The 53,333-nt window shown below is 35.0% G+C and overlaps 2 protein-coding genes across 5 annotated transcripts; one reads left to right on the top strand and one right to left on the bottom strand.

Annotated features, from left to right (window-relative positions):
• Positions 1-4,324: 4,324 nt before the first annotated feature.
• On the bottom strand, positions 4,325-37,086 carry LOC121380934 (cullin-2-like). Its single transcript, XM_041509975.1, has 21 exons — positions 36,969-37,086; positions 27,268-27,392; positions 26,645-26,747; positions 25,746-25,843; positions 25,193-25,298; positions 24,298-24,380; positions 23,839-23,935; positions 23,209-23,319; positions 22,459-22,621; positions 19,308-19,432; positions 18,752-18,859; positions 17,873-17,935; positions 16,976-17,104; positions 16,098-16,184; positions 15,330-15,476; positions 15,007-15,084; positions 14,475-14,541; positions 8,495-8,688; positions 7,269-7,370; positions 6,191-6,307; positions 4,325-4,465 (listed from the first exon to the last, which is right to left on the bottom strand). Exons 2-21 carry the CDS (start codon positions 27,384-27,386, stop codon positions 4,334-4,336), a joined length of 2,229 nt encoding a protein of 742 aa, XP_041365909.1. The 5' UTR covers positions 27,387-27,392; positions 36,969-37,086; the 3' UTR covers positions 4,325-4,333.
• Positions 37,087-44,079: 6,993 nt separating this feature from the next.
• Positions 44,080-50,996, top strand: LOC121381411 (zinc finger protein 2 homolog). Of its 4 annotated transcripts, none has more exons than XM_041510716.1 (3): positions 44,080-44,257; positions 46,087-46,139; positions 48,264-50,996. In XM_041510716.1, exon 3 carries the CDS (start codon positions 48,375-48,377, stop codon positions 50,640-50,642), a length of 2,268 nt encoding a protein of 755 aa, XP_041366650.1. In that variant the 5' UTR covers positions 44,080-44,257; positions 46,087-46,139; positions 48,264-48,374; the 3' UTR covers positions 50,643-50,996. The 4 variants fall into 4 exon arrangements, with proteins under 4 accessions (XP_041366650.1, XP_041366651.1, XP_041366649.1 ...); XM_041510717.1 differs by having other exon boundaries at positions 44,080-44,279; XM_041510715.1 differs by having other exon boundaries at positions 44,080-44,479.
• Positions 50,997-53,333: the final 2,337 nt, after the last annotated feature.

Genomic DNA, 53,333 nt, shown 5'->3' with positions numbered 1-53,333 from the left:
AAAAAAAACAGAGAAAAAAAGAAAGAGCTGAAATCAGAAAAAACAAAGCTAAAAACCAGCATCCCTAGTATTTTTTGTTTGGTATAGATAAGGGAGTTCCAACCAGCATGAGTTTTTGGTCATTCTCATCAGTTTCTACCTTACGCTCAAACATTTCAATGGCCTTATGATTACGCATTCTATTTTGCAAAAATAATATTTAATTCTTATTTGTATCTGTCTAATAAAAATTTACATAAATTAGTCTTTTCAATACTTATCACAACCTACTTCAAAATTCAGAACAAATATGGCTAAAACACAATACTTTCTAGTATTATATATTATTAAGCTCAAATGTAACAAAACAAAATAATAATAATAATTAGTTTCTAAAGCCCCGTCCAGCTACCGTTTATCTCTTAGGTATAAATCTCTGCCTAATCTGTAATCTGTCTACTCCGGACTCCGGATAAAAAATCAAGAACAAAAGAACCATTCATGTATTAATTACCTTTGTCTACACAGGATTGGGATTTGACTGAACGATGGGCTGCTTAATTAGTTGAACAATGATAGTCAATTGCCAAGTAAACAGGACGCCGTCACAAGATCAAATACAAAATGTAATCGCACTCGTGTTAAGTTTACTTTTATTGCGGTAAGCCGTTAGATCAATCGGATTAATATTAGTGTGTGTGTGTGCGTGCGTGCGTGTATATTTTGTGTTGTCTTATTTTATTTATAATGGCGGTGACCCCAAAAAACGACAACGTATCGAACTTTCGTTAGAAACTAAAGTCAAATTACTACAAGAATTTGATGCAAATCCATAGTCAAAACAGAAAGATTTAGCACAAAATTTTAATTCGTATGTACGAATAAATAATGTTTTAGGAAATAAAATGAAATTTAACCTAGTACAAACATTAGAACGACCAGAAACACGTTTAAAGTTCTGCCACTAATATTTTATGCAGAAAAATATATTTGATATGTAATTACAATCGTTAAAAAGTCTGTTAGTCGACAACATCTTAAAAATTGCAGCAAACTCAGGAATGTCCCTTTAAGTATATTTATGTTTGTGAAATGATCAATTGCAAGTCTGGCTTGTATGACTGTATTTTCCAACCATCCATGGGTTCAAATGTCATTGTTGATCGCGAGTTTGTCGATCATTCAAGAACCATAACTCTGGATGAACTCTGTCTAAACCAGTCCTCTATGTAAACCGGACTATTTCGAAAGTACGAAGTGAGTCCAGTTTAGACAGAGTCCACTGTATATACATGTATATATATAATAATCAGTAAAAAAAACCCCAAAACATTTTGTCTATTGCCAGATCTGTAGTTGGTGCCAATATAGACATATCTTATCTGTTTTGTCATGTTCGATTCTGTGTATTGTTTTTTTTTTACAGGTACCACCAGAGGCATAGTATGGTGTGGACCTGGGTATGTGTGTGTGTGTGTGGCGGCTGGTTTCAAAAATGAACCTAGAAGACACTTTAATGTACGTTTTCCCTGGACATCTATATGAATAGCCTAATATTATTCTGTAAAAATTATTTTACCCTCAGTGGGGGGTGGGGGTCATCCACCGACCCACCAATAAATACAACCCTCCCCAGCTTATGTCCCCTATATTCACCAGACTCCGATCTAGCTCTGGGCCCATGCTTACAAAACTTAAAGTCTAGACTTTAACATAATGCTATTTGAATGGTGTTGCCATGATGTTAAAGTCTGGACTTTATTAAAAGTTTATAAGCATGGGGCCAGGTATGTTTTGTGCCTCAGGAGGCTGTTCATGAGCTTTCACTACAATTGTAAGATTAAGAGATGATACGTTCTGATCATCAAATATTCTGGCTGCAGTGTAATTTCATTGCAGTACTGGGTATATTGGGTCCCAGTTATTTGTTCAGCTTCTACATTAGGGCAAGGGTTAATGTTAGTATTTGATAACTTTTAATAAAGATTATAAACTGTTATCCTATAACTTGCCCATATCATCCATTGTCAAACTACATTCTACGCTAATCGCTATGACATCATATTACCGATGGAGGTAACTTTATCTGATTTACTAAATATCAAATTATTTTAGAAGAGTTACATGATAAATAGAATTCGCTACTCATGTTTTTAATATGTAAAATATTGACCTCACCTAGTTAATCGATATTTGTATCATCGGAGCCTTGACAAAAACACTGATTAACGTAAACTCAGTTGATATTTTCCATATTACAGAACACTAAAGACGAATTCTCTATATATTTTTGCTTATAATGTGTGGTGGAACATTATGTCCAGAAGGACTCGCCATACAATGACATAGTCACATTTCAACAGCGATATTACAAAACATCTCATTAAATCAAACAAAACTAAAACTCAATTTTTTTTTTCAAACTAAGAAATAATAGCACATTGCCAACTGATTTGCCACTTCTCGTAAGAGATCATATCAGTTTTCCATTTAATCAACTGGCAGAATATTATATGCTCAATAATTGCTTTAGGGTTGTTATACCTCATCTGATTGTAAAGTCGTTTATTATATTAGGAACTGAAAATAACTAAATAAAACTAAATTTGTTATTGACAGGGATTTACATTACACCTTACAATGATACCACATGGTGCTCTAACCCCCACCCTCCAAACCCCAAGGTTCAAGATCAGTGGAATAGCACATGACATAAAATGTTTACTTTGTAAATCTTCATACATATTCATGTCAAATGATTGTATTGGATATTATATCTACTAGTGATGTTCCAATGATAGATTATAATAGAAAACTATTGGTTAGGCTCTACTGAAGAGATAACTGATCATAAATATCCATAATTAACTGTCACAGGAAATGGTAACTGTACTCATTTGTACAGTTTGAATGATAGAATTCATGAAAATATGCTACGGTTTGATTTATTTTCATGGGTACGTACAGAAAACAGATATTAAATAGGTACTAAGTGAATGATTTGTCAAGTCTTTCTCGGTGAACACGAGAATAGGTGCATAATCCTAATAGTTTAAATCTTTCTTGTGATTATATAACTCTTTAACTTATTGAAAAATTGAAAATAGATCACTTGGTGCAAACTGATTAGAACTAACGACCCAACACTAGTACTTTAAATTCATTCTGTATCATTTCCTTCCAATTTCAGCAAAAGTCAAAACTCAAAAAACTTAAGACATTCATTCACTGTCAAAAGTAGGGGTGAAATGTAGTTCCATAGTATAGAAACCCAAGATTTTTGTCTGGCTGAAACAGATTCTCCTTCACAGATATGTTCAGTTTTAAAATGTGCTATCCCAAGAGCATTAACGGAATCTGACATTAGGAAGGTGAAGGGGCAGGTACAACAGAGGAGTGGTCTCCCATCTTGCTACAATGGTATAAGGGGAGTCCCCAGGAATTTTTAAAATTTGACTTACTTTTGAGTGAATCAATGACTAAGTTCATTTTCGTATATGTTTGATTAAATATCGGCCCCTCCAGCTTTGACACACCTGTGCCTGTGGTAAGCTACATATGAAAATCATCTTGCTGCTGGTGGAAAATGCAACCTATACGGCAGCAGTGGACTGCTTTTCTCCATCTTGTAGATAATGACCGATATTTACCATTTAGTAAACACAAAGTCTCCATCTCAACCACTGAATGTTCGCAACATTTCGTTAATATACTATTCAGGACATAGCATTTAGGAAACCAATAACAGTAAAATGGTTAACAAACACTATGTTATAATATCAGTCAACACATTTTCATTTCTTTTCTATCCAATGCATTTAAATAATGGGAGTTTTTTTATTTTATTATTTTTGTAAACTGATGATTTAAATAGTTGTTGTTGATGATGATAATGATGATGATGATGATGACTAAGACATCCATTTCTCATCCTATTCAGGTCTCACCTTGTTTGAAACCAAATTAACCAAACTGCTATATTTCACACAGATTGGCTGAAATTTGCATAAATTGTACTTTCAATAATTTTCAAAAAAAAAATATCCTCTGACGTTGGCTAAAGAAAACGTATTTCCAGTATAACCTCTGCATGTTGGAAATCACAATAAAATCAAATACAAACATTGTTAATCGTGTATCACATATTTCATGGCATTGTTCGAGAAAATGTTTCCGTATTGGAGTGTGTGTGAGAGAGAGAGTGAATGAGAAAACCTTGTCGCACTCGGTGTGGCTCCAGACAGTACGGCACACTGGAAGTCTTGTCGAGACTGTGTACGAGGGCGTTACGAGACACGGGTCCACACACTCCCAACTGGTGGAGTCTCACTCTAACGGAATCAAGTGCTGTGCATCACGCCACATAGCTGTATTCGTCTGTCGTGTTGGCCATTCTCTCTAAATACTGTTTGTCTATCAGTGTCTCTATGCACTTCTTTATCATTGGCACACTCGGGTTGAACCGTGCACGGGACTGGCTGATCACCTGTTGAGAAAAATAAGAAAGCATGAAGAAAATGTTTTTGTTTTCATTCATACTTAACCTGACCTCACAATTTGGGGCATTTCTATCATCCCCCACCCCACCATGCTATGGACTGGTCCATTAATCAGAAATGACCTTAAACATAAAAGAGTGACTGGGACTGTCAGAAAAGTACTATGTCCATACATTTTCATCCACAACTGTCGATGCAGGTGAAACATTTCATTTTATTTCAACATATAACTAATGAAGGTTCAAGCATGAAGTCCTGAACACACACCTCAGCTATCTGGGCTGTTTGTCGAGGACAATGAGTTAGTGATTAAAGAGAAGAAGTCGGTGCATTAACCTACACATATCTACTGAATCAGTAAAACTTCCCTCTAGATGGGAGTCGATACCAGGATGTGAACCCAGTACCTACTAGACATTAATCTGATGGCATAACCCAGAGTTCGACAAATCCGCTAGCCCGACGCCCGTGGCTTGTGGTTTTTAAGTTCGGGCTAGTGAGAAACGCAAAACCACTAGCCCCTGCGGGCTAGTGGTTTCCCCCCTCCTCTCGTCATCGCTCGATCGTGGGTTTTTTTTTCTTTCTTTCTTTCTTTTTCTCTCGGCTGAAATTTCGTTTAATAAATTTGATTGTGACGTTTGTCATCGAATAATATCAACAACGCAATCAATATATACTAATAATCCACTTGAGCTAGGTCTGCAAACTGCAGTAACATGCTATCTCTACATCGTCACAGTTACAGCATGCATTGTTTACCTTTCCCTTTCAAGTTTCTGGCACAGGAAATAAAGTCTAATGACATGCGTGTTTTGATTGGTTAGACACGTCACGTGGTACTTAATCTCGCACATATGTTTTAGGCTAAGAACTTGGAAATCACCAATCGCGACGACAGGTTAATCTCAATCAAGTAAACCCCAGCCATGCTTTGAATTTCAGTGTTTGTTTTATTTACCTATTGTTTTCTAATTTAACACTTCGCTGACATGTGGTTATCGGCAATCAGGAAAACAATTTACTTTAATGGTAACCGCACATGCACTGACTCGGCTTGGCCTATTACATGTAGCGGTTTGGATAATACGTCACAGCTGCCGATACAAGATAATACCTTTTTTGTTCATCAATTAACAACGGATTAGATGTCGCCGTTATATTCGTTTGATATCGGTCTGACACGGGATAATGCCCTGTATTTGGCATCACCGTTCCTGGCGACATAAATAGTAGGCCCTAAATATATAACCCAACTACCAAATACACTGAACCATCTATTACCGTGTGTCACACTGTCGTATCCTCATTTAAATTTAATTATTTTGATAGTGTGTTTAGATACCAACCAAGAGTTTGCTCAATTATTTTTCCCTGGGGGGAGGGCAAAAACGAAAACGGGACAATGACGATGGATCACACTTGACAAAAGACAAAACGTACGACACGACAAAACTGAAAGTTACACGATTTAAGTGTTTGTTTTATTTTACTGTTATACTCGTAAATGTGTAATGTTACAAAAATTATATAAAAATCCAGTTATAATTGATCAGGAATTTGGGCTAGTGCTTTATCTTGGTGGGCTAGTGGTTTTCACAAACCCACTAGCCCTGTGGCTAGTGACTTTTCAAAATATTTGTCATACTCTGCATAACCACTACACCACCAAGGCCAGCAAAACACATAATATATTATATAATTAAAACACCTACCTCCTGAATTAAGAGATTATGCTTGAGTACTTTCCGTGCTTTCATGATTCGGACCACAGCTGCCTGCAGGTACATCTTGCGGTCTTCATCCACCGCTGAGTGAGCCATTTCAACCTCCTGTCACAAGAACATGCTACAGTAAATCATAGATCACACATGAAGGCATGCCAGTCAAAGTGTGAGTAGTTTCTTCAATAGCCACATTAAACATTACAATAGCCGGACTTCAAGGCAGTTCCATCTCAAGTCAGACCACTGGCCCTGCCTGAGATCGGACTTGGGATAGACATGCCAGAAAGGAAAAGAAATGTTTTATTTAACAATGCGCTCAACACATTTTATTTATGATTATATGGCGTCGGACATATGGTTAAGGACCACACAGATATTGAGGGAGGAAACCCACTGTCACCACTTCATGGGCTACTCTTTTTGATTAGCAGCATGGGATCTTTTATATGGACCATTCCATAGACAGGATAGCACATACCACAGCCTTTGATGTACTAGTCATGGTGCACTGGCTAGAGCGAGAAATAGCCCAATGGGCCCAGCGACAGGGATCGATCCCAAACTGAATGCGCATTAAGTGAGCGCTTTACCACTGGGCTACACCTCACCCCTGACATGCCAGGAAGTCTATTGATATATGGTTCTGGTTCAAGGCAGTCTCAATTTGGAATAATGACAGAACATATTCCTACATCTTTGTTGTGAAATGTACAGATAATAACTTGATTTACATGCCACACAAAACTACAACCAAATAATTGTATTTATTACTATTATATATTTATATTTAAAAAAGGGTGACCAAACGGTTAATGCTTGAAATCATAGTAGTTTAAATTTGAATAGTATCATCACACTGACAAATGACTGACTACCTGCTATTGTTGTGTTTTCTTTAACAGATCACCTGAACTCACTTTCTTTTCATCTATCTATTTCTTCTCCCGTCCCTCTCCCATCTGTAATTACATTCAATCAAACACCCTGTCACTAACCTGGCTCCATATCAACACTATTTAATTTTTACAAATGTTACTGAACTCCACTTTACAATAGAATTATTCACCTGTTGTGTTTCCTTCTGAACAGCTGTTGTTATCTTGAACTTTGTTCTTTTATTGTTATATGCCATATTTAATGACAGGGAAACTTGAGGAGTAATTTCTGCCTGAAACAAAAACAAACAAATAGTTTAGCTCATACTGTATCTTTAGTTAAAAAACATAGTTTAAAGTGAATACTCTACAAAAACAATTCTGCTATATCAAATTAAAAGCCCAGGAACCTTCAATATAAATACCAACAGGTAGTGTCAGCCAAGCATAATAGGGTCCATGGTTTAAATCAGATTCAAAAACATACCGTAAATCCTTCGACAGAAGCCTAGGCTTAGAACTATTTTTTTTTGCAATACTTGTTTACACAATACCCATATTTTCGAAGCAATCTTAGCCCCACGAAATCGTAAAATCATCGTAAGCTAGTGACATCATAGCCTACAATGTTTTTACGATTTCTTCGAAACTATGGGCCTGGCTACTATTCAAGGCAAGCTTCTATTTGTTTAAAGTTAAAGTTTTCTAACAAAGCCTTGCTGTCAGGTCATCTTCTAAAGTAGGCTTGTAAACCTTTTGGTACTTGTGGAACCTCTTACCTTACTGATAAATTAAAAATCCTTCTCCTTTCCTGTTGGTCTCGCCATGCAATGAGACTGATCAAGTATAACATGTTCATTAACATCACAAAGCTAGAATAGCATAAAGTGAGACCCATTTCACAAAACATCGTAATTTACGTCTGTGACTAGCAGTTATACCAGTGTTCGAGATTAAATTTTTTGGCCAGTATCCCAGTTGGATACTAACATTTCAAAATCTGGTATCCCACCTGAGAATTTAGTATTATATGTCATCCCGGTGGGATACTGGGTTCTTGAAGTCTGGTAACCAAAATTAAATTCTGGTATCCCGGGGATATCGGGATACCGTTAATCTCGAACACTGTATACCAGTCATATTTTTTACACGTTTGGCATCTATTTCACACAGAAAATTACATCATTCGGAAGATGGAGTATTTTAAGGACAACAGAAAATGAAATATGTATACCTCAAACTATATTATTTGTACTACTATATTAATAAGAATTGTGGTTTAGTCGTAGTTACATTTACATGCAAAACTAGCATTACGGTGTTTTGTGAAATTGGGCATAGACGTTTATGTAAGGCAGGCACCTATTCATGGCAGGCCTCTATGTGTTTTGGTAAAATATTCAGCCCATTGCCTTACTTGGACCTCCAGGATTTTTGCATCTACTAACGCCTGCAGCTGTTTAACGAGTTCTTTCTCGGGGAGCTGTGTGTGCTGCTCAATTTCCTTGAAGGACAGGCTGGTGGTGTTGCTGTACAGCAGCAGAATGGCCATGTGGAACGTGCCCATCGTCACGAAGTACACTCGCTTTGTGTAGTTGAATTTCATATCAACTGCAAAACAATTCATTGACAACAATTTCACTAGTTACGCAAATATATTTTGTATATAAACAGTAAAAATGAAATATCCATTTTCTTTTTGATAAAAAAAAGGAAGGAATATTTGTTTAATGACACCTCATCATATATTAAACTACGGCTATCTGAAGTCTAAGGTACCACACCACCATTTTTCACGTCGTTATTTCTGGCAGCAGCTTATTATAATCCGGTTTAGGAAACAGTTCTTCATTAAAATACACAACACTGAGATACCTTTTCAAAGTAGATTGACCACTGTTACAGTAGTATTTAGTATGTTGATTTTCTGCATGGAGATACAAATTGAAGAAGGAAATGTTTTATTTAACGACACACTCAACACATTTTATTTACAGTTATATGGTGTCGGACATATGGAAACCTGCTATGGCCACTTAATGGGCTACTCTTTTTTCGATTAGCAGCAAAGGGATCTTTTATATGCACCATCCCACGATAGGATGGCACATACATGTACCACAGCCTTTGATATACCAGTCGTGGTGCACTGGCTGGAGTGAGAAATTTACAAATTGAATACACTTCCTAAAAATAGCAGTCATGTAGTCGTTTCAACATTGCACTATTTTTCCACAGAATATATTCTGACAAAGAAATTGTTTTGATATGCATGAAAAAGTAAATGTTAGTGTGCAACCCTAACATATGACTATTTGTTTACTTGGCATATAGTGAGAGAAAAATTTATAGCCTTTAGGTTATGTTGTTAAAGAGATGCATGTACAATCATCTCATCTGCTGTTTAACTTGTGATTCTGTTACATTTTAATTCCATAATGCCCTAAAATACTGAAGCGGCCCCTGGCCTGCTTTGGCTCTTGCTTTAAATTCGATGTAGTTTAAAAGTGCTTATTTATCACGGTTAAATACTGCTGTATTCTAATTATGAAGTATTAAGGATGCTTGGTTGGAATTTAGGGTCACAGTGGAACGTATAAAAGTATTAAAATGTTAGTACTGTTCTCGATCTAATAAAATAATAGAAGTTATAAGTGTTTACAACATTTTATACTTAAATATCTTATTTGTTTATCTACCAACAATCTCTTCGTATTACTACTAGGTTATCTTGGGCATTCTTTACACTCGTAGAGGCAAGTAAAATGTAAGCCGATCTAAAGTGTTGTTAATTATACATTCTTATTTTTATATATATGCTATTTGACATTGGTGATATAAAGAATAATATTTATAACTAATCAGAAACTATTCTATAATTAAAGTTAAAGATGGGTTTTAATTGTGAATTTGAACCATATCCGGGTTTGGTTATATGATGTTGCCTCCCGATGTGTAATTGGAGGAACTTGGAAAATAATGACGTAATAGTGATGTAACAGGGAATAAATATTTGGCCGTTTGTATATAAATAACACATTTTATCTATTACAATTAATATTTATTTTAGGATTCTACTTATTTTATTATAGGATATTCTCGATCTGCGTTGAGAATATCATATTGATGCATTAGACAAAGCCTTTTATGGTTGTTTCTCGCCATACTGGCTAGGGACGAGTCATTGGTTGATTCTATCCAATGGCTATGTGTATTTGGTGTCACGTGATCATGAGTCAGGTCCGTGCAGCACTGAGTATAGACAGTCACAGTAAACGTTACATACTTACGACTTGCCTTTTCCTTTTCTTGAGCCTTTCGTTATCTTGAGACTTCCTTTTGGCACTTACAGGTTTGACTAATATGCATGTATTAATTATTATAATGTTTATCTCATTATTTTAGATATATGTAAATGTAATACATAATGTGGAAAAGTGTTTAAACGTCCATAATTAATGCTACGTAAATACGTTTTAATATTGAATTCACTAAAACACACTAAACGAATAAATATATATATGGACAAGTTAACTTTATAAACAGTAATTAAAGTAAAGGTGTTGGATATATACTATTAAACGTATAAAAAGAGGCGCAAGTTAATTGTATAAGCAGAATTAGTGATTAGTGTTGGATGAGGAGATGTCTAATTGCTGTAGTTTTATTATCCATTTGAGTGTCAGCTTATATTTTACCCATTTATTCACAGGATGAAGCCCAGGTACATGTAGTAGTGTTATCATCCTATACGGTTCATCGCCCACAGCGAAGGTGTGTAGTAGTAATATTGTCTATTTCTGAATTACAAGCGAAGGTGTTTCACGTGTCTTGACCAATGTATATGACTTGTTTCACCTGCGCTGTAACCGAGTATTTTATGTATATATATTTTCTTTTTGAAAATCGAACATTCCGGTTTGTATTCTGTAATGGTTTTTATTTTAATGTTTGTCATACAAACCCGAATGTTATTGTTTTATATTGACAGCATTTGAAAATGGGGAAGTTGTTTGTTTTGTAATCGAGTGACGTTGGCAATAATGTTGCCAAGTCTTTACTTGTTTTTTTTTTGTAAAACCACATTTAATTATCTTAAATGCATGTAATTATTTTGATGATTGTTTTTGGCACTAATGTCGCCGAAAAGTACAGGCCTCGAAATTCGGTGTTAAAAGGGCAGGCTATAATAGCCTTTAAAAATCTAGGAAATGAAGGGCACAAAGGCTAACCTAAAAGGCACAAAGGCTACGTTCATATATTTTCAAAGGGCACCAAGGCAGTCTTTTTTGGAAGTCAATTTAACCAGAAAAAAACCTTTTCAGCATTTATGGATTATTTTTAATATATATATATGTGTGTGTGTGTGTGTGTGTGTGTGTGTGTGTGTGTTAAATGAAGGTTGAGGGGCAGCAGCGATGATGTTTATGTCCCCCACCCCACTTTTTGACACCTTCTTACGCCGTGCCCTGGACCCAATCATTGGCGTTGTTAGAGACTGGACCCAGACTAGACATGCCTGGACGTTGGATATGTGCATAACTAATTTGTTTGAAATTTGAATCATTAACGCGTGCTCTTATTAGGTACCACGGTAATTGGTGACACACGAGATCGCATGACAGTACCGTAACGTGTGTGGCGATTAAATGGCTTTTATTACAAACTGCTAAATACTGTAGGCCTATAGAGGAAAATATATCGTATTATCGTAACTCCAGTCATCTCATACATTGTAGGTTTATTTTCCAAAAACAACGTGCGATCTCAACAAAACAATCAAGGATTTCTCTATACCACATGCACAGACTACAAGTCATCGCGTTTTTTTCCGCATGCAAAGGTGAAGATCATTTGAAGAAGACGTGGTACAATTTTCGTTGTTGGCTACTGCTTAGGCCTAGTACCCAGAATTTGTTAATATACACGGGTGTAGCCTGTAGGAAAATACCAAAAAGTGGGGTGGGTGGGCACACAGACACACATATAAAATTAATATATAAACCATCGATGCTGCTACAAAGTACCCCCTTCCCCGCTTCCTACGCCAGTGATGTATAGGCCTATCAACTGCTGAGCATGGGTAATAATTAAATAAACGGAATATTCAAGAATAACCACAAACATTAAACAGTTCACATTTATTTCCGTGTTTCAGTTAATTGGGAATACATTAATTTAGGTGATTTTAAGATGGGTCCGTTCAATAGGCTAATACACATTAAAACTATAAGTCCGTCCCACAGGGAACGCCTTTTTTTATTACTATGAAATTTACTACAGGTTATTCATTTCTAGGCCGATTGATTTGTAAAGTGCACACAAAATTAGTATTGTTTTGTTATTTCCAATACACTTTTACTTTTCTTGTTACGTCAAACAAAACTGAAATTAATAGCAAAAAACATTTTTTTTATAGAATGATGGGACAGACTTTTTTTTAATTTCAAAATTTGTCATGAAGAATATCGATAACAACAGCCCCAAGTTCAGCCAGCAAATGTTTGTTTTCGTGAACTATTTGACTGGTTCTCAACGTGGCCATTTGGTTTATTGTGAAGCGCATAAACCAGTCTAGCGGACGTTTTTCCGCTCGGTCTGGTTGAACGCAGCTGACGTTTAAATACTAGTAGCTAATAATAATAGTAGTAATAATAATAATAATAATAATATTAATAATAATAATAATAATTTTTACCTATAATAATGAAAAAGTTTTGGCAATTTTTGTCCCTCTTCCTCCCGTAGGCATGGTTTAGCCTATTTAAAAAAAAAAAATTGCCCCGGGATTCTTTTTCGGCTATTTAAGTTTTTTTTCGTAAATGTGCGACGTTAAAACTTTCGGCAAGTTACGGTGGGTACGTTTCAACCGTAATTTATCATTTGTTACGTTCGATGTGCAATTATAATACATGACCAAGAAACTGTATACAAACACTACCGAGGAACATTGAATTTGTGCATTTTTAATGTTTTAAAATAAAAGTTAGGGTTATACAAGTTTTAAAAAACCACACATACACAAAAGGGGCACCACGGCAGGTAATTAAAAGGGCACGGTTATTCATAGCCGTAAAGTAACTGGTATTTTTGAGGCATCATGGCAAAGGCACATGGCAGTACGGCAAATGCCATGGAGCCGTCGTGAATTTCGAAGCCTGAAAGTATATGTATATTTTTGAAGGAAAGTATTATGCCAGTAACTTGGCATAATTGTGTGATAATGGTTTAAATGAGTATATATATATATTGCTATGTAATGACATTTGTAATTTATTTTTATGATTAAGTCGAGGTTGTTAATTATTGTTATTATTAGTATATTTATCATTTGTAATTATTTTTACAGAACCACGCGTATGGTGTGATAGAGAGAATAAACCCTCGAACCTTTCCCAGCCTTGTTGTGTTTCTTTTGGGGAATACTTTCGAGTAGGCTACAGTGATTTCCCTAGAAATTTCACAAAGCATGGTAGACCAAACACTTTTGGGGCATTTTCACCATTTTCGGGGCACTTGTTTTTCATTAAAAATACACAAAAATTAACTGAAATAAACATTAATGTAATTTATGCACTTGGCTTTAATAAATGAATGGCAAAAGATATAAAAGGCATACTTTATTAATTAATAATACCTTTTTGGGTGTTTTATAAAGGCAATTTTAGAATTAATTAGTGAAAAAGGCTTATTTAATCTCATGGCAGCATGGTGCTGATTACGGCAAGATGGTGCTAGACTATTGACTATTGCTACAAGACACAATAATTGGTCAATAACACGCGTCGCGAAAATAAAGCGATCAATCAACTCAATGTGAACGATTTGCTTTATTTGTGTTTTGTGAAATAAATGCTTATTCTCCAACTTCTGTGATGTGTTTTTATTTGCATTTCTAGTGTTATCTAGTATTTTGTTATATCTGGATTTTAAATAGACCTTAACTCTTCTAAGACCCTGAAGAGAACGCTTCCTGCTCGGTTACATTATTTCAAATTATCACTGGTGGGGCTCGGAAACATAATTGTTCGAGGCACCCGTATTTTGCCACACACTATCCCAAAACCATTCATCCTGTGCCATCTTATTGTTTTAACCTGCTATTTAAAAAAAACCCCAAAAACATAAGCTACTTCTACCAAAAATGGATATTTCAACTCTTTAAGAGAAAAATCTATTGCTGTTTACCATAATTTGTTTTTTTAGTAGCAGCAAGAAGTAATGGTAGGAAACACACGGAGACCAATGACCGAACCAATTCAAAGCACAAACTATCAAACTAGGCTAAATCCCACAGATTATTCCTATACATATGATTTAATATGAACTTTGTCATTGCTGTGTTAACTTTGCCATACATATACATGAATAAATATTTGACAATAAACTTTGCTTACCGCTACAAAAACTATGCATCCATGTCAGTTTTCTTCCATTAAAACTTTTGTTATAAAAATCTTCAAACTAAAACAAAATTCAACACATATAATTAGATAAAAACAAATTTAAACCAACCTTCTTAAAATGAAAATAGACAAAATCCATTAACTACAAAAACCACCACAAATACACACTATTATTGTAGATGTCAAGAAAAACATTACATGCCTTTATGCATATTTTTATATAAATAAAAGGTGACAATATCACAAAAAAACATTTGTTTTATTTTGAAACAGTTATCATATTCCTGTATTTTACATATATGGTATGACAGTTTCTGAATTAAAATAAGTTTTTATTTTATGTTTAATTGATCAAATTTGATATTAAAAAAGCAATCTTTAAAATGTTTAAAACTTTCTACCAGCATATTTACATAAAAATAAGTATATGGCATTTCAGATCAAAGAAAATACACTTTGTAAAATGTTTATGGAAAAACAAAAGCTGAATTTTTTTTTTTTTTTTTTTTTTTATAGACCTTACCATGCTGACACTTCTCTCCAATTCCTGAGGTATTGCAAAAGTTGGAAGGTTAGTCTGACCAATGGGCCATGCACCAGCCTAAAAATAAATGGACAATACTTTGTAAACAATTCACTCTAAAACATACACACTGAAGACTCATTTTAATATCACGAAATAAGCAGGTTATCATTCCACTCTCTTTTAATATTTCTTAAATTCTTATCACAAACTATTTTTGTATACAAACTGCTCCTGAAAAACTAATAATCATAACGAAAGTCATGTCTTGTTATTACACAGCACTGTAAACAACCTTTTGTAAGAAATATACCAATCTTTACCTGTAAGACCAACATAGAAAAGCCAACACCTAGATCAACATTGTCAGTTCTGAGAGAGTCTGAAAACTTGGTGTTGAGATCGTTGCTAATCGTCATGTCGGTGAACATGCGGTGCAGCTTGTTGGTGAATTCATATCCACAGGCTTGCTGTAAGACAACGAATGTAATCAACAGTAGACTTAAAAAATATGTTAATGGACTTATAGTGTACATTATGTATGAATGTGGGAGAGGGAGAGGGAGGGAGAGAAAGAGAGCGAGAGAGGAGTCAAACTAGTTTTAAGTGGTTGTCATACTCATAGATGGGTGGCATTCATATATATATTTTTAAAAATGTGACTCAACATGACTGCAATTATTACTAATACAAAGTAAGGCTTGATCAGTAAGCATTAGCCTACATGTACGTCTTATTTCTGAATGTAAACCTATACTAGTGCTTCTATTCGTAACTTTATTGCTAAATGAATACAAAAAATTAATTAAACACTGAGACTGACAAAAAGTGAATGGCCATTTAGGACTAAACATCTAACATTTAATGTATGATAAATAGCTTTAGTGAAAATTACAGCTAACTTGAGACTAAACCTCTCATTACTTACCTTCAGTCTGTTGATCATTGCTTCCTCGGCATCCATGGGAGTAAACCTCTAATTACTTACCTTCAGTCTGTTGATCATTGCTTCCTCGGCATCCATGGCAGTAAGCCTCTAATTACTTACCTTCAGTCTGTTGATCCATGGGAGTAAACCTCTAATTACTTACCTTCAGTCTGTTGATCATTGCTTCCTCGGCATCCATGGAAGTTGACTGGCTGTAGATTAATCTCTTGGCTAACATCCGCGAGTAAAACTGGTAAAATCAAAACCACAAAATAATCAATACAAGATATTTTATCATCAATAAACTTATTATGTATTTATTATTTACTGTAAATAAAGAAAATACTGTGTCAAGATAATATTGTCTGGGACAGGGATACATTAAAATGTGTATTTTTATTAATTAAAGGCATCTGGAAAATACAAATTAAAAAAAATCACACTGTAAAACTAAAATGCTGAGTTGTTGGCATTTTTGATTTGTATTTTATTTTTGTTGGTGGTGTTATTGATTAAAAATATGTGTCAAGTACATTGATAGCATTTTCACATTATCTTGCTGGCATTAATTTGATGATTTACGATACGGTATGCTTATTATTACATTACAATATACACGTATAGAGATTCCTTTGGTACATCAAACTTAATACTTAATACAGTAATTAAAACAAGAATTCCTGACAATAGTAAGAAAATTAGCCAATGCTGTATCATACACATATGCTAAAAATGGCTAATATCTCCAATTCTAACTTTCTCAGCATTAAATTAATTTAAATTGTCGTTAATAAGACTCTTTTTTTCTTCTTTGGTATAAGATTAATGTAGAAAAGTATATTCTTTATCACTGTCAAAAAAACAAAAAGGTTAAAAGATCAAAATGTTAAAAAATATATATTGTGACATTTATTTAACATAGTGGAATTAGGCAAAAATCAAGTAAATTTTGCACTGGGTTGGTTTTTTCCCCACAATTAATGTCTGAGAATAGCTGTTAATAATCTTATTTGTATATTTCTGTTTTCTTGAAGGACCTACCCTTTGAAATATGTCCTTATCATCAAGATATTTGAACACAGTTATGCAGCTGGTGAGCTTGTCATCTAGCTCGGTCTCGGAGGTACCTTTAGAACTTTTCTTCAATAAAGTATCACAGTATTTGGCCAGCTGAAGGAGAAAATCACAACACATTCTCTAAGAAACTCTACCAAACAGAACAGAAATGACATGTCACCAAACTTCTTTTGCTGTTGATGGATAGGATACAAATCCACTTTTGAAAAAGTAAAGTTCAATAATGAGTCGAAATGATACACTGTCCAGTCATGTATAATAAAACAAAATGCAAAATTTGTGATGAATTGATTAAAACAGATGACAATTACATAGTTTTTTCAAAATTAACTTTTCTTAATATGTATAGTCATGAGGAATAATTAACATGAGTGTAGGTGGCATGATATAGACATTATGTTCAATAAATTTCATTTAATTTATTGAATTTGTTGTTTGTTATACCTCACTAAAATAGGTTTATTGTTAGCACATAGATTGGTATCGAGCTCACTTTCTTTGTAAACAGTTTGTCTTTAAGGCACTGACATCCCTATTAGTGATAATATACTCCCAGAAAAAAGTTCCTGTACATGTATTGCACAAGATATATATATTTAACAGTATTGAAGAAAAACCAAATGGTTTTCAAGAAATTATTTATTGATAATTCCTAAACATTACGATATGATTTTCATAATTATGGTGTGTCAGCAAGAGTTACAAACTGCAGCAATTTCTAAACTTTACATTTGTTTTGAGACCATTTTATTTGGTATACCGGAACATTTTTCCACAAGTAGACAATACATTAATTTCATTGCCAATGATCTTAAGCAGGAGAAACAAAACAAAACATGTCTTATAAAACTGATCACTTACTAATTCTGGAGAACGACACGCATACTTCGGGTTGGTTCGGTGGTTAATTGCTGCAGCACAAGCCTGAGAATAAAAACAGACTGATGAAATCTAGCCTATTAATACGAGTACTACAAATCAATCAAGAAAATCTACACTGGAGGAACAGTTGACACTTAACCCCTTCAAGTCTTACGTCATGTGGCATTAAAGGCACCCCCTCAAAGTTCCCAAGTCATATTTGCCCAAGATAGCCCCCCCCCCCCACCCCCTCACTTGACAATCGGGAGATGTAACCGTTACATAATTCAACTGGGCTTTTAGATTATAGTAGCCCCACTCCCATGGCTAGTGATATTCGATGTTGGGCTAGTAAATAACTAGTAACATCATGCCTGACAGCTAGTGAAAAAAAAGTTGTGAAATGCTGCATTTAAGTCTATTTTGTAAATATGACTATCCTGCCCCACCCACCTACCCAAATCTAAGGAATTTTAAGTTCTATCTCCCTCTTTGGGTGACATACATGTATCTGGTTATTCCTATTAGTAAAATTTGATTGGTTAAAGTAGGGCTAGTGAATTTTTAATCATGGCTAGTATTTCTTTAAAATCACTGATCCCGTAACTAGTGGATTTGTATAAAAATTCTAGAAGCCCAGAATTAAACTTGTAACAATCCAGCTAAGTGGGGAAAACAGTCTTTGTGTGTAAAGATTTAAAAATGAATTGATTAAAATTATACAATGGCCATGGTCCAAAAACAGTTCTGACATTAGTGTATTTAAAAAGATGTAATATCGCATGAAAAATATACAATATGAAGTTTCTAAATAACACAAACTCAAGACAGAAAAATAAAAACATGAAAGATATGTTATATAATTAAATATTTGATTACCTTATCCAAGGCACCAACAAACTGCTGGTCTCCATGAAACACACTCTGAATCAGTTCGGTGGATTTCTGATGTACCTCCAACATCGATTCAACAAACTGGTTAGGAATCTATATACAGGAAGAATGAAAAGATTTTATATATAGTGAATATATGAAGCACCAAACAATATACACTAATACAAACTTTATTTATTGCTGAGTAACAATTAATCTGTTTCAAATTAAAATTTATGTTTTAGAATTATTCATTAAAAGAAACAGATTTCCAAGAATAAGATTAGTAAGAATTGCCCTTTTAAAATGAAGAAAAGAAAGGAAGAAAATAAAAGAATTATGTTATTTACACCTTAGTATATTACATTTTGGGCCATTTGGTATCTAATACAGGACATTTCAACATTTGGTCTAGGAAACTCACTAGATAAGATTTAAATAAAATTAATAATAATAATTGTAACAAATTAATGTCTTTGCCACTGGTTTACGATAAGAAACCTGAGAGCATATTATGTTTTATAAAAATATTGCATGTTTTTATTTTTGACCTTGAACTTACATTATCACCCTTGAGATTTTTCACCGCCTCTAAGCCTGATTGTCTTATGTGGTTTTCGACCTCTTGAATGAGAACCCCAAGCCCTGAGTGAATGGGCTTCAGTAGTTTGTACATGTTGTTCAGATCTGTGGAGTCATAGAATAATAATAATAATAATAATAATAAAATTCTTTATTTTCAGAGGGTAAACACATTCAGTACAAGGTGACTGGTCTCCCATGAGGCCCTCTCTAATCTATACATGATATTATACATACATACATTCAAAGAAACAACATCAACATACATGTAATATGTATAGCATGAGGAACAATAGCACATATTATGAATATATAAATAATATTTAAATCAATTAGTTAAGAAACTTGAGTCAGTGATAACTCAATACATCATAATTATTCTAACAAACACAAAATCAACAACAAAGGTATATCTTAAAATTGATTATTATTTGAATAGTGCTTAAAATAACTGGATTTGAATGAGGCGAGGGATTGAGAATATTTTATCTTTGAAGGTAGTGTGTTCCACAGTTTAGCTCCCCTGCATGAAAAACTATGGCGATAAAATTCTGTTCTTGGTTTTAATTCATAAAGGTGATTATGTTGAGTTGACCTCAGATTTAAGGAGTGAATTTCTGAAGTTGTTTGAAACATTGTTTCTAGATATGATGGAGATAGTTTGTTGAGGACTTTGTAGACAAACTGGCAGGTTCTAAAGTCAATTCTCTCTTTGATTTTAAGCCATTTGAGAGAGCTAATTATTTCTGCAGTGGACATTTCTTTGCTTTTTTCAGTAATAAGTCTTGCAGCTTGATTTTGGATTTTTTGAAGTTTTCCTATAGAATGTTTTGAACAGGTTCCCCAAATTGTGGAGCAATAGTCTAAGTGAGGTAATATGTAAGAGCTGTAGAATATTAATCTGGTCTTTTGGTCAAGATATTTTCTGTTTTGTCGAAAAATGTATAATAAATAAGAAGATTTTTTAATAATGGCATTTATGTGGTTAGCCCATGTCAGTGTTGGGTCAATGTGTACACCAAGAAGTTTTTCAGAAGTGGAACATTGCACTGGTATGTGATCTACATATACAGTCAATGCTGTTGAGGTTTCTGCAATCGAGGTCAGTTTTTTAGAAGAACCAATAAGCATGATTTTAGTTTTATTTAAGTTAAGAGACATCTTATTATGGTTGCACCAAAGACTCACCTCATTCAAATCTAACTGGACATGTTTTTCTAACAGAGATATGTCATCAGCTACAGATGTGGAGCTTACATCATCAGCAAACAGATCCATGACACAATGCTTTGCATAGAGTGGCAGATCATTGATATATAATGCAAACAAAGTGGGGCCAAGTACTGATCCCTGTGGGATGCCATATGAGAGATTAAGAGGATCAGATCGGGCTTTGCCAAGAACAACAGTTTGTTTTCTACCCGAGAGATATGATTCAAACCATTTTAGAGATTTTGAATCAAAGTGATAGATGCTTAGTTTCTTCATGAGTATATCATGATCTATCATGTCAAATGCTTTTTTAAAATCAATGAATGTAGCTGAGACAAATTTACCATCATCTACTGACTTTTGCCAATTATTAACAATTCTAAGTAGAGCTGTTTCACAGGAATGTTTGGTTCTAAATCCAGATTGGTATTCATAAAGGAGTTTGTATTCTTCGAAGAATTCAGATAATGCTTTATGCACATGTTTTTCCATTATTTTAGACATTATTGGCAATATAGAAATTGGTCTAAAGTTTTCACACTTTTGTCTATCCCCAGTTTTAAATAATGGAGTTATTTTTGCATGTTTCCATTGCTCAGGAAATATCCCTGATGTTATGCTGTTGTTGATGATGGTTACAAGTGATGGGGTTATAACAGCTGAAGCCAATTTAACAAAGTGTGGTCCTATGTCATCCAATCCCATTGATTTTTTTACATCACAGTTCTGAAGTTGTTCAAATACAAATGCACTTGAGACTAGTGGAATGGTGAACTTGACAGTAATTGGTATTTTACTATCAACAAAATCTGATAATTGTTTAAAGGTGTTGTTATTGGAAGGTGTAATGGTTGATTTTGCCTGTTCAATTACATTGATAAAATAATGATTAAAGTGATTACATATGTTTTGTTTGTTTATTACTTGGTGGTTGCTGTCATCCTTAATGGAGGCTATGGAAGTGTTATCTTTGGGATTAAGATTTCGAAGAATTTTGTGAATGGCAGCTGGGTTTGATGTGTTTTCTTTAACAGCATTTCGCAGGTAGTTTGTTTTAGCTTTGTCAATCAATGAGTTGACTGTATTACGCCAATATTTGAATTGCCGTTCTTTTTGTTGTTTTTTGCAAAGGTCTCTCATTTTCATAGCACCTAGAACACCGTCAACATCTCATACAAACACAGGTTTCAGTGTGCATGCTTACATACACTAGCAACATTTCACTGGAAAGTAACCTCAATTATAAATATATTAAAATGTTAACATATTATTCAATGTTTGAAAATAAGCACTTGTACGCTTGTCCCGACAAGAGAAAATCTGGCCAGACATACAAACGGTATCATAATGAACAAGTGAAAATGTTCAATGCAGTTTTGTTCTGTGCAATCAAAAAACATTATCACGGCACTTGAATATATTGGTCAATATAGGTGGACAAGTAGATTTCTACATGTACTAGTGAAACATTCCTTATTTCTATTGCTAATTATTATGTATGATACATTAGTAGAATTCCAATCTTACAACATTTTCATTTTGACCAACATTTGTTTTGCTCATTACATGCGATTAATAAAAATCTGTGGAATTTACATTTGAAAACCACATTAGCATTATTGAAACATGTCACTACATCCTAGCAACATGCATGATAACTGTTAAACAGGGTAAAATTGCATACCAAAACATCTTGGAAATTAATTGATATATTTTTTAAATTTTAGTTCGATGATAGCAAGAGAAATGCACATGAAATACAGTGTCCAGTTTCAAAACATTCAAACCCATAACCACCTAGTTTGAACTTATAGTCTGTTAATTACGTACCCTCAAATTATTTTTTGGTAGAAAACCTAATAGGATAAATAATATTTATATTATACGTAACAGTTTGAGCTTGTAATTAAGTAGGTTACCTTTTCTTTTCTCAAGATGAACCATAGCGCGACATTCCACATGTAGGAACTGAAGATGGTCGGCAATCATTCTCTGCTGACATTCGTGAGTCACTTTGTTATACGAGCTGGGATGTAGAAACTTACGACTTCGAAAGTCTTCATTGTCCAGTTTTTGTATAACCTGTGACAGAACATTATTCAGATAGAGACCCACAATTATGCACAAGAAGACTTAATAAGGGGGGTGGGAATTCACTGGCATAATTAGTGACCGACTTGAAACATGAACTATAGTCCTTTTATTCGATCTTTGTCTACTTGTAGACTACAAGAATGCACTCTAGTTTGACAAAAATGACATAACACTGATGTCTTTTCCAACAGGAATGGTCAGCATAGCAACAAATGGTGAAAATAATCCTTGGAAAGAAACTAGTAGCCATAGTCTCAAGTTTTGCAACAGCCAAGCAGACATGCAGAATAGATCTACACCAAACAAAGTACAGTTTACACATATAGTCACCATATTTTTAACATTAAAAAGTGATTGACAATGGTCTTGTGTTGTGTTATATAATTTCATTTCAATTAAACTTTATTAAACTGAATATTTTAGAAATTTAGATGTTTTCCGGTATTTTGTAGAACAAAATCTCAGTGATATCAGCATACATCTTGTGTGTCATAAACAAATACAAACAGATTTAATGTCAAACAATTCAGTGATTTCTGAGGATGTCATTAGATAAAATGTAACTTCAAGCCTACCTTTTCCATGTATTCTGAACAGTTGCATGCATCCTTCAGTTTTGACGCTTCCTGTCTGTAGTAATCACCAGTCTCTTGCAGAAATGGGGTTTCAAACAATTCCTCATACAGCTAATAAAAGAACAAAATATTATATATCTACAAAAAACATTCAACATTACCTATTAATGGCTCTATCGTGTGCAGGCACACGATACTCAGGCACATGATACTCAGGCACATGATACTCAATCACTCAAGACTTTCACTTTAATAGAAACTGACATCCGTTGATTTCACGTACAAATTAAAATGTTATACAACCAAAATGTTTAAAAGTAGACAGCTATATCTACTGAACAGTGATGTGTATAACTGAAAGCATCAAGAGTAGTCATCAGCAACAGCATAACATATAATAATGGATACTCTGTATAAATTTAAATGTATTTTTCATTCAAAACCAATAATTTGCTGTTTGCAAACAAAACTGAATCCTTAGCCTTCAACAATTTTATTTTCAAATAGTAAGTTTGCACATTTCAAATTACACTCCAAGACCCAAAGAAAAAAATAATCATAAAACACATTGCTGAGACAACATCTGAAACAAATATTACTCTTTCTCAACACTTATTCATTATTACCTACCTGCATGGAATATTTCTTCTTGTATTCCTCAACATTGACAAAAGAGTTGATGACACCATGGATAACTGTTTGATTCACAAAATTACCTCCCCTATCACTGAAACAACAACAACATAAGTACTAGTAGTTGCTTGCAAGGTAACAAACTAAAAATAAATAACTTTTGAACATTTAAAGGAGATAAACATCAAACTCAATATAAGTATCACTTCAAATTTGTAGTTACGGTAAATATTCTTTTAATATACAGAGGGCATTTCAGTTGATAATTCCTTAGTTCTATGTGAAATGCAACACAACTTATGGTGTATAGCCATGATAGGTTTTGTCCAAATATTTTAACAAAAAAAGTTGGCAGATTTATTCTCAGTACTTTCTACTAATACCAGCAAACTTATTACTAATACCCACACACTTACTACTAATATTACAACAGTGATGTAACTAAAATGTACTAACTTTTTTATTTCCTGCAGGATAAAGTTTAGTAACTGTCCTTTCAGAGGTTCGATCATAAGTCGTTTCCACGTGTCCAAAGCCAGCTGAAATACAGTAACATGTTTTATTTCATTAACAGTACAGTCAAACCTGTCATAAGCAGCCACACTAGATAGTCAAAAGTGGCTTTTTAAGACAGGAGGTAACTGAATACATGTGCCACTTTTACAGTCTTTAAAATGTTTGTAGTTGCTTTTCTTCTTTTTTATCATCTGTACTGCTAATTAATGGATGTGTGTTCTGTAGTTTACTGTAAATCAACTTTCGACATGACACCTTCTTCAGAAATAATAAAATATAACTTGAATGTATTAATTTGTCACCAGGTTTTGTTCTCTAATCTCTACTTCATGTGATATATTGTCATAGATTAACCTACAAATGTTAAGCTTAGCTTAAGTTGAGAAAATTAGATGCATTCCAGTCACTTCTTAACAAATACTATAGAAATTTTTTGACTGATTAGGTACTAGTATCTGTGAAGGTACGAAGATTGCTTATTTTCTGTTCTTTATCACTGTTGTTTTTAAATAACCCTTTTACAGATCAGTAAACATTTATTGTGGCTGTTAACAACAGGTATTTAGTCTACTCCTTTAATTTGTTCGGGTTCATAAATACTGTAAACTGAATTAATTTTTATGAAATAGGTGACTTTTTTGTGAATATGACATGAAAATTTCATGAAACGACTAACCTGGTTTTCAGCACACACTAACATGGAAAATAATACACATGTATAAACTGTGTGACAAATCCAAAATTTATATACAAGCATTGTTTTCCTGGTTTACAGAACACTTGGCAATATTTTCAACATCTACCTGTGATTAAACTTTTCATATCTTATTAATACCTCTCCAATTTCCAGCATATGGTCTAAACTTTCCAAAGCAAAACCACCGTAATTTAAATCTGCATCACTGACTTTCTGTTTCTTGATATAAGTAGAATTCAAATACCTGAAAAAAGAAAAAAACCTGTTGTAGGCTGTTTATTATGTATAACAGAAATACATTTAGTATACAAGCTCCTAAACCAGACTACTGAACATTTCATAATGCCATAGAGCACTTGCAGCAACTGAATACAGGGCTACTACATCACTTGTATATTCTACACAATATTAAATGTCAATTATATTAAAATAACAAACTGACACATTAAAGAAGTTATGAAGCTTCAGCCTGCAAAGCTACTAGTATCAACACAAAATGCATTCCGAGAGAATGTTTACAGCAATATGTTTCCTACAGTCTTACAGAAAAAACCTGCTTAATTTTTATATTAGTAGCAAGGGATCTTTTATATGCATCATCCCACAGACTGGATAGAACATACCACAGCCTTTGATATACCAGTCCTGGTGCACTGACTGGAACGAGACTTTAATAAACATGTGCACGTACCCATAGAGCTGATTTAAGTAGCAGGATCCTTGGCTGTACTGCTCCCAGTGTTTGTGGTAGGTCGCCAGCAGATTCTCCCCTCCACAGCTCAGAACAGCCTAAAACACACGTTACGTATCCACGCTTTAAGCTACTGAATGCTAAATAGACATTTGGAAATGAAAACTTGTGAATTTGATGAAATATTTCACAGTAGATTCAGGACAAAATAAACCAACAACAGAACGTTTCATAAACAGGGAGAAAAATTTAATTTGGTTGCAACTATCATATATAATCAGGCATGTGTGCAGGGGGCTTGTGACCTCCCAAACCCCCTGCTGCTCAAATGAAAATTTATGGGGATTTTAAAATATATTTTCCAGGGGAGTACGACTCAAATGCCCCTAGAAAATATGCTTGCCATTTTGTTTTATAGGGAAGATTAAGTATTTATTATTAGCATGGATTAAACTAAACAGCTACAAGCAGCAGGGATGACGATAACATTGGACAAAAAATCTAAAAACAATGCAGTCATAATTACAGATAAGGGGTGCAGGGATTTTATCAGAGGGATTCTAGACTGTGGCAAGCCAAATTAAAAGTGAGGGTCAAGTGATGCTCCCTCGGACAATATAGTGAAAAAAGGGAGAAAAATTGCTTGAGTGTATGCGTGTGTTGCTTGAGTGTGTGTGTGTGTATGTGCTAGTATTTCGACACCAAAGCTCTCTGGACATGCGCCTGGGGTTACTGTTAATGTGTCACCAATAATAAAAGTAAATTTGCTACAGTAAAACCACCAATCTACGTGTGCCAATCAGAAAACAATCCCCTAATTTTACTTATCAGTTTTCGGCGAATCAAGACAATTGAATTCACACCTATTTGGTGGCCTGGCACTGTATACATGTACTTACTGTGTTCAGACGGTTCAGATGTGATTCAAGGAAACTCTTCGTCTCCTGGTACAGTCTGTTACCCAGTGGTTCAGGGCAGGCCACACACAGCTGGTAGACATCAGTAGACAAAGATAAGGCAAACACATATACAAGTAAAACATTCTAGAAGTATTTTAAAATAATATAAACCATTATGCAATAAAATTAAAAATTCTGTCCATCCATGTAGCCATTTTAAAAAAGTTCTGCCTTCAAGTTATTAAAGATAAACTCTATGACATTGTCATGGTAGTACTGTAAAATCCAAATTAAATTAATCTTTCTGTTCCCTCACAAACAATAACTACTTTCAAACATATTCTAACATGTCACAGTTCTGCACATCTCTGAACATGTTGCACCAAAACATATTCCACTTATTAATGAATAAATATATCTAGGATATTTGTAAAGTGGTATTCCATAATGCCACCGACACATTTTGTAAGTGCAGCAAATGTCTGGCAATGAATTAAGATGAGTTAAGCTTAATGACTGCATAATTTGCTAAGAAATTGATTTGCTATGACAACATGTTTAATAGTTAGATTCTCCGTATATCAGTATGACAAAGACAAAGGACTCCAGTAAAATAAGGATATTGGAATCTGTCTGTCCACGTTGCTCTTGGCACTCGTCCGCAGGTGATGACACCTTTCACAGTTTCAAGGAGTGTTGCCCACGTTGAATTGAAATCAACACGACGTGGCTTCAACGACATAGTGCTCTGAAACATTAAAACACAAAATCACTACAAGTTCAGTTTGTTAGTTGCTAGTATTTTGTGCTTAAACAGTTAGGGCCAAATTTACAAAGCCTGTTTGTCTTACATGTGTTTAACTACGTACATTTCCCAATGCCTAAACACCCGCTCCTAAGAAAAACAGGCATCGTAAATTTGGCACTTATTGTTTTAACTTTTAAATATTTTCTGTATTTTTTCTCGACTATAATAAATTAGTTATTTACAGACACCTGGTATATAATAGGGCTGCACAGATAAAAAATTTGCATAGTTTTAAAGTTTTCACTTCCTATTTATTGCACGTTTATTTTACGCAAGAATATATAACATAAGACTGTGTTAAGGTTGAGTGGCATGTTCTTGCACAAAATAAATGATCAAATGTGGATAAAATTATGCAATTTATAAGTACTTCGATGGAGGGAAGGGAACATTTTGTTCATCAATAAACAAGCTGATATTTAGTCAGACTTTCTGACATGTTGCAATTTCATTTAAAATGAAATACAGTTGATATTTTTCCACTAAGCGCCAAGCCAAAAAATTTATTTGGATAAATAAATGTTTAAAAAAGATACCACAAGATGTCAACAAATTCCAATCTTGTTTGTAACAAAATAACTTTATAACAAAGCTCCTTAGGGCTAGCTCTGACACTTACCAAATTTGTCAGTTGTAAGCATTGAAAACAATTGGCACTTTTTTTTTTTAATTTGGCGAAATAATTACATGTAATAATTAATATTTTGTTAGAAAATAAAGTTCTGGGTTTTTGCAATTCTTGAAGTTTAATAGATAATTTGGCGAAATGTTCTGCTCACCCGAAGCTAGCCCTGCTCCTAATTACCATATGAATAATGAATAATTTAATTGTGATTGCTCAGGTACTGTTGATTAATACAAGACTGCCAATTAACCCAAACTATGTGTATATCGCACCACGTGTAGCTGTCTAATCGGCCGATGTGATATTCTGCCATAAATAATGACTGCTACCTGCAGGGACCGTGTGGTTTCAGAGGTACAACTTACATTCAATAAACACAATGGAACTAGATTATCCCTCCACTGTTCAGTTTAGAACTTTAGGTAAACTTTTGTGTCACTAATATTAAGTTTGTGACTGTCAAAGCTTGACAAATGACAAATACAGTGTAAAAAACTATCTAGGGCTATATAATGAGACAGATCTAAAAATACATACGTATGTATGTATGTATGTATGTATGTATGTATGTATGACTGTGCAAATCAATAATACAGTTAAATTGGTTGAGTAATTTATTTTACATTTATACATCAAAATATTTGTAAAATTATGCCACAACATAAGTACATCGTGGTTATAAAATATAATCCACCACTTACAATTTAAGACTAATGTTTCTTTTACTTTTAGTTATTTTTAACAAAATTCTGGTGTTAAACGGAAAGATATCTGCCTGTGATCCCCCCATTATATTGATACATGTATAAAGAAGTAACGTAGTTCACTCTAACCTAAAAAGTAACACTAACCCTAAATACATGTGGAAAGACTTCCAAACGTTCCTGTATGCATGCTAATACTATCACTAACCTTAACCCTAAACCTAAGCCTGAATGAATTGAATGCTGGAACGTAAGGAAGTCTTGCCATACAGGTAAATCTAACTCTAACCCTACTAACCAAAATAGGGGGGTAATGGTTGGACATTTTACCAAAAGGAACTGGGTAACCCTAATATTCAAGAAGAATTCTGTACGAAGTCTAAATTAAATTAATTACTCGGAAAGACTTCCGAATGTTCCAGCATGTATGATAATACATATACTATCACTAACCCTAACCCTAAACCTGAATGAACTGACTACTGGAATGTTGGAAAGTCTTGCCGTATTATATTTTGTTTTATTATTATAAACATTATAGATACTTCTAAAGGGGAATGGGAGGAACTCTCACCGACCTGCAACAGAGATCTCAAGTTGGAACTTTCCCCAAGGAGTGAGATTTTGTCTGGTCGGAGTCTGACATCGTGAATCTGAATAAACCGGTGCGAGAAATAAGCACGCTGACAATTGGTCAATGTTCGAGATTCTGATCAATAAACAGCGTGAACACCTATTATATGATTTTAATGCCTTACAATGCTTAACTGGGCTGGCCGGCAGTCACAGGCTTGTCTGTCAGTTGTCGAGATCGAATGAACAAAAAATATATCGTCAACATCCCTAACTGCATTATGCTTCCAACTCCGTTCACTTTGTTTTCTTGTGTACTTAAAGGGACATTCCTGAGTTCGCTGCATTGTAAGGTGTTTCTGAATAATAAAATATTTCTACGATTAAACTTATATATTAAATATGTTTTCTTGTAGAATATCAGTGTCTGTATATTCAATGTGTTTCTGGTCATCTTAATATTTCTAAGAAGCCCAAACTGGATTTTGTCTTCAAATAATTTCGTACGTACGAAAAAACTATATTTTAGGAAATAAGATGAAAGTTAACGTAATACAAATATTAGAATGATCAGAAACATGTTTTATATATAGCCACTAATATTTTAGGCAGACAAATATATTTGATATGTAATTACAATCGTTAAAAAGTCTCTGTTAGTCGATAACATCTTAAAAATTGCAGCAAACTCAGGAATGTCCCTTTAACATCTGATTTGTTGTTGTTTGCTTGTCATTCATTTGTGTGATTTTTCTTCAGTTCTAGAAAATTTTCATTAACAATAAAGTTCAAACAAGTATCTAAATACAAAACTTTACATACCCTAAAACCATTAATTTTACCAAGTCGTTTTTTGTTTGTTCCTTAAAATTACCTATATATCGGGTCTACATGACTCATAGAAATTGACTTAAAATGGAGGATGAATTAACATTCGGTGTGTGTCACATGACCTCACATGCATGGGCGTACGACCCGGGGGGGGGGGAGGGGGCAGGGGGGTAATTGCACCCACCCCCCCCAAATTCAGGCAAAACAGTGGGAAAAATTTCGGGCAAATCAATCCCTCCAGCCCCCCTAAATCAAAGAGTCCCCATACGCCCATGCTCACATGTGCCAGATCAACAAGGTCAAAGCATTTAATTTGTATGATTTTTAACACCCCTGTTGTTAGAATTTGTTTTCAATTGTTATATTCAATCTGCAAAAGGTATGCTACATTTATGTGCCTCTACTGTAGTAATAATATTCATAATCCATTCACAACAATTGTAAATAATTTTGAGTATATAAATTGTGTTAATTAACAATCAATTCTTAATTTTTTTTTATTTTACAAACTATTCACTGGTATAAACGTAATGCCTATCAGTATTGACAACAAGTGTTAGCGATGGGTGTTGGTAAAACGTGGACCGGACTAGAACGCTTGAGAAATTGAATTTTTCCTTTAGTCAATTGTGTATGGTTAAGAATGTTTTTCTTTCTTTTCATATAGTGGCCTTAAAAATGGAAAATGAGAAACCGCACATGCGCTGTACAATACTTTTTTAAACGCATGCGCCTGAATGCAGTTAGAAACGTTGCACTCTTTCCTGTTTACCAGAGGGTACTTCACTTTTATTTACTATCGTGAAATGGATTCGTTTTACGTCAACATTGTTGCTGTTTTACGTTAACTGATTGCAATCTATTTTATTTCACATATCGTAGTTGAAAAATGTAGAATAGTATTTCCGTAAATATCGTATTCATGTCATTAGGTCAACGCAGTTTGGGACGTTGATGGTATATGTATAATTGTTTTTTTGTTATGTTTAAAATGCGTGAGAAAATCATGTACCGGCTTGAGAGCGTGACATGTGAGACTCACGCTGAATATGTGAGTCTTACGCTAAATGAGTGAGACTTGACAGCACTGCGGCTATATCGTGATTCTATCCCATACGGGATTGAAAATTTTCCATTTATCGATTGGTTTAACCTTTCATTTTATCAAGAGTTCTCTCTTTATAAGAGATGTCTATCAAGAGTTATCTCTTTATAAGAGAAGTCGACAGTAATAATTTATTGTAATTTGCTTTCATTCACACGGGATAGAATGACGAACAGTATATAGTGTCATTCACTACATATTTTGCCATATATAACTTTGTTTCTTTCGATGTTATCAAGTGTCTTAAAAGGGTTTTATTTTGGGGACTATTATATAAAAAAAGGGGTTTAGATATTTTTTTGGGGAAAAGAAATAAAAATAGCATAAAAATTATGTTAAACATATGAACACGGGATAGAATCACGAACAGTATATAGTGTCATTCACTACATATTTTGCCATATATAACTTTGTTTCTTTCAATGTTATCAAGTGTCTTAAAAGGGTTTTATTTTGGGGAATATTACATAAAAAAAGGGGTTTAGATATTTTTTTGGGGAAAAGTATTTAAAATAGCATTAAAATTATGTGAAACGTATCAACACAGGATAGAATCACGAACAGTATATAGTGTAATTAACTACATATTTTGCCATATATAAGTTTATTTCTTTCAATATTATCAAGTGTCTTAAAAGGGTTTTATTTTGGGGAATATTATATTAAAAAAAAGGGGTTTAGATTTTTTTTGGGGGGAAAAGAAATAAAAATAGCATTATAATTATGTGAAACATATCAACACGGGATAGAATGATCGAACAGTATATAGTGTAATTTACTACATATTTTTCAATATATAAGTTTCTTTCTTTCAATATTATCAAGTGTCATAAAAGGGTTTTATTTTGGACTATTATATAAAAAAAAGAGGTTTAGATATTTTTGGGAGGAAAAGAAATAAAAATAGCATTAAAATTGTGTTAAAAATATAAACACGGGATAGAATGACGAACAGTATATAGGACGATGACATTACAATTTTTTCAATATTTTATGTTCATTCACACGGGATAGAATAACGAATAGTATAGTGTAACTCACTACATAATTTTCCATATATCGAGTGGGATTTAACATTTTCATTCTATCAAGAGTTATCTCTTATTAAGAGACGTCGACAGTAATAAGTTATTGCAATTTACTTTCATTCACACGGGATAGAATGACGAACAGTATATAGTGCCACTCACTACATAATTTTCCATATATTGAGTGGCATTTAACATTTTCATTCTATCAAGAGTTATCTCTTTATATGAGATGTGGACACTAATCATTTATTGCAATTTACTTTCATTCACACGGGATAGAATGACGAACAGTATATAGTGTAATTCACTACATATTTTGCCATATATAACTTTCTTTCTTTAAATGTTATCAAGTGTCTTAAAAGGGTTTTATGTTAGGGACTATTATATGAAAAAGGGGTTTAGATATTTTTTGTGGGAAAAATAAATAAAAGTAGCATTAAAAATAGGTGAAACATATAAACACGGGATAGAATGACAAACAGTATGTAGTGTCATTCACTACATATTTTTCAATATATAACTTTCATTCTTTCAATATTATCAAATGTCTTAAAAGGGGTTTATTTTGGGGAGTATTATATAAAAAAGGGGTTTAGATATTTTGGTGGAAAAATAATTCAAAAACACATTAAAAGTGTTAAAGATGTAGAGACGGGATAGAATGACGAACAGTATATAGGACGATTACATTACAATTTTTTTTTAAATAATTTACATTCATCCACCCGGGATAGAATGACGAACAGTATATAGTGTCACTTACTAAATAATTTCCCATATATAAAGTTCATTATTTCAATGTTATCAGTGTATATCAGGTGTCTTAAAAGGGTTTTAAATAAAAAATACTTTAAAAATATGTTAAACATATCAACACAGGATAGAATGACGAACAGTATATAGTGTCACTTACTAAATAATTTCTCATATGTAAAGTTCATTATTTCAATATTATCAATGTATATCAGGTGTCTTAAAAGGGTTTTAAATACAAAATACTTTAAAATATGTTAAACATATCAACACGGGATAGAATGACGAACAGTATATAGGACGATGACATTACAAATTATATATAATTTACTTTCATTCACATGGGATAGAATGATGAACAGTATATAGTGTCACTTACTACATAATTTTCAATATATAACATTCATTCTTTCAATGTTAATGATGTATATAAAGTGTATTAAAAGAAAATACATTAAAAATGTGTTAAACATATAAACACGGGATACAATGACAAACATTATATACAACGATGATAACACATGTAATAATAATAGTTTAAAATTGCTGTTCATTCACACGGGATAGAATGACAAACACTATATGTCACTTAATACCGTCTACACGTGGAGTTTAAAGGAATATCGAAGTTGAAAAGCCAAGGGGATGGTGAATTTTTTTTTTTTTTTTAGTAAAATATGTCATTGATGATTCTGATTTACAACCTTTGACTAAAAATGTGTTTAAATTTTTAAATTAAAAAAAAAAAAAAAATTGGCAATAAAAGGAAAGGAATGAAACCAGTAAAGGAAAACGCTGTTGTGAAAACGGATTTAGGATTTTTTTATTTAATATAAATTATTTTTATTATATGGATATAATTTGGTTTATTTGTATTAATTTTGGTATGGTAATTTGGTACATATATTTCTTAATTGGTATATAATAATTTACTTATATAGTAAGCTTTAAAAAAATTATTATTATTATATTAAGGATACATTATTTAAGAGTTTTGATTTGAGCAGTCATGAGTAAACTATATTAACTAAAATTACTAAAATATTTTGTGTTACTTTGAGATGGCAAAAGGTACCATGTACGCCTAAATTTATGTTGAGTAGATCAAGATCATGTTTTTCGTACATTATTACTTTTGTAGTGTTGGTTTCGCTTGTCCAAATTCTGATCATTGTTTGTTTAGACGTCAAAGCTAGAGTGTTAATTTTTCAGTGGATGGATTTTATTTTAATTGCTAAAACCAACCTAATTCGTTATAATTGTATTTGTGTCTTATTTCATGGCAAGTGTAAATAAAAGTTGATGTGTTACTTAATTTTGTGTGTTTTCATTTCATGTCTTGCACTATACTAAAGTGAAACTATCACTATTGTAAACAACTACCTTCGATGTTCCTTTAAAGTCCACGTGTAGACGGTAGCCGATTAAGTGACATATAATGTTTTTCATTCTATCCCGTGTTTATATGTTTAACACATTTTTAATGTATTTTCTTTTAATACACTTTATATACATTGTTAACATTGAAAGAATGAACGTTATATATTGAAAATTATGTAATAAGTGACACTATATATATCGAATGTGGGGAACTAATTAATGGTCCTTTGCAGAATTAGGTGGCCCGTAACACAGAATTTTTTTTTTTTTATAGAACATTTTTAAACAGAAGAAGACTTCAAATAAATATTTAAATGTTAAAAGAATGAAAAGTATATTTATTAAAATATATGTTTAATGATACAACAGCCCAACAACAAACTGGCAAAACCGGAAAAATTAATGAACTAATAAACCCATAATAACATACAAATTCATGAAATATATTTATATATTTTAATTATATTTAAACAATAATTTTTTTTATAATTAACACCACAAACGATAAATGAATGCACAACAAAAACGAATAAAATGAAATATTTTTATTACATAAAATACATAAATTATTTGTTTAAAAGGTTCTACTAATCGATAAATTGTACACAATACATAATTTGGGATGCGGTGAACTCGTATGAACGGAAAACTCGTATGGAAAACGAACTCGTATGTAAAAAAATAACGGTGAACTCGTATGGGGATGTATGGATATGCAAATATACTTTGATATTTCTCTTAAATGTGTATTTTGACACTTGTTTTGTATACATGCTTCTTATTTATGTCACCATCAGTCAACTATTTGCGTGTCAACCGCAGTTTGTGCGTCAACGACAGTCACCTATTTTCAGGGTTCCAGCTGCCGTTCGCCATTGTCGCCAATTCGCGAATTATCACAAATTTGGCTATAATCTGGTCAATCAGGCGATATTTTTTTCAACCAATGTTTCCCGAAATTCGGATAATCTTATTTTCCTAATATATATATATATATATATTTAATGTCGCTGCCATTCCAAAGAAAATATACGCGCGAAACCCTTGCCCTTAATAAAATAAAATGTGGATGCAGTGAATCGTGAACCAATCAAATCGTTAACGATTCCTCACAAATAAAATCTACATACAGGGCTCTAATCGATCGAGTACTTCATTCGTATGAATATATTTATTTCAGTTTGCGTAAGCTTGGTATAACCTATTAAAACGCCAGATATGCGGGTCCACAATTTTTTATTTAAGTTTCACACCGAATTATATTCTTATGTTTTATCTACCAAGATAATTTGCATTTTGTATCATTGTTTAGGTTTAATTTTAAAACTTTGTTCTAGTAAATCAAACGCTCGTTCAAATGCGATCTTTAATCACAGTTATCACGTGGTGATGCTAAGCGTTGCGGGACCACCAGTGATTACAACACAATGCCGCAACCAACCAAGTACAAACGGGATCGCGATTTGAAATCTCACGTACAAATAACAGATAGCAGAATTTAGAGAATGTTTGAAGTTACCACATGCTAAATATGTTGTGTGGGGCCTGTTTGATCTTTGTATACAAGAAATATGATGTTCCATCACAGGTAATATAGCTTTCTGACACAAATAAAATTTAAACATATACACTTTACCTCGGGTTGTTTTTATTTCATAATTATAGTTTGTTAACAATCTGAATGGGCCATTTAAAAAGCAGTTCAAGAAAACCTGAAAAGAATCACAAATGTATTGCTCACTAGGACAAATACACCACATGAATTTGAGAATAAATAACACAAATATAAATATTAAAATTTTCAATCCGCTCTTTTGGCTATAAAATTTATATCGTGGCTATAAAAGTAAACATTTGGCTACAACTTTGGCTATTAATGAAAATTTTCCAGCTGGAACCCTGTATTTTCGTGTCACCCGTATGTTCAAAGTATGTTCAATCATGTTTAATTTATTTTGTAACAAGCATCCAATGAATAATAAATAGCGGGCTAGCTGATTTGTCGAACTCTGCATAAAAACTACACAAAAGTTCTTGAAGTTGCTATATTGTATACAGTATAATGAGTATTGGATATATCAGTTTGTAATTTCCATACGAGTTCACTGCATTTTCCCCCATACGAGTTCACTTGTGGATTTCCATACGAGTTCACTGCATTTCCCCCCACACGAGTAAGTTTTCCATACGAGTTCACAGCAAGCCCATAATTTAATGGTAACAGTATATAATGTATGAAAACTGACATCATTTCATTATGAAATTATTTTAAGTAATACAAATATTCCCATATATTTATTTGACAGGACAGAATCACGATATAGCCAGCACTGCTGCAATTTCCAATCAGTTTACACGAGCCTGTTGCCGTATTGGTAGAATATAGTTTATTTATTTTATTCTGAAACAAGTTTGGTCTTTTATAAGTTTCAACTCTATGGCCAAACCTAGCAAAAATTAAGCTCCCTTTTTAGGTTTTACATAATTAATATTAATTTTATGTATAGACACCTGTTGTTATACTGATTTGGGTTTCTATCAAATTCGTGTACGTCTTTGAAAGCGATGAATCGTTCCCGCAGGTTTTCTAAATATAGTTCCAAAATTCCAAAGGTTTGCAGTAAGTCGCCATCTTTGAAATAAGAATACTATATTCCTTACAACTACTAAAGTTAAAGTTTGTTTTGTTTAACGACACCGCTAGTGCACACTGATTTATTAAACATCGGTTATTGGATGTCTTAACTAAATTATAAATATATAGATGTATTAAAACCATTTTGATACAAACGAATCAAGTCGCGTCGTGTTTTTATGATAAATGCCTAAAAATATTTTATATCAAGTATGCATGTTGTGGGCAAAGGAGCAATTTTCTGTTTGTGTAAAAATATTTCGTAACATGCGTGCCCCAACTATTGGTGATATGCGAGTCTAGAAGGGGAAAAATGTCGAAGTCAGTTAAGCTGATAAAATCACGATAGTGTATGTCTATTTTTGTGTACAATATATTCCTACGGGTTAAATTTGAAGGGCATTTTGTTAACAAATGTATTTTGTCCTCTATACTCTGATTACACAGACGGCATAATCTATTAATACCCTCAACTTTCCTGTCCTGTTTCTATTTCTAGGCTGTGAGCGCAAATCCTTAATCTTGTATAATCCGTTCCATCCTTCTACAAAAGTGTTTTTTGTTAATAATTTCAGCTTGGTTTGACGTTAGAAAAAATATAAAAGTGTTTTGGAAATAACAAAATAAAAAACCCCAGTCAGCTCAGAAATAAATAACTTGCAGTAAATTCCATAGTACTTATGAAAAAACAGCGTTCCATATATACATCAACCACACGTTATTTTTGCATTTACCATGTATTTTTCGTGCTGGGGTGTCGTTAAACATTTATTCTATACGCGACTTTAGTACCGTGATTGGCTAAAAAATGAATTAAAATGCTATTTTAAAAGTGTTATAGGATACATAGAATCTGTTTTTTAATATGTAAAATATTAACCTCGTCTAGTTAATCGATATTAGCCTCGGTTGATATTTTCCATATAATGCATATTCAAAAAAGAAAGAAAGAAATGTTTTATTTAACGACGCACTCAACACATTGTATTTACGGTTATATGGCGTCAGACATATGGTTAAGGACCACAAAGATTTGGTGAGGAAACCCGCTGTCGCCACTACATGGGCTACTCTTTCCGATTAGCAGCAAGGGATCTTTTATTTGCGCTTCCCACAGGCAGGATAGCACAAACCATGACCTTTGTTGAACCAGTTATGGATCACTGGTCGGTGTAAGTGGTTTACACCTACCCATTGAGCCTTGCGGTGCGCTCACTCAGGGTTTGGAGTCGGTATCTGGATTAAAAATCCCATGCCTCGACTGGGATCCGAACCCAGTGCCTACCAGCCTGTAGACCGATGGCCTAACCACGACGCCACCGAGGCCGGTACATATTCAAAAATACTCGTGACGAATTATCTATGTATTAGACATACGCTTTCACATATTTATGTGCAATAGAGGTATTTCGCATTCCTATTGCGCATGCGCGCGAAGAGTAACGTCCCTTGACAAAATAGACTGAAACTAGTCTATTTACAAATTGGGGGGCGTGACAGACAGGTTGTTATGAGCGACTTGGGTAGCTTCGTAGGAGACTTTTAAACTTTGGCAACTAACATGTACATATTTCGAATTAGATGGTATAATGGCCGTAGAAAACGGTCCACTAAAATTTACAGCGGAATGGTTCAAATTAAAAAGCAGTGCAACAACTTGGACAAAGTTTCTGCGACTCGTACCCGAGGGTTTTGATAACGCCAGATTAAAAGACTATCTCGTAAAAAGTATAAACAAAACATTTGACAGATTCCATAGGTTATGGCATCGACAGGTTATGGCATCGATCGATATATATATATTTGTGAGAGAGAGAGAGAGAGAGAGAGAGAGAGAGAGAAAAATATATACACACACACACACACACACACACACACACACACACACATATATATATATATATATATATATATATATATATATATATATATATATATATATATATATATATATATATATATATATATATATATATATATATATATATATACATATATATATATATACATATATACATATATACATATACATATATATATATATATATATATATATATATATATATATATATATATATATAGTCAAACCTGTCTTAAGCGGCCACACAAGGGAGTAGATAAACGTGGCCGCTTAAGACAGGTGGCCGCTGAGTACAGGTTGCCACATATATAAAACATTTGTTGTTGTTTCTTGTTTTACAGTCTGTACTGCTAATTCACGGATTTGTGCTTCATAATTGACTATAAATCAACTTTTGACATGTTGTCTCCTTCAGAAATAATGCAAATAGAATATATTAAATTAACCGTTCTCCACAAGTTTGTTTTCTTTTTCCATTCAATTATTTAATTCCGACTTCATGCGATGTATTGTTATAGTAAGTGAATCTACAAATGTCAAGCGTAGCCTGCCCAGAGGCAATTGGATGCATGTCAGATTCATACTTCCTTAATTGATACACAGTGGAGATGTCGGGACTGAATGGGTACTAGTATTCCTGAAGGTGTGAAGATCGGTTATTTGCTGCACCTTATAACTGTTGTTAAAATATCCCTTTTATATAAGAGTAAAACTTTATTGTGGCCGCTTAATGCAGGTATTTTAGCGATTTGGGATCCGATTTAGGTGGCCGCTGGCCGCGTTAGACAGGTGACCGCTTATTACAGGTGCATTTATATTATAAATCGTTTGGGAGGAAAAAAGTGGCCGATTAAGGCAGGTGACCGCTGAGTACAGGTGGCCGCTAGGACAGGTTTGACTATATATATATATATATATATATATATATATATATATATATATATATATATATATATATATATATATATATATATCAGAAGGTGTTTTGTTGCATTTTTCTTAGTGTCTCTCTAATTGGGAAAAGTAAAAAAAAAAGAAGAGATTTTATGCTGTTACATGTATATCCATAAAGTGGGAATTTAAAAAAGTGGGATTTGAGGGGGGGGGGGGGGTTGAAGGTAGGTGCCGTTCTGTTTACCCATACACACGTTTTTATACAGTGTCAACATGAACGCATTGCGTATTATACAAAATATATTTATTTTCTTTACTGTTAATGTGTTTTCCACCATATCTATGTATATAAAATACTAGACGGACCTGTGTAGGAACGTCCTGTACACAGCCGTCATCACTCTATATATATTTATATATCATTATTATTATTATTATTTAAGGAGTGTCTGTTATTTCTTTTACGTTCATCGGGGTATGAACAAAATAAATCATCCGTAAATTGTGTGAATCGGCGAAGCCGTTCTCACATAAGTTTGCGGATGATTTTTTTGTTCATACCTAGATGAACGTAAAAGTAATAACAGACAATACTTATAATTAAATTTGAAACATACTGAGTAATAATAACATTAAAAGTTCATATATATATATATATATATATATATATATATATATATATATATATATATATATATATATATATATATTCTGTTGAGTATTGTCCGAAATATACATATATTTTCTGTATATACAAAATATAAATTTATTTTATTTTATTTACTGTTTACTACCATATCTAAGTAGAGAATACTAGACCGCCCTGTATAGGAACGTTCTGTACAGAGCTGTCCTGACTACATATATTTTTTATATATTTACACACGCACACGTTATATATTTTATTGAGTATAATCCGAAATATACATATATTTTCTTTATATACAAAATATATATTTATTTTCTTTACTGTTAATGTGTTTTCCACCATATCTAAGTATACTAGACCGCCCTGTGTAGGAACGTCCTGTACAGAACCGGTAAGGTTTTGGTCCCTTATGCGTTCACTGGCTTCCCTCCTACAAAATGTACCGAACAAACCCTCGTACTGAGAGTAACATTAAAATCGTTTTCTACGTGAAACGATTACCCACAAACGTTTCCGATATCCATTGGCTGGATATCGATGGAAGGATAACGAATTTCCCGGACATATGCGATTAGAACAGTTAATAATTGAACAATGGTCGTGGCCTCCCATTGCTTTTGCCCCCCAATTTGCAGATAGGTCTATTTTGGCGAGATCTCGCGAAATCTCGCGGTTTGCGTCCTCGAGTAACTCCGCAACGGGCACATGCGCAGTGGAATGAGAAAGAGGTCTATTGTTGGAATTTAACCATTTTCACTGGTAAGGCCAGTATTTTTTTAATTTTTAGGTTTACGAACATGAACTTTGTGCACAAAGGTAGGAGGAAGGACCCCCCCCCAAAAAAAAAAAAAAAAAAAAAAAAAAAAAAAAAAAAAAAACCCCACACATACACACACAAAAAACCCAAACCTGTTTGGGGTGTATCAGTAGGGGTGATTTTTTTTCTTCTCATTTACCTAGCCCGAGTACTCTGACTGTAAGAGAGCTAGACGGACATTTGGACATAAATACGCTCTCATTACAGTCAGATGAAGATGATGATTATAACTAGTTTAACGTGCCCATATACCACTAGGGTTTCGAACGCCCATCCCGAGTCTGACCTCCGATAAGATCGGTGGCTGGACTCGGGATGTGTGTGTGTGTGTGTGTGTGTGGGGGGGGGGGGGGGGGGGTAGTGTTAAAAATGGGCAGAATTTTGAAAATAGCAATTAGTAAAAAGTTAATAGAATAATGTTTTTTTTTTTTAAATTACAAGCCAAAAATAAAAAGAATTGACTGCTCGGCCGAATATTTATATAATTTGGAGCATTTTAGAAGGACAGTCCAAAAATAAATAAGAGAAAGAAGAGAGGATCGGACTATTTAATAATATTTAAAAAAAGAAGTAATTTCGACATAAAATTTTGAACGAAGGTCTAAATGTTTAAAGTCCGATATATATGTCCACGTGAGTGGCCTCGTTAAGGCCGTTGGAGGTTGGCCTACGGCAAACCGATGAGCGGAGAACCGGCAAAGGCGGGGATGAAGAGCTTCCATCTCTGGTCGGCGAGGATGGTTATGACACTCCGGTAGTCGTTGCCGAAAAGGGCCTTGACGATCCTGTGGATGGTGTGGCTATCCATCTCTCTAACCAGGACCGCTTGTCGGTAGACTCCTTCTCGGCGCTGAGTTAGTACCAACCCCGTCTTGCCGGCTGTAGATTTGATGGTGTGTAGCTCGTAAGCGCTTCCACCAGGCAGTTGTTTCAGTTCTGGTTTCACTAGTCCGCCCATCAGTGATGCCGGATCCGAGGTGTCCCCCTGCACGAACTTCAGGAAGCCGGACCTGATTTTCCCGATCTGAACTTTCCAGACGGCTTCCGAGTCGGACGGGGACGGTGCTTGTGAAGGTTTAGGCCGGGCCGTGTCAGGTTGGTCGCTCGGCTGAGCGACGGCCTTCCTCTTTCCAACGGCGACTGATCGGGCCGGTGGCTTGATGACTGGCAGTACCGGGGATACCGGCCAGTTTTGTCTGGGCCACGTAGTGGTCGGCGATGGAGGGCCTTTACGGGGCGTCTCACACACCGCGGTGTTGAGTCTGTCCCTCTCGGTGGTCGACGTTTCCGGCGTAGCAGGTTTCCTCGACTCAGGCTGGGCTGGGGGCGGCGTCGCAGAAGGGACCGCCGCTGGCAGTTAAGCCGCCAGTTTTGGTCCCCCCCCCCTCCCCCGTGCCGTTCCTGGCGCGCTTTTCACCTTCCTCCATCTCCTCTTCTTCTGTACGATCGCGTCGCCGTACACCAAAGTCACGGAAGCCCGTGATCCGTTGTAAGTGACGCGATATTCAAGTAGCTTTCCGTCACTCAGTAAGAGTCCCCCCAGGTGGCGGGGGGGGGGGGGGGGGCGTAACTCAAGAGTACATGGCGAGACATCTGTCCTAATCGCAAGTTAGCTTGGAAGTGTACGTTACAGTCAGAGACCAACCTATGTATTTTGGGGGCAATTCCTGACAACCAAAAAGTTGGCAAAGATTCCCGCTCTAATACCACACCAATCCTATGTTTGATGTCAAATATCTTTACATCGATCATTTTCGAGTTAACTGATAAAAAAAATCCACATATTAATCACTAATACACATACTACAGAAAGAAATCCGATAGCACCCAGATTCAGCTACGCTTCGTGACACTCCGTCGCCATAATTACAAAGCTCGGCGACCTATTTCGAGACGTAGATCACGTGATCGCCCCAACTGGGCTATTCCGCCTAGTAGACGGAATGGCTGAGTGGGCGATCGTGTGACGCAACGTCACGATATAGGTCGGCGAACTTAGAATTCTGCTGTCCGGAGTTTGCCGAAGCGTAGCTGAATGTGGGTGCTGTCGGATTTCTTTCTGTAGTATGTGTATTTGTGATTAATATGTGTATTTTTTTTTTTTTTATCAGTTAACTCGAAAATGATCGATGTAAAGGTATTTGACGTCAAACATAGGATTGGTGTGGTATTAGAGCGGGAATCTTTGCCAAATTTTTGGTTGTCAGGAATTGCCCAAAAAATACATAGGTTGGTCTCTGACTGTAATGAGAGCGTATTTATGTCTAAATGTCCGTCTAGCTCTCTTACAGTCAGAGTACTCGGGCTAACTGTTACCTTACGAAATGCGCCACAATAGACTACAATGGTAACTTTTCTTCTTCTTTAGAGCTATTTGTGAAAGTCGGCCGCAAAAAAGTGAAAAAAAAAGAGTGAAAAAATACGACTTTTTAAAAATTTTATTTGAGCAAAATTTACGTCGGCGGGTTCGTAAACCGAATAATACAAAAATACTGGCCTAAATAAAAAAAAAAAAAAAAAAAAAAAAAAAAAAAAAAATAGGGTTAGAGTAAACTCCTGCTAATTAATTAATCTAAAATAATATTGTTGTTATTACTAAAATAAAGCAATCATTATTTTTAATTTAATCATTCCGACATGAAGCAAGCCATGTTTTCATGTTCACGACGACGATTGTGTTATTCTAAAACAAACTCAGTGGTTTAGAATATATAATTGTCAAAATTAGTATCCATCTCGCGAGAGTTCGTTTTAACGTAAATGTTTATGAACACAACAGCGAGCGATCGCGGTCTCTCGCTAGATCGTTTTTTTGGTGTATAACATTAGATGAGGGTGACATGATAGAAAACAATGATACCAGTCAAATTGTTCACGGTCACCCGAACACGCAACTGTCTTTTATCATTCAATACCACATTCGTGACATTGGTCTCATGACACAGTAAAATGATAGTTCATTTCCGGTCGGTTTACTATATTTAGGGTACATTTTATCGAGTGTCCTCTACTCGTGTCCTGTAAATATATTTGATGAGGGATATAATGCGTTTGGTGTTAATTTAGAAATTTCAGACGCCTAAAGGATCTTTAAAGTATGGTGCCATATTTAACAAAAATGGTTCCGTTTTGGTAGTGGTGCCGTTTTAACACCTGCAGTAACTAAGTAAGTGCGTCCTGCATAGTCACAGTGACAGTGCACTACAATTTTGGTAAGATTTTTTTTTTCCAGGTTGTAGCCAGTGTAGGCATAGAAGGTACGGATCCATGGGTAGGGTGGTCAGCATCGCCACAGTCTGAGTGGTGTAGCTATAAGATATAAAACTGGTGGGTACTGGGTTCGTCTCCCAGTATTGGCTCCTACTCAAAGCCAGTTTAATGACACAGATTTTCTGTTACGCAAATACCGTATTTCCTTTAATGAACGTCCACACGCTTATTCATTTCAGAATGGTCGCAGACCCGGCCTTTATTTTGTTCAAACAAATTTTAGAAATTAAAGCTAAAAACCACAAACTTAAAATTTTATTTATTTTTAAACTTTAATTTTGAACTGTAACAAAACAATAAACAAATTACCAATATTATTTGTCCACGTAAAGTGCCTTGTGTCATCGTCATTGCTGGACCGGCCATCAGTCTACAGGCTGGTAGGTACTGGGTTCGGATCCCAGTCGAGGCATGGGATTTTTAATCCAGATACCGACTCCAAACCTTGAGTGAGTGCTCCGCAAGGCTCAATGGGTAGGTGTAAACCACTTGCACCGACCAGTGATCCATAACTGGTTCAACAAAGGCCATGGTTTGTGCTGTCCTGCATGTGGGAAGTGCAAATAAAAGATCCCTTGCTGCCTGTCATAAAAGAGTAGCCTATGTGTCGACAGCAGGTTTCCTCTACAAAACAGTGTCAGAATGACCATATGTTTGACGTTCAATAGCCGATGATAAGATAAAAAATCAATGTGCTCTAGTGGCGTCGTTAAATAAAACAATTTTTTTTTTTTTTTTTTTTTTTTTTTTTTTTTCGTCATTGCTGGAAGAAGCATCAACAGTAATCAGTTTTCGGCTGTCTTGCCAGCACTTATTAGAGGCCCAGCGTTTATTTTGTTGCAAAATGTTACAGACTCGGCGCTTATTTGAGGCCCAGTGCTTATTAGAGGAAATATGGCAAATTCTTACCTTATCTTGTAAACTAAGGTCACTACACTGATTTCTCTCACTAACCACTAACCCACTGTCCATATAGCTGAGATGTGTGCTTGAACCTTAATTGGATATAAGCATATAACTTAGTATAAACAACAAGGGGTGGGTGCACCCCTGAAATTGGGAGTGCTCTGAAAACTCCAGTGTTAGCAGATCGAAACAATATTATTGTACCATTGTTATTGTTATACAGTTGTTATATAATTATTATAGTTCTCTGTTTGCTGACACCAGATTGTTTGGTATTGTGCAATATAGTGAACTGAATTACAATACATTTATTGCCCTCTAAAAATTAAAATTCAACCCCTGTAAATAATTAAGTTTAACCCCCTAAATTTTGTGACAGTTATAATTTTATTATATATTAATTTTCATTTTTTACGATCCCCTCCACACCTCCCCCAAAGTTCCATTGGCATTCCGGCTCATGTCATTGGGGCCCCCATAAATGGATTTTCTGGATTCGCCACTGATTCCCTAGTATCTGTATTATAACTCACATGTGATGGTTCTTGTTATTTTTTTATTTTTTACTTTTTAAATGTTTATCACATCCATTTTCAGGTGACAAAATTAACAAAAGGAACTTAAGTCGGCCCTACATCTCTCAGATGTCGGTATGTATCAAAGTCTTTTTAAATGCGTATTTATTCTGAAATCACCTTATTGATAAGATATAAGGACTCATTAAACTTCTTTATATTTGGTCTGTGGCTAGAAATATATATTATAAGCCTAAATCAACTTGTTTACCTCGGGGTTGATTTTCAATTACGCACATTGAAATAAATATTATTTACCAACTTTTCTTGTTGAATTGCAGGATAAATAAAATAACTGCATATCATTACATTTTGCATATTAATTTTTTGTTTATTAATTAAAAAGTTATAAATATGAGTACGTGTTGACCAAAATAAGGGTACATTTTGGTACGTAGGGTTTTGGTATGGGTACTTTTTAAACATAAATGGTTACTTTTTGACCATAAATGGTTACTTTTTGGTTGGATACATTTTAGGAGATAACCATATGGAGTTGTTATATTTGCGGGTGTTATTGTCTATTTTATCCCACAAATGTCATTTTTGACCAAAGGCTGAGGTTAAAAATATATCGCATAAAAGGCCATGATGTATCTATTTTGCTGTCTGAGAAAGTACTAAAATAATAGATCTCATGCTGATTTTTTGATAGGAATAGCCTGTGTGGTGGAAGTGGTTTTCCTCTTTTGGCTGATGTCAAACATTTTGTAATTTTGACATATAGTCTGAAAGGAAACCCACTACATTGTTCCAGTAGGTCAGGTCATGTCATAGGGTTTTTAGGTGCACATTCAGAACAAGCTGGTATAGCGCATGCCTGTCATGGGAACAGGTGCCAGCCTCGGCAGGCTCCTCTGTCCAGGACAGTTTGTTCAATTAGTAGCAAAGGATCTTTAATCTGCGCCATTCCACAGATAGGATAGCACATACCACAGCCAGTCATGGTGCACTAGCTAGAACTTGATTGATCTGGTGTCGAAATAACCATAATGTTAAGCTTAGACCTCCAAATGGTCATTGTTTAAAATGTTCTGAGGTGTTGTTAAATAGTCCTTTCATTTCCATTCCACATCATCATCAGACTCCTTATTTATACGAAAAACAAAAAACAAACAAAACCCCCATCAATTCCTCTCCTAAACCCCCCACAACACCACCAAAACCCCCCAGCTTAAAACAAATATGGCTTTAATGTGTAATTAAGTAAGATGAAACAGCCCTCTAAATTCAAATCATTCTGCGATGGCAACTTAGTACAGATAATGACAAAAGGAATAACAGATAATGATAAAAATGCTGTCACAGATTAGTTTTGCAACAGCTTTTTGTGGCAGAACTATAGAATGCCATCATGAATTTCGCGGGCTAAATTATGAAAGATGATTTTACACACCTGTACACTCATGACATTTGAACTTTATACCTAAATATTTTCATACTTGCAATTCTAGAATAATCCTTGTAGATGTAGATAAAATTCTTTGTAAAAAATGGACCAGTTTAGTTTGCGAGTATGCACCACTATGCATCGAACATCCCCACATCCTCCCATATTGAATACATACCATATTATTGTCTTGCCTTTGTGTTAAAGTTTGACGTTATGTTTCATATTTAGTTGGAGGCATAGGGTCTTCAGCTGGTTACAGAAAACTAAAATGGTTAAAATGTGTGAAAACTGGCACAGGGCCAGATTTAGATCTTGGGGGGCCCGTGGCAGGGGACCGGGGTACTTCAGGTTCGGGGGCCCCTCAACATAGCAATTAAATTACATAATAAAATGAACTAATTTTATGATTAGTACATTTTGTATAAAGGAAGTGCTTAGTCTGGGGGGCCCTTCTGCAGGGGGCCCGGGGCAATTGCCTCCTTTGCCCCCTTATAAATCCACACTACATATACATTTACCTCTATATGTATAGTATAGTAGTCCAAACACACTTCTGTGTTTAATGCATGTACATACAATTTGATTTTTTTTTTTTTTTTTTACAATATTTGCAGATGGTGACATAAGTTACCTGAATAAAGTAAAAGTAACTTGAAATGTCCTGGTGAATCAATAGTTAAGACCTGCAGTTATGTCTGGTAGCCTATCTGTAAACAGCACATATATGTACTATATTGGCCTATCTCTATACAGCACATGTATGTACTATATTGTTCTAACATTTTTTTAATAAATGTTTTTTTCAGGTTATCAAGTTTTCAAGGAGCTGTACTTGCTGAAAATGCATCCAGGATACAAATATTTTTTGGATCTATGACAAATGGATATTATTTAATGCCTTAGCATTATGAAAAGCGATGGCTTTGTGTAAGAAAATAAAAAAGGAAACTGACCTAGGGGACTATGATTCTGCAGAAATTGTGCAGCCTATTTCACATGGTTCCAGCTCTTCAATTGGTGAGATTAACAAAGGTTCGGACACATTGGTGAATAATACCCCTTCAACCAGTGCTGCTTCGCCGATATCTAATTGTTCTGATGCTTCGTTACATTTGGTGAACCAAAGTAAAACCAAACCGACTAATGAAAATTATCTGGTTATTCAGTCATACACAAACGGTTCAAATGAACTTGAGTCTTCAGTTGATGCTGATGATACTGATATTAGTGTTACGATAAAACAAGAACTAGATGTTGCTAGTTCTGCAGATTTTAGTGAAGAAAATTCTTGTAATCTGAGTAATGGATCAGAATTGGGTGGTTCATCACCAGGAGAAAAGAGAAATGATGCAACTGAAAATGGCAAGATTGGTTGTCTAAAGCGTGTTAATACTACTAAGACGTCTAGAAAGGCCTTCCCCTGTGATATGTGCAGCAAGACGTTTGCCCGCCATTCGGGCTTGTTGGATCATCAGATTGTTCACGGCAGGCAGGGAAAGTACAAGTGTTCAGTGTGTATGAAGAGCTTCACTTCCAGCTCCAATCTTGCCAATCACACGCGGGTGCACACTGGGGAGAAGCCGTTCGAGTGTGAGGACTGCAGCAAGACCTTCAAGCAGATGGGCCAGCTGCGCAATCACGAGAACACGCACACGGGCCAACGCAGATTTCAGTGTGATGTGTGTCGGAGGCCCTTTTTCACAATGTCCGGCATGAATCAACACAAGAAGTGTCACTCTGGAGATAAACCGTTCCTGTGCAGCGTGTGCGATCGGCCGTTTCCACTCCGATGGCAGCTCAATCAGCACTTCCGCACCCACACCGGCGTGAAACCGTATAAATGTGATCAGTGTGACAAGAGCTATCCTTCACCCTCGGCGCTTTACGTTCACATGAAGTTACACACGGGCCAGAAGCCGTTCCACTGTGACACGTGTGGAAAAGATTTCATCCACAACTGGGCACTTAAAATGCATGCAAAGAGCCATTCGAATGAGAAACCTTTCAAATGTGACCTTTGTGGTCAGTGTTTTGCGGATAAGTATTATCTCAACCGCCACGTCAAAACACACATGGGCGAGCGAAGAGTTAAGTGCAAGATTTGTTTCAGAGGGTTTGTGACTCAGGAAGCATTGACAAAACATCTGAAGATTCATGAGAAGAAGAGGAATTTTGTTTGTGATATCTGTGGGAAAGGCTACTTCACGAAAAACAAGCTTACGGAACACTACCGCAAGCACACTGGAGACCGGCCTGAGAAATGTGACCTTTGCGGGAAATGTTTTGCTAGGTCAGACACACTCAGAGTTCACAGACAGTCTCATTTTAAACCTCCACGTGAAGTGAAGGAAGGCAGTCATGGTGGTTACCGTGTGTATGGTCCACAGGCAAGGGTTCAGCCCATATTCATTAAAAAATTAACGGAAGAAATGTCTGAACCTGAAACAAATACTCACGATACAATGCCAGAACATGAAACAAATGCTCACAATAAAATGCCTGAACTTAAAACAAACACTCGAGATATTGCATTAAATTTATTAAAAGTGCTAAGTTGTGAATTGGGATTAGGCCCAGAACAAATCAAAGAAGTGGCATCTACAATGATAAAAGAAGTAGATAAACAAAGAGACAGTTTATTCAGCATTACCAAAATTGTTCCTCGGATTTCAGTCGATACACTTGTAGACAGGACAGTAGTGAAGGTACCCAAATGTACTGCCATAGAGCTTGACCCAAACCAGGAACCTGTGCCCACTGGGCATGTTATTAGGAATTTTAAAGTTGGACAATGTTACGGGAGTGATAAAAGTGACAAAAAAGGAGATGATCAAGTTGTTAGTGTGTCACTAAACAATGAACACCAAATGAAGGAATTCACCGATGGTCACTTTCAGTCCATGCAGACCCTTCCTGACAGTGATAAAAATTCAGGTCAGAAAAAGAAAGATGCTGTTAGGTCCCATATTAGGTCTAGGTGTCCTGATATGGATGACTCTAATATGAAGCTTGACAGTATTCCTCTCAGTCTGTCATTGCGAATTGAGCCATGTAAAGAAACTGAAACTGAAAGTGAAGACTCAAATGCTGAGAGTTGTGGCCGTCTTTGTGATGATGTCAACCTTGAAACTGAAGAACCTTCTTTTGAAATTGACTTGGCTGAACCACTGACTGATGACGAATAGTAATTCGTGAATGTAATTACATCAGCTAATATCACAAAATAAAGCAAAATGAAGGGATTCGTAATATTTAGTGCATTGAATGTTACAAGTAATATGTTGGTTTAGGAAATGGTTCTTTGTTAAAAATATAGTATAAACTATTGAAATGCTATTTCAAATAATTATTTAATGATTACAAGTAGTATGACATTTTTATTATTTAAATAACCCATTGGTTTGAAGTCACAAGTTTGTCATTTTTACTTAATACTACATGTACTAAATGACTGCAACTTTGTATGCTGCCACTCGTGTAACGGCAGCATGAGGTGCTGCTCTGGCATAAGAGTGAATAAATCAACATTTTTGTGGTCAGCCTTTACTGATTTTGTTCATGGTATTTATCAAGTGACTATACATTCTAACTCTTGCAGTCTCGTAGCTCTCGTATCATTTTTCACAGAATATATTTTGACAATTTATATTGAATACGTTGTTAAACACGTTGGGCGCCATTTGTAACCTAACTGTTGAGTGCGTCATTAAATAAAAATGTTGCTTCCTTCCGTTTGAAACCCGGGGCTGAAGTGAACATGACTCCTCGTGGTTCCAAAGTTTTATTTCAATAACATAAAACCAGACATCTGCAGTGTCTATTCGCTTAAACACTCTAGAAATGCAGCAGTGTAGAAAAGTATAATATTAATTTAAGACCAGTTCTTATTCTTTGCAGAATATTTAGTTACAAGTGTATATACAGAAGTTACGACAGTCTGCTTCTGATAAAAGCTGATCTAATGTGACAATTAGGAAATCGTGTTATAAAGGGCGTAGTCCAATAGCATGCAGTGCACGTCTCTGTCGAGTCATCAGTATTGCGTGATTTACTGTCGCAGTTGCACGTGAAACAACAACCAAGCCAACACAACAATGACACTGCTAACACAAAAGATCGAATATATTTAAAAGATGAAACCTACAAAAGTTAGAAAAATACTTCATATATATTGTAATTAATATGTATTTGAAATCTTAGCTAAATGGCTAATTGATAATTAATTTAACACCTGGTTACTTTGAGATGCATGCAAAAGTAAATGGTGGTGGCAGCATATACATGGTTTGGAGGGGAGAGAAGGGTGAGGAAGGAAAGGAGTAGGCGCATGTGCATGTGTTCGAAACTCTTGCTTAAGCCCCCTTGGAAACATTGCTAACTACAGACTAGAACCCCCACTCATCAACGTATATTTCTGGAGAGAGAGAGAGAGAGAGAGAGAGAGAGAGAGAGAGAGAGAGAGAAGAGAGAGAGAGTGTGTGTGAGTGAGTGAGTGAGTGTGTGTGTGTGTGAGTGTGTGTGAGTGAGTGAGTGAGTGAGTGAGTGAGTGAGTGAGTGAGAGTGTGAGTGTGAGTGAGTGAGTGAGTGAGTGAGTGTGAGTGAGTGAGTGAGTGTGTGTGTGTGTTATCTACTAGTCACAACAAGTTAAGGACCGGTATGACTTTTAACTACTTTAAAAAATTAAATTAAATCAAAGCAGTGACGGATAATGAATGTATTGCAGACGTGGTCAAAACATTGCAGACTGCACGTGCATCAGCCTTTAAAGTTTTACTCGCAGCTTATATGGACACCGGTAGAAAGGGGGCTGCAAAACTCACTTTTTATGTTTACATTTTTCATGTTTGAATCGAGTAAGGTGGGTATAAATTCACTTGGAATCTGGTTTTGGATAACCACGGCACGAAGACGTAAACAGCCCTGGCATGCTGGCTGGAACAACGACGTATGCACCGAGCGCAGTGTTCACGTGACCCTTAACTTGTTGTGACTAGTATATTTAACATTGAGGACATTCGCTAGTCGGGCAGTCTTACCAACTGAGACAATATTCATTGTTTGGAGGGGCCAAAAAAGGTTTTTAAAAAAAAAAAAAAAAAAAAATATAGATAGATAGATATACAATGTAGATAAATATATAGATATATACACACACAGACACGCACACACACACACGCGCACAGTGTATATTCATTCAAATGCATGTTTAGATCGCCTTTAGGCTTAGGATCGTCGTCGTGGTGGTGGACTACGCACGCTGTCCCTTATACCTTCACAGTAAGTGTGTGTGTTTGTGGGGGAGGCAATGTCCATGCAAACCCTTTCCCCCGCTTCCAACGCCTATGGATATTAAATATCTGCATTTGAATAATCTAGGACAAAATCGAGCAGTTTTGTATTCAGCAGTCCTATATGACACTGGCGTAGGAAGCGCGCGTGTGTGTGTTTGGGGGGGGGGTGTGTGTGTAGGGGCATGTGCCCCCCCCCCACACTTTGTAGCAGTAGCGATTTGTTTTTATATATTTAGTAGCAATGGATATTTTATATGCACCATCCCAAATACAGGATAGCACATACCACGGCCTTTGATATACCAGTCGTAGTACACTAACGAGAATTGGGTCAATGGGCCAATGACTGGAATCGATCCTAGACCGATGGCGCACCGATGGACCACACAGATAATGAGCATTCCACGACCTTTAAATTAATTATTACACCAATTGTGGAGTAGTCTAGAACGAGAAATAGCCCAGTGGGCCCACCGACGCGGTTCGATCCTAGACCGACCGAGCGCGGTACCACTGAACGTCCCGCCCCATAGCTGAGGCAGAAGGAATATTGCTCGACATAAAGAGGCAACTGACCATCGGAAA

This window comes from Gigantopelta aegis, chromosome 9, assembly GCF_016097555.1.
Source record: "Gigantopelta aegis isolate Gae_Host chromosome 9, Gae_host_genome, whole genome shotgun sequence".
NCBI lineage: Eukaryota > Metazoa > Mollusca > Gastropoda > Neomphalida > Peltospiridae > Gigantopelta > Gigantopelta aegis.
The sequence above is the reverse complement of the archived record's forward strand: the minus strand, read 5'-3'. Positions and strand labels throughout refer to the sequence as shown.

Coding starts and splice junctions, on each gene's coding strand:
- LOC121380934 (XM_041509975.1), bottom strand. CDS start 27,386: ATGTCGTTGAAGCCACGTCGTGTTGATTTCAATTCAACGTGGGCAACA. Junction 23,320..23,838: donor AGAAGAAATATTCCATGCAG/GTAGGTAATAAT, acceptor TTCTTTTATTAG/CTGTATGAGGAATTGTTTGA. Junction 19,433..22,458: donor TCATCTTGAGAAAAGAAAAG/GTAACCTACTTA, acceptor ATGACTCCACAG/ATCTGAACAACATGTACAAA.
- LOC121381411 (XM_041510716.1), top strand. CDS start 48,375: ATGGCTTTGTGTAAGAAAATAAAAAAGGAAACTGACCTAGGGGACTAT.